The 72,089-nt window shown below is 36.8% G+C and overlaps 2 protein-coding genes across 2 annotated transcripts; one reads left to right on the top strand and one right to left on the bottom strand.

The window, feature by feature from the left end:
- Positions 1-26,377: 26,377 nt before the first annotated feature.
- Positions 26,378-27,280, bottom strand: LOC145263577 (general transcription factor II-I repeat domain-containing protein 2-like). Its single transcript, XM_080120423.1, has one exon. The coding sequence runs from the start codon at positions 27,278-27,280 to the stop codon at positions 26,378-26,380; it is 903 nt and encodes a 300-aa protein (XP_079976549.1).
- Positions 27,281-37,960: 10,680 nt separating this feature from the next.
- On the top strand, positions 37,961-68,664 carry LOC145263670 (cytochrome c-like). Its single transcript, XM_080120545.1, has 3 exons — positions 37,961-38,099; positions 67,637-67,821; positions 68,411-68,664. The coding sequence occupies exons 2-3, from the start codon at positions 67,638-67,640 to the stop codon at positions 68,557-68,559; spliced, it is 333 nt and encodes a 110-aa protein (XP_079976671.1). The 5' UTR covers positions 37,961-38,099; position 67,637; the 3' UTR covers positions 68,560-68,664.
- The last annotated feature ends 3,425 nt before the right edge of the window (positions 68,665-72,089 follow it).

The raw sequence follows: 72,089 nt of genomic DNA, 5'->3' as shown, positions 1-72,089 counted from the left end.
TGTTATTTTTAACAGTTTTTGGACTATTTGTTTAACTGTTTTTTAAACGGTCCGGCTATGGCCGCTTCTGCAAGCTAGACGCCTGTTATCGTGACGATGGAGACGGAAAATGTTGCACCTTCTACGCCAAACCCCTGGACTAAACCTCCAAAAGTGGACATCAATGTTTCTAAATTCATTGAAAAGGCAAAACAATGCCTGGACCAAGTCACCGATACAGGACTAATCGTCAACATCCCGAAACTGGAAGAAATAAAGAAAAGGTGCCTAACACTATTCGTGGTAGACAGGAAGACTAAAAAGGTGATAAGAGCAACTGTAGACATCATTATCAACCTTTTGGCAACTGCAGGACTGAAACCCTTACGTGTCATAAAGTGTAAGGGCTATAATCATGGAGCGCACTCTTCAACTCATCACAAGAGTGCCTTACTATTTCCCAAAAGGAAATAATCACACAACAATACATCTTGAGAACTGAATATTTGGGGGAAAAGACGCAGCACAGTCTCAGTCTTCCATGTACCACACTACATTGATGGCGAACACCTTTTTCTTGAAGTTCGGAGAAATGGTCCACATAGAGGTCAATGAATTTCACAGTGTGTGGTCATTCGACATCCTGTTAAACAAGGAAGATTTCATAAACATCCCCTTCTTCCTTGTGGTAGGCGAAGAAAAGCTGCCTATCATAGTGGCCGGCAGGTGACTAACCTGCTGGACTTCAGTGAAATCGGGCACCTTACATCCGAGTGCACCCTAAAAAAACCTCCACCAAACTCGAAGAAAATAATTGGCCAGCACTTGGGAACCAAAACACCACAAAGTGTTCCCAACCAACCTACCATCAAAGCGACCAAAAACACAGATGAAACCCTCAGAGGAGAACCGTGGCAGATCGCCCCTGGGAAAAAGACCCCTGGAAGCATGACCCTTGACCAAATGAGAGAGGAATCGATGCTCCAAAACGACCCCGAAAGAGAAAAGTATATTGAGATAGTTAACCTAAAAAAGAAATTAGACTTAAAAAGACAAACACCCCAATCCTCATGTAAGTCACCTTCACCAAAACAAAGCCCCAAACTCATCACTAAACCTATCACACAGTCCCCCACAACATCCAAAACTCCTTCCCCTTTCAAAATGCCTCCTCCAGTCACAACTCCTGTTCCCCCAAAAATGCCAAAACTAATACCCCTTAGCCCCCTTAAAAAACATAAATCCTCCTCTCCTGTTCCAGGCACCTCTAAGTCCCCTCACAATACTCCTGCATCTCCTGAAAAAAACCCTACTAACACACACACTGCTATGGACATTACCCCCTCGCTTGAACACAAAAAAAAGACCCTCTAGCTCCCTGGAAAAGACATATGCATACTAAACTCAGCAGCCATCAACAATAACAAAAACTTTAAAGGTGCCGACCTCACCAAACTAATTGAGTTCAAGGAGGTAGGGGGGAAATTAATAGACATCCCCACCAATTTCTCCAAAGCAAAAAGAATCCTGACAGTCATTAGAAAACGCAAAGAGGCGAGAGATTTGTGACAAATGCTGGAGGAGGCAAATAAGGCCTTCAATCTTTCCCCTCCCCTAGCTATTTTCAAAGACACAGACATAAAAACCTAAAGAAATGTTGTGTTGGGAGGGTCCCGGTAAAAATGCACCCCTCCCTGTATAGGATATCAAAACTAACCTATCCTTTGCATGTCGGCGGTATCTCTTGTGATGGACTCATCAATACTACGGCACGCTTACAACCGCGATGTTCATTTCTGATTCTCAACCCTAAGGCACAATCATGGATCTCAAGCTTGCTAGTGTGAATGTCCGAGGGCTAAGGGCCAACTCGCGAAAATGGCGCTTGAGTTTGGACCTGCAGCACCTCGGAGTGGATATCTGCTGTGTGCAGGAAACCCATTTCATTCCTGGCGACCATTTACATGCGCTTTAGAGATTACTCAGCGTACTTTAATTCTCACTCTAGAGGGGTTTCCTGGCTAATTAAAAGGTCCCTAGATTCGTCGTGTGACCCGTGTTACATGGATCCCGAGGGAAGACTATGTGTTTTGGATGTTACCATAAAGGGCAAGGCATTTCGTCTTATTGGGGTTTATGCACCCAATAACCACGTTGAGCTGGCTGCCTTTTTTCGGTGAATCGAGCAGTTCATGGATACTTCTCGAACAGTTATCTTAGCGGGAGACTGGAACGCGGTCCTGGATCCCGATTTAGATCGATTTGGGTTACCTTCTCGGGGAACTAACAGAGATCGGGATGCTGTTTTATTTCGTGAATTTGTAGATAAGTTTGATCTTATCAACAAATTCCGAAATGAAAAGCCCCGTGACTAAGTGTGGACTTGAACAGGTAGATGCGGCTCCGGTCCAGTACAGCTCTCGAGCTATATTGACTGGTTCTTAGTTAGGAGAGTCAATGTAGGAGTATTGAATTGTCCAAGTTTCCACAATATAGTTTACTCGGATCCCAGACTTGTCCAAGCACGGGTAAACTTAGATAGACCTAAGTCTAGATTAGCCAGTTACTGGAAGCTCAACACGTCGTTATTCGATGTGAAGGGCTTCCGTGAAGGGCTATTACTAACCCTACAGCGGGAATTGACAGGGCAATTATTGGGAATAAGTGGTGGGTAAAAATTAAGGAAGCCATTAGGTCCTTTTCTGTCAACTTTAGCAAAAGAATCCACCTAGATTCTAGGGAAGCTAAAGCGACACTAGAGTCTAGATTAGATCGGGTGGTGGAGGAGGGGGATAGTGCTAGTGTTAATTTAATTAAGGCTCAGCTTGTCTCCCTTACTGAAAAGGAGCACCAAGCTTTTGTGATTAGGGCTAGGTTAAAAAGAATGCCCCAGGAAGCAACAAACATGGCCACTGAACTGCGTGCAGAGGAGCTTAGGCAAGCGGCTGATAGGCACATTGCTCGTGTCACATTGCCGGACGGGCGTACTGTCATTTCCAGGAGCTTTTTTCCATGGAACCCGGTCTGTCATTAGAACAGTTCGACACCTATTTGGCTGACTTTTCTTGTCTTTCGATGACCGAAGCGGCTAAGTGCGAAGGTGGTATAATGGAGGATGAAGTCATTGAAGCCTTAAAGCGGGGCAGCCTTAATAGGTCACCGGGGATTGATGGTCTGCCCTACGAAGTGTATTTGAAGTTTGTCGCATATCTTTGTCCCTTTGCTTACGGTTTTATTTAACTCATGGTTTAGGAACGGCTCAATCCCCAAGTACTTTACCATGGGGTGATAAAACTTGTTCGTAAAAGGAAAGATGGTGTGGTTGGGTTAGGTAATTTCAGGCCCTTAACGATGCTTAACGCGGAGTTAAAGATTTTGGCCAAGATTCTCACAAATCGTCTGCAGCTTGTCCTGGCTCGTCTTGTTAGCCCCGAGCAAACATGTGCCGTGAAGGGCAGGACAATCCAGGATAACTTGCACACGATACGCCTGATGATAGAAAAAGTCGACACTGAGGCCGCGCTGATCAATTTAGATCAGTCCAAAGCCTTCGATAGGGTTGACCATCGGTACTTGGGGGCTGTTTTGTCGGCGGCTGGTTTTGGCCCGCAATTTCGCTCATGGGTTCATCTTCTCTATGCTAACCCCGTAGTGATGGTAGAAGTGAATGGGAAGTGATCGAGACCCTTCAGTTTGTCACGTTCAATTTGTCAAGGGTGCCCGTTATCACCCATGCTATACATGCTTGCGATAGAGCCATTCCTGCGCAGGCTAAGGGTGAATCCGGTCCTACGCGGAATTACTTCTTTCGCCCAAGTAAAGTACTCCACCTATGCCAATGACGTAACTGTGCTTGCTGAGATTAGTGTCGTCGGTGTAGAAATCAGATTGTATGAAACGGTAACAGGCCAAAATTAACTGCAACAAGTCTTCGGGTTTGCGCATCAGTGCCTGGAGGGGTATGCCCCTTCAGGGACCCTTTAGTTGGAGTGACGGGCCTTGCAAGATACTCGGCGTCTGGTTTGGTCCCGACCTCCAACTGGAGAAAAATTGGTCGAAGGTTCTGAAAGTGGTTCAATCCGCAGCTGCGTTGTGGATCAGTAGAAACCTTTCATTAAAGGGGAGAGCAGAGGTGTGTAATACCCACATCTATCCAATCTTCATTTATCGTCTATCAGTGCTTCCAATCCCGTCAGATACACTGTTATATTTGCAGAGGGCTCTTTTCAACTTTCTATGGCTTGGAAAGGCCCCTATGGTCTGTCGCGATGTCTGCTACCTACATCCTTCTGAAGGCGGTCTAGGTATGCCAAACGTGGAGATTCGGCTCCACACACTACGGCTCTACTACCTAGATCGAATGTGCACACAAGACAGGGAAGACGGTGGCCTCTGGATGGAGATCACCAAGAAAGCCTTTCCGGCTTTGAGAGGGAAGCACAAGTCCGATGTGAAGGCACACAGGTTGCCCCAAAGTGAATGCCCCTTCTACTGAGAGTGTCGGCGTGCGCTGAAGTTCCTCTTAAGAGTTAAGGAAAGCCTCTCCAATGCTCTTCTGTTGTCCCGAAAGGCATTATATCGGGTGTTAGTGAGGGGATCTGTAAGGGATGTTATTGGTGAGGGGCTCCCTTTGACGAAGGGGCAGCTCCGCTCAATCTGGCCTTGGGCGCCTGGGTCGAGATGCCTCACTAATGACGAGGCATCCTTGACCTGGCTGGTAATTCGGGATGTTCTCTGGGTCGGTAAGAGACTTCACTCAGCTGGCTTGGCGGTTTCGTCTATTTGTAAGCGGTGCGGCAATGAAGTTGAGACTTTATGTCACGCCTTCGTCTATTGTCGCATCGTGGTGCCGCTGATTGAGTTTGTTACGGGTCTCATGGTCCACATACTGAACATATCGTCGTTAACTTTGGTTCCTATCAATGTATGTAGCAATTGGGCTCCGACAATGGATAGGCTTAGAAAAGAATTGTGTTTGACCTTACTAGCAGTGATGAGAGGTGCTATCTGGAACACACACATGAGAGTGGTCTACGGATCTGAGGACTTCGCTCCCCTCGACCTTATACAAATTTTCTGTTATCATTTGAAGAGTCGTATCAAGGCCGAGAGAGTTAGACTCTCTTTGTCAGACTTTGTTGAAAGGTGGGTGTCAGTTGCGTGTGTGTGTTGGGTGAGAGAAGCAAGTCTTGACTGGTTCTTGGATGTCCCTTAGGAAAAGAATTTTGGGTAGCAGAAACGAACGTCAGCCCTGACTCGTTTAAAGTCCAGAGTAGGTCACAATTTAGGCAAGAGTAGGGCCATTTTCTAGGCTCCTGAGTTCATAACTTAACTAGTGTGTGATAGAGATCATTAGGCCCTTTTTAAGTTTGTCCCGGTTTTTTTTTTTTTAGCCCCATTCCCCTCCCCAAATTAGGTGACAGATCGCTTAATTCGCCAGAGATGCGGGTTCCCTTTCGAAGTTTTCATAAGAGGTGTTTAAATAAAGCGTTCGGACCCGTATCACCTTTTCGACTGGCGAATCAGCGCACCTGACACAGTTTAGTAACAGGGGGTTCTTTTCTTACTAACATTGTAAATACTTTTTTCTTATGGTTTTTAATTCGTTTATCATGGTATGATGTTCTTATGTTGACTGACGAAGGATTTATATGCTGATGGATGTATAGTATGAATGTGGTATTGTGGTGGAAGTAGAGTGATAGTAGGAACTAGTTAGGTTAGATTAGTTAGCTTTAGACAGAGAAGACCGCCCTTCCCCCCTCCCCCATGTTCGGCCTTGTGCTAAATTTTTCTAAAAATATTTTTATTGTATTTTTTGAAAATAAATATTTACCCCCATCACAAGTCAAAAACATTTTACACACACCCTTTTTTGATATAATGGAAAAATCCTTTCAGATTCAATTTTGGTTTCACTTGAGAAAAGGAAAGAAAAATAAATAAATAAAAATAAATAAACAAAGAAAAATAAACCAATAAAATAATTGTTTTTTGCTTGTTTTTTTTTTCTTTTTCTTCTTTTTTTCTTTTTCTTCTTCTGGTTTTGGGGGAATTTGTCTTTATTCTCATTGGTCAAAAAGAATTATTAATATATTGGTATAATGTGTGCAAAAAGAAGCCATTTTTTTTTTTTGATACATATAAAAATAAACACTTTTTAAATATATATAAACATACAAATAGAATACTTTTCAAATACATATAAACATATGCACAAAAATTCACAAATATACATTTTTTGTTTTGTTTTAACAAATGTTTGCCAAAAAAAAAGAGAGATACAAAAAGAACTATTTGATAAATAGGAAGTTTACAAAAGGGTTTTAACAAGTGGCTTTTGTTTCTTTTTTTTTTTTTTTGTAACAAAAACTGGAAACATTATGTTAAGTATTAATTGGTTAATTTGGTTAGTAAGGTAGAAATGGTCACAGTTTAACCTCGTGCCCGGGACAATTAACAATTTTTTTAATTTTTGGTGTGATGTTCATGCTTCTCCTTTTGGGTTTCTGAAAAGAGATTTATTCATAATTAGATTCCAAAAAGTTCGGTTATAAAATGTCTTAATCTTATTCTTTTTATAGGTTTAGTGAAAATGTCGGCTATATTATTCTCAGATGTCACATAAGTAAGAGTAATAGATTTTTTCTTATTTCATCCCTTATAAAATGATATCTGATATCAATATGCTTCAACCTTTGATGAATCATAGAATTATTTGCTAATAAGATACTGCTCTGATTATCACAATGAATTACTATAGGTTTTTTACTTAGATCTGGTTTTAAAATAGATTTTAGAAGGGTGTTCAGAAAAATTGCCTCCTGCGCGGAATGAGTAAGAGCCACATATTCTGCTTCAGAATTAGAAAGTGCAACAATTTGTTGCTTTTTAGTTTTCCAAGAGATCATAGGTCCAGTCTTTGACAGTCTAAAACAATACCCCGCTATACTCTTTCTATCCTCAGAGTTAGCCCAATCTGAATCCGAAAAGCCTTCTAAATTTAGAGGATATGTAGATTTTTTAAATCTTAAGGATTGTTCCTTGGTTCCTTTTAGGTAACGAAGGATTTGTTTTGCACGGTTAAGGTCTTTAATTGTTGGTTTTGATAAGTTTTGAGATAGCTTTGTTACAGTGTAACATATGTTAGGCCTTGTTGCGGTCATCAAGTAGATGAGGCTCCCTACCATTTCCCTGCATATTCGGTTATCTATGAATTTTGTTTCGGTCCCTATATTTTTATTTATGTCCATTTCGACGGGAGTTGAATGTGGCTTACAATCTTGCATTCTGAACTTGAGCAGAATTTTTTCAATGTATCGTGATTGGTTCATAGTTATAGTTTCATTTTCACAGGTAAATTTTATACCGAGGAACCATAACAGTCGTCCAAGATCGGCCATTTTAAATTTTTTATTTAATTCATTTTTAACGTCTCTTAAAGTGTTGTCACAGTTTGAGGCGAGTAATATATCATCAACCCAAAAAACCAAAATCAACAATTTATTACCTACATTTTTGGTATACATGCACGCGTCTACGGGACATTGTTTGGATTCCTGTTCTATCAAAAAATTATGGAGTGTTAAATTCCAATTGTGTGCACTTTGTTTTAGTCTATATAACGATTTATTTAATTTCCACACCCAATTTTTATTTTTCATTTTAAATCCCTCTGGAGGGTAAATGTAGATTTTACAGTCAATCGGAGCATTTAAATAAGCATTTTTTACATCCATTTGATGTATTTTTAAATTTTATTGAGTGGCAAGTTGTAATAAAATTCTAATAGTCGTTAAATGTGTCGTTGGTGAAAATGTTGCACAATATTCCACTCCAGGAATTTGTGAGAAACCTTTTGCCACAAATCTTGCTTTAAAAGTTTCACTGCCAGAAGCTGTGATTTTTTTGGAAAAAACCCAGCGTGAAGAAATTATATTTTTATCTGTTGGTTTTGCCACTATTTCGTATGTGTTATTTTCAGATAACGCTTTCAATTCGGATACCATAGCTTGTTCCTATTCTTGGTGATTTTGTGAATTAATCGCCTCATTATAACTTTCCAGTGTGCTGGTCAACGAATAACAGTAATCCACGGTGTAATCGTGTATCTTTTCAATTTGTAAGAAGTCTGGCCTTTTTCGCTCCCTTATTGAGTATCAACGTGTCTGGTTACTATTTTCGTCAGAAGTACTGTAATTGTCATCGTTATTAATTTCATTGTGATCGATTAAGATGCTAGGCAATATTTTACGTTTTTCATTCACTGGATTGCCATTTTTAAAATTTAATGTATCATTGAATTTTACACATCTAACCCTTTTTATGGCATTTTGAGCTGCGAAGTAGATTAAGTATGCCAGACTATTTTTATCATCACCTACGAAAGTACATTTTTCGCTTTTAGTATTTAGTTTACTGGTGTTTTCTATAAATGCAAAACATTCAGAACCAAATAGATACATTCTGTTCATTTTAGGTTTTACACCGCAAAACGCTTCATACTAGCCTCTTATTGAATGCTCTATTTCTGATATATGCTGCTGCCATTAAAGCGTATGTCCATAAACTATGCGCTAATTTTGATTCGATAAGTAGGCATCTTGTTATCTCAAAAAAGGTTCGCGATGCCTTTTCAGCTGTGCCATTTTGGAAGGTGAAGTACGGTGCCGATTTCTCGTGTTTAATAAGGTAGTTAATTAATAGAAGTTCAAAGTCTTTACTAGTAAATTCAGTCCCACTGTGTGAGCGAATACATTTTACTGAACCGTACGGGGCAACATCAGCTAAATATTTCTTAGTGGCGAGGATAGTGTCGGATTTGTTTTTTAGAAAATAAACCATAATTAAACCGGAAAAATCATCAATAAAGTTCAAAACGTACCTTAGATTGTTTCTCCCCATCGGGCTGATCGGACCTGCTAAGTCACAATGCACAAGTGAGAGAATTTTCGTAGCTTTTTTGTCTGGTGTTCGGCTTATATCTTTTGTCATTTTCCCCTATGCACACACATCACAATTTGGGAGATTGTCTGAAGGTATTATTTTCATGCCTTCGACTACATTTGGTAATTTTTTAATATCAGCTGTATTGCAGTGTCCTAAAATTTTATGCCAGGTTTCCAAGTCGTGACAGGCAGTTTTTGAGGGAACCATACTTTTTAAATAATATAGTCGGCCATTTTCTTTAATGTCAAATACAGTTCCATTGTCAATTTTGATGTATTGTGGCCAAATTGTATAAATTGTTTAATTGCAGCCTGCACGGAAATATGTTTTGCTTAAATGTAGGTATGAACAGAGCATTTTTTAGAATACAGTTACAGATTTCGCCTTTATTATTTTTTAGGTATATTTTAGCATCGCCTCTTTTCAAGACTATATCATTTATTTGACTACCGTCGGCAAGTTCAACAAAATGACTTTGAGGATTAAAGTTTGAATCAAAATTAATAAAATCAGATTCCTTGGTGATAACGTGCGCTGTAGCACCACAGTCTACAAGGAGATTTTTACCGTTTGTGGTATTGTCAAATTACATGTGAATAGAAATGTATGTTCTTCCTCAAAGTTCTCAACGTTTTTTACGGAGTCCATTTTAGAGCATTTATATCGACATTGGAAACTTTTGTGGTTGGGTCGTCCACAATTATAGCAGATAATTTTATTCTTTTCTTGGGAAAATTACTTTTGTAGAATACGTTGCGGTGAGGTGCGTAATTTGGTGGTGTTTGCTTTCAAGAAGCATTTTTGAACTTCATAATATTGCTGGAGTTATTATTGTCCACGAGCATACGATTAGTCTCTTCGTAACTGCGCAATGCCACTTTAAATTCGCTGAAATTTATGGGTTTATCTTTCTGAGTTATAACAGTTGTAAATGGTTTAAAATCGGCTGGAAGTCCCTTGAGGGTCATTGATATCAACAAGCTATCACTTATTATTCCACCTGAGAGTTTTAAGGCTTTGGCAGTTGTTTCTGCCCTTATAACGTAATCGTAATCGTTTCATCCTCGTTACGTTTCAAAGAGTTTAATTCTGTATATAGGGATATTATTTTCGGTTTCCCTTTTGATAAATAATGTTCTCGTAATATGTTCAATGCTTTCCTCCCATCATCCAATGCGTCTCTTATAATCAGAGACAGACTTCTGTCGTCTAAACATTGAATCAGTTCTGCAAAAACAGTCGCGTTTTTTTCGAGAAATTCGGGGTCATTTGGATTCTCTGTTGGAGATTGTATGACTTTGTGTAGTTTTCGAATCCTTAGATATCCCAGAAATTTTACCTGCCACAATTCGAATTTAGATTCCGATCCGTCAAAGAAAAGACGGTGGTTGGGCGCATAACCTGTTAAGTTTTGAGACATTGTGTTGAACAAAGATGGCAGCGTAGTTCAGATCAGTAACCAAGATGGCGACCAAGAATCAAATGCGGTCTGTGGCGTAGTTAACCTCTTAAGTTCTGAGATATTGCATTGAACAAAGATGGCGGCATAGTTCAGATCAGTAACCAAGATGGCGGCGTAGTTCAGATCAGTAACCAAGATGGCGGCCAAGAATTAAATGCGGTCCGTGACATAGTAAATGGCAAACTGATTGAATCCAAAATTCGACAATTTTTATAATAATTTTGGGACGTTTTCATTGGTTGTTTAGCACAGCCGTTGGTTATAAAAATGATTGGCGAATCCATTCATCTCATACCCCCATGTTCCATGCTGATGGGAAGTGTCTCCCAGCGGCTTCGGCTGCAGGGAGACAGGGTAATACACGTCAAGGATTCATCACTTGACACTCAGCCCAACAGGTGAGGGGCCGGGAACCGGTCAGCACCTGTTGAACTGAGGTACACCGCCTGGGTAATACCTAGGAGGTCCACCCTCCCAGACCTTGCCACCGGGCTTTCCGGTGGGGCAATTTTATTGCTTGCTGCCTGAGGCGCCCCGACCGGAGAATGCCGACGGGGTTACTCAGGCAATTTTTAAAATTGCAGGAGTGCCCCTCCTTTAGGGGAACCTGCGGGGTTCCCACTTTCCAGGCCTTGTGCCAAATAATGCTGATGTGGGCAGCATTTAAATAACTACCCCCATTACAAGTCCAAAACATTTTACACCTACAAATATCTTTAGATATTCCAGTAGATGGACAAGGTTAGAGCCAGTTTGGTTTTTTGGAGTCTGAGAGTTAGTTGGGTTTGCATGTCCCCAAAGTGTGTGTGTGTGTGTGTGTGTGTGTGTGTGTGTGTGTGTGAGAGAGAGAGAGAGAGAGAGAGAGAGAGAGAGAGAGAGAGAGAGAGAGAGAGGTTGATAAATACAAATATGATAATGATTTTCCAGTAAATCCTAATAATTATTTTGTTTTTTCAGTGTAGCCAGAGAGCCTATCCAGGGAACTTGCCCCCTCCCTCCACCTGCAAGCTCCAAGTTCCAGACCCATATCAAGGCGATGATTGAAGCTGAAGACGGCTACATTGAATAGATATCCACTCTTCTACATAATCAATTTATCTGAATTGAATTTTTCAATAAAAGTTTTAAAATGAAGTTTTAGTGTTGTTTTCTTTAGGGCAACACTTTCATCGTTCCACCCTGTAGTTGCTCTCTACATGAAAATGAATTTCACTTTATAACTCTTTTCAGTTATATTGATAGAATCGCAAAGAAGTACTACAATCTCCACTGGTTTACAAGATAAATTGTGTGAAAATGAATACAATGATTAACCTCAAGTAACATTTTACCAGTTGGTCATCCTCTGGATTCTTACTTTAGTATTGAGGAAATAATTGAACAAAAAATTTCTCTTAAAATATTTCAATAGACATTTATAGGGAAAATTTGACCCTGCACAATAAATTGGACCTATAAATCACATAAGATGATTAATTTTGGCCATCATAATTAATTAATAGTTCATTCATGATTCATTCATAGTTCATCGATAATTGATTCAAAATTCATTCATAGTTCATTTATAATTCATTCATAGTTCATTTATGGTTCATTCATAATAATTTTTTCATAGGTAATATTGTTAAAATACCTCTCCCAAGCTGATTAATCCAAAAGGTATATCAATATTTCTTTCTTTGAGTAGACCACAAGTGGATCTGTGATCTGCCTTTTCCTGCCAGAACGTCGAGGCTTAATATCAATCTAAATTAATCCTAATAAGTATATAAAATTAATCTACCTTAGACGGTTTCAATAGCCTCTATTTCTTGAGAGATTAATTGAAAAATTTCTTTCTTTCTTCTTGAGAGAAAGACGTTTTGACATTTTCTCACATATTAATCACGAGAATTTGGTAAAATAATTGATTACTTTGCGCCGGCAGACTCAGACATAAGTAATTGAGACCCTGCTTGTAATAATCCATCAAATAAGGGATGATACTTCTCCAGAGTATTTCACTAATGCTGCTAACTCAATGAACTGGTTTTTTTTTTGGTTTTTTTTGAAGACACAACGGGTATAACGGTTTGGCAATGTTTCCATATTGTGGAAAAACTGTTTGGGTTCTATTAATTTGTTGCACATAATATTCTTGAGTGATTTGACTGTAGGTATATAATGTTCCAATACTGGAAAAAACAGAAACGAAAGTGGTTTAAATAAAAATAATAGGGATGAGGTTGGTATTGTCCTCTGTCTGCTAAGTTGAGAGAGATAGCCAGTCTAATGTAGATAATGGAGCTGTTGATTGTATTGTTGATTGCTGGAGATGATGGTGGTGATGGCGGCGGCATTTCTGCTCGATTGTTGAGAAGATGGCGATGGCAGCTGTGCTGTTGATTGTTAACAGATGGTGTCGGCACTGCTGCTTGACTGTTGAAAAGATGGTGATGATGGTGACGGTACTGCTGCTGATTGTTGCATAGATATTGAGGATGATGATGACCATGTTCCTCTAGGTATGGGCACACATTGCTACTGTTGGTGGTACTGAATTTATACTTTGCACATGGATGTAGTTTAAGACGTGAGAATCTTAGGTTGTAGGGAGGTTTTTTTTTTGTTTTTTTAATCTCAGGTTGTGTTAGTCTTGATTCACAGTAAGGAGTTATCTGCTTAGGTTTTATGTTAATTTGTCCATTTCGGATTAAAGCTGAAAAATTTGTGGATATATTCATGTAAACATTTTACTTCTACTGTGTCGCTTGAATTAATTATCTGTGCCAATACATGTCCTGAAAAAAAATTAATTATCGGTGCCAATACATGTCCTGAAAAAAATTAATTATCGGTGCCAATACATGTCCTGAAAAAAAAAATTAATTATCGGTGCCAATACATGTCCTGAAAAAAAAAATTAATTATCGGTGCCAATACATGTCCTGAAAAAAATTAATTATCGGTGCCAATACATGTCCTGAAAAAAAATTAATTATCGGTGCCAATACATGTCCTGAAAAAAATTAATTATCGGTGCCAATACATGTCCTGAAAAAAAAAATTAATTATCGGTGCCAATACATGTCCTGAAAAAAAAAATTAATTATCGGTGCCAATACATGTCCTGAAAAAAATTAATTATCGGTGCCAATACATGTCCTGAAAAAAAATTAATTATCGGTGCCAATACATGTCCTGAAAAAAAATGAATTATCTGTGCCAATACATGTCCTGAAAAAAATTAATTATCGGTGCCAATACATGTCCTGAAAAAAAAAATTAATTATCGGTGCCAATACATGTCCTGAAAAAAATAATTAATTATCGGTGCCAATACATGTCCTGAAAAAAATTAATTATCGGTGCCAATACATGTCCTGAAAAAAAATTAATTATCGGTGACAATACATGTCCTGAAAAAAAAAAATTAATTATCGGTGCCAATACATGTCCTGAAAAAAAATTAATTATCGGTGCCAATACATGTCCTGAAAAAAATTAATTATCTGTGCCAATACATGTCCTGAAAAAAATTAATTATCGGTGCCAAACCATGTCCTGAAAAAAAAATTAATTATCGGTGCCAATACATGTCCTGAAAAAAAAAATTAATTATCTGTGCCAATACATGTCCTGAAAAAAAATTAATTATCTGTGCCAATACATGTCCTGAAAAAAAATTAATTATCTGTGCCAATACATGTCCTGAAAAAAATTAATTATCTGTGCCAATACATGTCCTGAAAAAAATTAATTATCGGTGCCAATACATGTCCTAAAAAAAAAAATTAATTATCTGTGTCAATACATGTCCTAAAAAAAATTAATTATCGGTGCCAATACATGTCCTGAAAAAAAATTAATTATCTGTGCCAAAACATGTCCTGAAAAAAAATTAATTATCGGTGCCAATACATGTCCTGAAAAAAAAAATTAATTATCGGTGCCAATACATGTCCTGAAAAAAAAAATTAATTATCTGTGCCAATACATGTCCTAAAAAAAATTAATTATCGGTGCCAATACATGTCCTGAAAAAAAATTAATTATCTGTGCCAATACATGTCCTGAAAAAAAATTAATTATCGGTGCCAATACATGTCCTGAAAAAAAAAATTAATTATCGGTGCCAATACATGTCCTGAAAAAAATTAATTATCGGTGCCAATACATGTCCTGAAAAAAAAATTAATTATCGGTGCCAATACATGTCCTGAAAAAAAAAATTAATTATCTGTGCCAATACATGTCCTGAAAAAAAATTTATTATCTGTGCCAATACATGTCCTGAAAAAAAATTAATTATCTGTGCCAATACATGTCCTGAAAAAAAATTAATTATCTGTGCCAATACATGTCCTGAAAAAAATTAATTATCGGTGCCAATACATGTCCTGAAAAAAAAAATTAATTATCTGTGCCAATACATGTCCTAAAAAAAATTAATTATCGGTGCCAATACATGACCTGAAAAAAAATAAATTATCTGTGCCAATACATGTCCTGAAAAAAAATTAATTATCGGTGCCAATACATGTCCTGAAAAAAAAAATTAATTATCGGTGCCAATACATGTCCTGAAAAAAATTAATTATCTGTGCCAATACATGTCCTAAAAAAAATTCATTATCGGTGCCAATACGTGCCCTGAAAAAAAAAATTAATTATCTGTGCCAATACATGTCCTGAAAAAAAATTAATTATCGGTGCCAATACATGTCCTGAAAAAAAAAATTAATTATCGGTGCCAATACATGTCCTGAAAAAAATTAATTATCGGTGCCAATACATGTCCTGAAAAATAAATTAATTATCGGTGCCAATACATGTCCTGAAAAAAAAAATTAATTATCTGTGCCAATACATGTCCTGAAAAAAAATTAATTATCTGTGCCAATACATGTCCTGAAAAAAAATTAATTATCTGTGCCAATACATGTCCTGAAAAAAAATTAATTATCTGTACCAATACATGTCCTGAAAAAAATTAATTATCGGTGCCAATACATGTCTTGAAAAAAAAATTAATTATCGGTGCCAATACATGTCCTGAAAAAAAAAATTAATTATCTGTGCCAATACATGTCCTGAAAAAAAATTAATTATCTGTGCCAATACATGTCCTGAAAAAAAATTAATTATCGGTGCCAATACATGTCCTGAAAAAAAAAATTAATTATCTGTGCCAATACATGTCCTGAAAAAAATTAATTATCGGTGCCAATACATGTCCTGAAAAAAATTAATTATCTGTGCCAATACATGTCCTGAAAAAAAATTAATTATCGGTGCCAATACATGTGCTGAAAAAAAAAAATTAATTATCTGTACCAATACATGTCCTGAAAAAAAATTAATTATCGGTGCCAATACATGTCTTGAAAAAAAAATTAATTATCGGTGCCAATACATGTCCTGAAAAAAAAAATTAATTATCTGTGCCAATACATGTCCTGAAAAAATATTAATTATCTGTGCCAATACATGTCCTGAAAAAAAATTAATTATCTGTGCCAATACATGTCCTGAAAAAAAATTAATTATCTGTGCCAATACATGTCCTGAAAAAAATTAATTATCGGTGCCAATACATGTCCTGAAAAAAAAAATTAATTATCTGTGCCAATACATGTCCTAAAAAAAATTAATTATCGGTGCCAATACATGTCCTGAAAAAAAATTAATTATCTGTGCCAATACATGTCCTGAAAAAAAATTAATTATCGGTGCCAATACATGTCCTGAAAAAAAAAATTAATTATCGGTGCCAATACATGTCCTGAAAAAAAATTAATTATCTGTGCCAATACATGTCCTGAAAAAAAAATAATTATCTGTGCCAATACATGTCCTGAAAAAAAATTAATTATCTGTGCCAATACATGTCCTGAAAAAAATTAATTATCGGTGCCAATACATGTCCTGAAAAAAAAAAATTAATTATCTGTGCCAATACATGTCCTAAAAAAAATTAATTATCGGTGCCAATACATGTCCTGAAAAAAAATTAATTATCTGTGCCAATACATGTCCTGAAAAAAAATTAATTATCGGTGCCAATACATGTCCTGAAAAAAAAAATTAATTATCGGTGCCAATACATGTCCTGAAAAAAATTAATTATCGGTGCCAATACATGTCCTGAAAAAAAAATTAATTATCGGTGCCAATACATGTCCTGAAAAAAAAAATTAATTATCTGTGCCAATACATGTCCTGAAAAAAAATTAATCTGTGCCAATACATGTCCTGAAAAAAAATTAATTATCTGTGCCAATACATGTCCTGAAAAAAATTAATTATCGGTGCCAATACATGTCCTGAAAAAAAAAATTTATTATCTGTGCCAATACATGTCCTAACAAAAATTCATTATCTGTGCCAATACATGTCCTGAAAAAAAATTAATTATCTGTGCCAAACCATGTCCTGAAAAAAAATTAATTATCGGTGCCAATACATGTCCTGAAAAAAAAAATTAATTATCGGTGCCAATACATGTCCTGAAAAAAAAAATTAATTATCGGTGCCAATACATGTCCTGAAAAAAATTAATTATCGGTGCCAATACATGTCCTGAAAAAAAAATTAATTATCGGTGCCAATACATGTCCTGAAAAAAAAAATTAATTATCTGTGCCAATACATGTCCTGAAAAAAAATTAATTATCTGTGCCAATACATGTCCTGAAAAAAAATTAATTATCTGTGCCAATACATGTCCTGAAAAAAAATTAATTATCTGTGCCAATACATGTCCTGAAAAAAATTAATTATCGGTGCCAATACATGTCCTGAAAAAAAAAATTAATTATCGGTGCCAATACATGTCCTAAAAAAAATTAATTATCGGTGCCAATACATGTCCTGAAAAAAAATTAATTATCTGTGCCAATACATGTCCTGAAAAAAAATTAATTATCGGTGCCAATACATGTCCTGAAAAAAAAAATTAATTATCGGTGCCAATACATGTCCTGAAAAAAATTAATTATCGGTGCCAATACATGTCCTAAAAAAAAAATTAATTATCGGTGCCAATACATGTCCTGAAAAAAAAAATTAATTTTCTGTGCCAATACATGTCCTGAAAAAAAATTAATTATCTGTGCCAATACATGTCCTGAAAAAAAAAATTAATTATCGGTGCCAATACATGTCCTGAAAAAAATTAATTATCTGTGCCAATACATGTCCTGAAAATAATTAATTATCGGTGCCAATACATGTCCTGAAAAAAAATTAATTATCGGTGCCAATACATGTCCTGAAAAAAAATTAATTATCTGTGCCAATACATGTCCTGAAAAAAAAAATTAATTATCGGTGCCAATACATGTCCTGAAAAACAATTAATTATCTGTGCCAATACATGTCCTAAAAAAAAAATTAATTATCGGTGCCAATACATGTCCTGAAAAAAAAAATTAATTATCGGTGCCAATACATGTCCTGAAAAAAAATTAATTATCTGTGCCAATACATGTCCTGAAAAAAAATTAATTATCTGTGCCAATACATGTCCTGAAAACGCCTGAACTGTGATATCAAGACTTGATTGTTTTTAAGCCGAATAATTCTTTTTGGTATGTTTCTTGCTAAAATAAATTGTGAATTATACTAATAACATGGACACAGAAAATTGTTAATTGTCAAGATGTGCTACTGTCTGCCAAGTCGAGAGAGGTAGCCATGTTTATGTAGACAGCAAACCTGTTGACCATATTGTTATTTGCTGGTGATGGCAGTAGTGACGATGCTGCTGCTGATTGTTGACAATGATATTGACGATAATGGCCACGTTTGTCGAGACCTGGGCACACACTGCTGCTGCTGTCAGTACCTGATTGAATTTATATTTTGTGTGTGGACATACTTTAAGCCAAGAGAGTCTTAGGCGGTAGGGAGTTGTTTTTTTTATTTCAGGTTGTGTTAGTTTCTGTGTCATGACTTACGGTAAAGAGTTTTAGGGAGTTGGGTTAATGCTTTTCGGGCACTCCCTAATAAAATAAATATTTCAACACAAGCTACTGAATAAACGAACAAACGACTTCGTAAAACTTGCAAGGAAAAGGTTTATTGAAGTAAGGCAAGATGTCATTTAGATATAGCTGGGATAGAACTCGTCTGCCTTTGCCCAGTAGTTATTCTCAAGTGGGGACCGTCGATACCGATGTAGGCCGAGAGAGAGAGTGAGGAAACAGGTTCGCTCTCCTTGACGTCTCGCTGGAAAAGGGGAGAGTTTTTCTCGTCCAGGATGGAAGCAGTTATAGTTCCTTAAGGGGGTAAGGAAGATCCCTGCGCTATGCCTCTGATTGGTCAGTATGAGCCATATCGCACAGTCAGGGGAGGCACTGACGCACAAGAAAAGAGTTCTATTTGTTTCTGCTACAGAGTTATCTGTTTAGAGGTATGTTCACTTGTCCATTTCGGATTAATGCTGATGAATTTGTGGATATTTTTAAGCAAAAATTATATTAATTAATATTTTTTGTAAGCGTATTTCTTTTTTACTTCACATGTTTCGCTTGTTATTTTTCGTTTAACTATCGTATCTACCTATTTTGAATGTGGTAATAACTTTGGTAACGTTGCCATAGCGTAGAAGTTCATAGTTTAGCTTTAATTAAATTTTTTTTTACCAATAACAACATTTTTAAATTGTAAATTCAGACCACCATTAGAGGTTGCTGACGTCAAGATCACGTGACATGACTCAGCGGGTTTTAAATACAAGTTGACCCAAAATAAATGGCCGCGTGTATACTTTATGTAGAAGAGTTGGCGGCCGTATTTTTTGGGGTAGTTATAAATCCATTTAAAAATATGTAATGTTTAACATTAAAATGTCACTTTTTTGGCCCCCCCCCCTGCAGAAAATCGATCAGTTGACGCACTTCTGATGGTCACCTGGGCCAATTTTTCGATATTTGTCATCCGGGAGGTGAGGCTTTCATATGAGACCAAGTTTGTGAATTTTTGTGGTGTCTGTCGAAAGTTTTTAGCAGACACACAAACATACATACATACATACATACACACAAACATACATACACACATTTTCGCTTTTATATATATAGACTAGCGAGGGGTACCCGGCGTTGCCCGGGTGTTTTTCGGGGTATGTGAAAAAACCCCGAAAAAACAGGTGCCCGTGAAAAAAAAACAAAGCCTTCACGACGCGCAGTCGGAAAATAGTAAAGTGTTAAAAAAAACAGGTGCGCGTTTTTAATTGACGTGACGGCGATAGGTATTCAGCAGTAAGCATTTTGTGCGGGACAGTTTTGAATGAGGTGAATAAATTGGTTTGTTTGTTTTTAAAAACCCGCTCCCTGTTTATTAGGAGGAGCAAAATGAAAGCTACAGTCTGATATGACAAAGTCGACATTGAACAAACGTCGGCCTGTTATTAGAGTCGAGTTTCGCTTTTTTTTATACCGAAAACCCAATGTAACGTGTGCCGATGCGGGAAATGTGGAATAATTAACGTTTGAAAGTCAATAAAATTAAATAGACAGGCGAGCTCCGTGGATTACTTTGAGATATTACAATTTATAGATGATATAAAAAATTTTAAGAAGTTGTGAACCGAGCAAGCGCTTCTCTGAAAGAAGCCTTTTGTGGACATTGAGGAAAAGCGTACATACATACATACATACATACATACATACATATATACATTTTCACTTTTATACATAGATGGCTTGAATTAAAGTTTAAAATGCAAAAGTCAAGTATCATGGTTCAATTGTCCTCTAAACAACAACATTCATTTCAAATGCGCTCCTGTCATATCAAAGAGCGTACAGTTGATTTTATATGCCTTGCCTTACTGCTTGTGCGGTAATAATGGCTTGGATTAAAAGGAAAAAGTCAAGTATCATCGTTCAGTTGAGCTTTAAGAAGAAACATTCATTTTGAATGCACTCCTGTCATACTAAAGAACTTAGTGTTGCTTTTATATGCCGGGCCTTTCTGCTTATCAAAGACATTCTGATACAAAACCTATCTAAGAACATTGCTAGATACATAAAGTACATTTGTGTGAAATTTCATAAAAATTGGCCCAGTTGTTTCAGAGTCTATAAGGAACAAACACACACACACACACACACAGGAAAGTTCCTTTTATATATATACTAGCAGGGAGACCCAATGTTGCCCGGGATTGAATGATGATCAATGAATATTTCACACTCCTATTTTTTTATTGTCATAAAAATCTGTGAAATCACCCGGGAGGAAGCTTCACATGCCTCCATGCAGTAACTTAGTCCAAAATGTTATTCTTTTTTGTCAATCTAGAGAACCTACTGTTTCTTTTACAAAATTATTTTATATAAACTTCTTTCCAGTTAACGAAAAAATAGCATTAAGAAATTTACATGCAGAGTTTGAATCTAGAGACCACGTCATACAAGAGAAAACAAAAAAAGAAAAACATGTAAATTTTAAGTCTTATAAAATTCTTTGCAGTTAATGAAAAAAAAAATTAATAAATTTACTTGCGGAGTTTGAACCTACAGACCGTGTCATGCAAAAAAAAAAAAAAAAAAAAAAAACATGCTATCAACTTACCCACAGTAGAATTTTCACAGCGTGTTGTTCTATCATTGTTACTAAGCGACGACATGGAAAAAATGGCTTTACTGATGATAGATCAATTAAAATAATGGTTTTGATTATCAATTATCAGTAATTATCGGGGTATTCTGAGACAAAACTAAACTAAGATCACTTCCAGATTTATACACTAAAGTTCTGTAAATTTTAAAGAAAATCTGTTCAGCCATTTTGGAGTCTATGAGGAACGAACTCACACACACATACACAGACAAAGTTGCATTTATATAATTGTGTATATATATATATATATATATATATATATATATATGTGTGTGTGTGTGTGTGTGTGTGTGTGTGTGTGTGTGTGTGTGTGTGTGTGTGTGTGATGGCTAGACTCTACCCTTTATTTTAATGTGGATTTTAATGTGTCTAGCAGTTTAATGATCAGTTCCAATGCTTATATTGGGTGAGATGACATTTAAGTCGAGCAAGTGATCTGCAAACAAGACCACAAATTAGGCATGAGTGATGACTGCCAGAGATGATTGGTGTTTGTATGCTATGTATCTTGTGCCAAAATCGTTCTTCTTTCAATTTGTTGATACGATTTGCTTCAAAATTCTTTATATTCTCTTAGCATGTATGTCTCCATTTGTTCCTATCAAGTGGCATTGAATTCAAAAGATTCTATTGGAATATTGAATTATGAAATATGAAATTAATTGGAATATTGAATTCTGAAATATGAAATTAATTGGAATATTGTAGGCTGAAAGATTGTACTCAAGTTTGTGCTTGTATCAGAGTCAGGGTATGCCAGTTCTTCGTTTAGGCATTGGGTGAGGCGGGTATCGAAAATCATCGCAGTCAGATAAGATTGATGCAATATCATTGGGTAATACTAGTTTCACGGGTCACTTGTTAGATGACGTGATAGGTAGTCAGTGGCACAATCCCTCATTCCAAAGATGTGGACCATTCTAAACCTGTAGCATAATGTTCTCTTTTTGAAGTTTCGTAGATGTGCATTTGATATATCCTTAAGTGACGTGTCAAGTAATATCTTCAGCAATGGTTTGTGGCCAACGTCAATGATTAGGTCTGAACAGCTTAGGACAAAGTATCTCGCCTTGTCTAGGGCATCAGTGACAGTGAGAGCCTCACTGTCTAATGGTGCATATAGAAACTCTACTGCATGAGTGAATTGACTGCCAACCAGTGCAATTTTCCAACCAGACTGACAGCAGAAGGGTTTGCTTATGAAGCAGTCCCAGTGCTTCTGTATGAACCAAAATCTGATGTCAGATTTTGACCAATAAGTCGGTAGACATGTTGGTTTGCCTTTATCAAAGATGTGTATGCTGAGTTTGTGGGGAAAATAGGAACAGACTTTTTTTCAAATGCCCTAGTGTCTCTTTCCTGCGGGGTGGGACGAAAAATAATCCAAGATGGAGTCCATGAAGTTTTAACACACAGTCTCGGGTGGTCTCAGATGCTACACGCATGCAAATGAAGTGTGCTGGACTCCATAAAGCAGGTCGCTTGGAAGAGTTGGGGGGAATTTTGTTTGACATATTGCATTGTATTGTAGTGGTGCGTTGCTTTGTGACAGACATTTTGAAACACATTGACACGTTGAGACGTGTAGAAGATAGAGAAAGAAATGCTCCTTACAACAGTGTTCAAATTCAGCAGCAATTCCTGGATTCCTGAAAGAGGTCCTGCAAGTTTTTATTCCAGGAGAAATGGGTGCCAGGTTTGAGGAGTTACTAGACTGGTAATATATGGTCTGCAATGCTGAACGTGTAGGAGACCTGATTGACCAAACCATGAACGGATATTGGGGATACTCTTCGGTGCTGGGAAGTCTAAAATGGCTGCATCGGTGGGCTTCATTGGCAGTGATTTCAAATCCAGCAAATTGAACCACATCCATGCAAAAGCAAACTTATCAAGGTTCAAGGTAATGCCGTTTCATAAACCAAATTTGCAGTCTAGAAAAAACTGTCTTCCAGCATATTGTCACTTGTATCAGATTACTATCACACAAACACAGATGATTAATCATTTTGAGGCTAACTATAAAGCTCCGACAATGGGTGTCAGCCATGGGTGGCACAATGACTACTGCTGAACGTGTCCATAAGTCGATGCTTAGGACTTTATGATCTGTTGGGAGATCCTCTACGGTGAAGTTAATAAATGGTTATGGCTTTGAGTTCTGTCTGATCCAAGTGTCAGAGAAGCTGTCATATACATGGTGATCCAGTGGCACACCACCAAAAGAAACCGCTCACCAAAAAAAAAAAGGATCCCAATTCAAAACATAAAAACCATAGCCGACAACCCTTTAACAAGTATTTTGACATGCATAATTATCCCGTGAAACTCTGAATAGTACAATTCCCGCTAGAATAATATTCACAACTTTCCCAGATTCAATTTGATATGATACAAGACAAGACAGATGATAAGGGGAGGTTCTGTCATGATTTCGCCATAGCCTATGACCTCACCCAGATTGTTCACAAACCCACCCGTGTGCCCGATACTTCTAGTCAGTATGCTAGCCTTCTAGACCTTTTTCTCACAACTTCCCCTGAGCATGTTCATGTTCCGTTCTGTCTCCTCTGGGGTCTTCCGACCACTCGGTTGTATCAGTTAAGATAAAAATGAAATGCAATAAGTCTTCAGACATACCTCTCCACCGTACTGTATATCGATACTCTATGGCTGACTGGGATAGCTTTCGGACATTTATATCTGATCTACCCCTGCATTCCATGTTTAAAAAGGATGTGTCCTGTGAGGTTCTGGGGTTCGGGAAGGAGTGAGTCACTCGCTCGGCAACAGCACGTTTCTACCCTCTTCTTTTCCAATCGACCACACCTGGCCTCTCATCATCAATGTCATACCACACAATCTGAACGCCAGCAACATGAAATACTTTTCACGGCTTTTATATCCTCCTATCAAAAAAAAAAAAGGAAGAGACAACAAAAAAAAAGCTTCTCCCATCATGCTCTGCCTTCCCAAGATGCCCTTCGGGTGTATAAATGAGCTAGCCATCCTTTCCTTCTTCTTTCCCAAAGAGCGATGCAGAGACGCCCGGTACGTCGTATATTACTTATTTTTCTTGTTTTTGTTTCTAACCATAACCTAGCCTTAAACGGTATCTCTTTTTTTCCTTTCGCATATACCCCACACGCCCCCCCTTATCTTTGAGATCAATAAGGCACTTCATAATCCTTCATCCAAGCAGGCCTCCTCCTCTCACGTTGAGGCATCTGGGGGACAACTTCTTGGGGGTTGACGTTTTCAGGTTTATTACAGACATTCTCGTCCAGTTGTAAAGAACTGCAATGTGAGGCTAGGTCGAATTGGGGTGCATTGTTAGCTTCTCGGTGGATCTCGACTTCCTCCTCTTCACTGCCATCACTGCACACTGGCAGGGTCACACGACGCAGGTCTAGGATATGCCGGGGAATGCCATTCACCATCGCGTTCTTCGACTGCGTTCCTGTTACGACCCCCCCTTCCCCAGCGAGTAGTACATTTTAAATTAAGGGGCTTCACCCACACCTCCTCACCCACTTTAATAGTAGTTTCTTTATCCTCAATCCCTGCAGTTTTGTTGCACGGATGTCGCCACTTATATGCGAAGATGGCTCTATGGGGCACAATTCTCTCATCTTGTCTGGTTTTCGGTGAGATGTTGTACCAAAACATCGCCTCCATGGGTGAAATTTTCCTTTTTTTGCAACAGCCTTGATGGTGCGATGATTCCTCCCCACTATCCCATTGCCACTCGGCCGATACACTGCCCTAAAAAATTGTCTTACTCCCTATTTATCACACACCTCTTTAAAGGCTTCTGATCGGAAAGCGGGGCCATTGTCCATTAACAGTTCCTCAACCGGCCCTCTCTCCAAAAATATTTCTTCGATGACTCCTCCGATCGCCCATGCAGCTTCTGCCCTGATCTCTCTCCAGATGGCAAACTTCCCCGGTCCACAGTCGACCATCAATAGATACAGCTTATGGTGATAATGGGTCACATCAATGGCCAATCGCTTCCAGTCCTCCGCAATGTGTAACTCTCCTGCTTCATGTCTAGGGTCTATGGCAGGGGTCTCAAACTCAATTTAGCTGAGGGCCGCTGGAGGCTGAGGCTGGGTGAGGCTGGGCCGCATCAGGTTTTCCACAAGAAAAAAAACTAAAAAAAATTCTAATCTTCTCAAATGTCTTTATTTTTATTTTTTTAACACAAAATAAGATGAAAAAAAATCAATAAACAAATGAATAAGAAAATAAATAAGAAATGAATAAAATCAATCAATCATTCAATCAATCAGTAATGAATAAATAAATAAAATAAAAATTAGGATTGAAACGTCTGTATTAACAGTTCTTTAACCTTCTTCTGAACATGAATTGTCCTGAACATGAGTGGAACATTTGAGAACATGTACTTATCTTCTGAACGTGGCTTCTCTTGCCTACATCTTGCTGCTAGAGACCTGGCAGCGCTTTCTCTCGCAGAGCTGAGCCACATTTGGCTTGAGGGAGGAGGCAGTTGAGACTCTTAGTATGGCTTGAAGATGATCATCAGTAAGTCTGGACCTATACTTGGACTTATTGAAGTTCAAGATGGAAAAGAGCTTTTCGCACAAGTATGTGCTCCCAAAAAGGCACATGGTCCGCTTGAACATTCGGGGAAAGCTCAGGGAAGCTGGGGGTCAATTCTCTCAAAATTTGCCCAAGCATGTCTACTTTCCTATTCATCTCCCTGATGCACTGGTTCAGAGTTGCACTGCAGGTCAATGAGCTCCATTTGAAGCAAAGGTGGGGCATCTTGCACATCAAAGGAGAAGGGGTCCACTAACATTTGAAATGTGGCTTTGTGCGTCTTGAAGTCTGCAAATCTGTGATCAAATTCCTCCTGAAGCTTCAAAATGGCATCAACATACTTCTGGCCACTGAATGGTGTGCCTGCATCTACAAGTGCCTTACATGTTGGGAAATGGCACAGGTTTTTCTGAGAGAGCTGAGCTTTCCATAACATAAGCTTTGTGGAGAATGCTCTAATGTTGTAATATGCAGCACTGACAAGTTTCCCTGGCCTTGTAACTTCTTGTTCAGTGCATTAAGCTCATGTGTGATATCAACAAGAAAAGCCAAGTCCATGAGCCATTTGGGATCACTTAGCACAGGAACAGCCACCCCATCTTTCTCCATGAAGGCTTCTACTTCTTCCCTCAGCTCGAAAAATCTCCTCAATACTTTTCCCCTGCTGAGCCAACGTACCTCGGTGAAGTAAAGCACATCCCCATATTCTGACTCCATTTCCTCTAAAAAAAAGCACGGAACCTTCGGTGCTTTAAGCCCTTGGATCTGATTTGGTTGATGCATTTCACAACCACAGACATCACATTATCAAACTTGAGGCATTTGCTGCAAAGGGCCTGCTGATGGATAATGCAGTGAAGAGCAATGGCCTCCTCCACACCCTCCTCTTCCAGTTTTTTTTTTAACAAGTGCCACCAGTCCATTTTTCCTCCATGTCATTGATGGGGCTCCATCTGTAGTAATTCCAACAAACCTCTTCCATGGCAAACCGGCATTCTCAATGGCATCACAGAGCTGGTGAAATATCTCCTGATCAGTGGTCTGGTCGTGCATTTGAAGTACTGTGAGCAACTCCTCCATCACTTCAAAATTGTCATCCACACCACGGATATAGATTGCGAGCTGGGCAGTATCGGTGATGTCTGTGGTCTCATCAAGAGCGACTGAGTATACACTGAAACATTTGGCTTTCTCACATAGTTGATCATAAATGTCACTTGACAGGTCAGAAATGCGCTCTGCCACAGTGTTGGCAGAAAGGCTTATGTTGCTAAACTGACCTTTCTTTTCTGGACAGACAATACTTGCAGCCTGTAGTATGCACTTTTTGACAAATTCACCTTCTGTGAATGGCTTTCCCGCCTTAGCAATCATCTCACTAAGCACGTAGCTTGCTTCGATTGCTTCATTATTCTCTTTGGTCGCTTTCTTGAAGAAATCTTGTTGCCTCAGTAGACATGCTTTAAGATTGGCAACCCGGTTGGCTCTCTCATCTTCCTGGTATTTTGCATACTCCTCAGCATGTCGAGTTGTGTAATGACGTTTCAAATTATATTCCTTGTGCACCGCAACTTTCTCAGTGCAAATAAGACAAGTCGGAGTGTCCCTGTCCCTGTGCTCAATAAAGAAATATTGCATTTCCCACTTTTCCTGAAATTGTCTATGCTCATCACCAACCTTTCTCTTCACTGCAGGCTTTGAAAAAGACATGTTTGGGGCTGTAATATATATGATCCCACTTGATGTCGCTGTCGCACTGAAGTTTCAATCAAGTGTTTAGCCGACGCACAAAAAACGTTTTTTTTTTTTGTGTGTGTATGTAAGATATTCAAGTATTTTTTTTTAACTGAAGAAAGGTGGAAAAAAATGAGGTTTATTTTACTCACATCTACGGTTCTCTTTGAAAGCGTTTGCGACGTAAATTTGACAGTTACTTGTAATTTTCCAGGAAAACTCCAAAATATGTTTCTTTTCCTTTCTTCAAGCCTGGTTAAAATTGGTTGTTGTTCGTTGAGGTTGTAAGTTCATTAAGTCGGATCGGGGTCAGAGAAAGAGAGAGAGAGGGGGAAGGGAGGGAGAGAGTTAGTAGTAAATAGCAGGAGAGAGGAAGTTCAACTTGAAAAGAATTATATTTGTATGTTGAAATTGTCTATATGTCTATTAAATGTATATATAGTGTATAAATTTGACGAAAGGAGGTGCAAAAAGTCCGCAAAGCATTTGTCATTTTTCTAAAAATGAACTTGAGAAAGAAAGATTATATTTATCTATTTCAACATATAAAAAAAAATTAAAATGTATATACCCTAATTTTAATCTTAGCGACATCAATTACTTTATGATAGCAAAAACTATTCTGGGCAAAAACTGGACGGACAGTCGGTAGACAACTAACTTCAAAGGGATAAACCCCTATTGCCACCACTGAGCCCATCCCTTCCTTGTTTTATTTCAGATTGGGAAAGTTAAAACTTTTGCAACTAAAAACAAAATCAAAACAAAACTCCAAAACAAGATAAATTTAGTTTTAACATAACCAGAAATGGATTCTTATTTTTCATTCTTTTTGTTTTTTTAGAAATTTAAAATATATTCTAAAAAACGAATTAAATATTGGCAATAGCCATCTTTTATGCTAATACGAATATGAACAAGAATAAGTGACCATTTTATATGAAATAAAAGTTCAATTAATCTTGTTTAAGTTTAATTGGAATTTACATACATCAATTACACTTGGTCTATTAGTGACGGTCGGTACAACAAAACACGTGGTTTATTTGATCACATTTTATTTTTCGCACCATTCAATATTTTTAATTTATAAAATAAATTTAAATCTAAATTAGACATATAGCTAAGGTATGAGTCGGAATCGTACTTGGGAATCGTTAATCGTTAATCGGAATCGTTAATCAATATTTTCTTGGAATCGTTATCGGAATCGGAAAAAAATTAGGAATCGTCCTATCACTATTAATGACATTATGCTGCAACCTTAGACTGTGATTATGTTGTCCTGCTGGACAAAACAAAAACAAAACTTTTTTTGGAAGTGTTGTGAACGCCGCGATCTGGGACGAATGTCTGCGTGTGCCTAAACAAGGCAGTCAGCCATTCATGCAGACAGCCAGGCACAGAAGAAAATGCTCCATGGCAACGCTGCTGTAACTTTCTGCTTGCGTCAAGCCCGGTCGACGTCCCACCCTCGAGAGCCATATACTCCACCGTGATTAGTAGGTTCGTTGAGCTCTGCAAAAAACACTGTAAAGTGCCATTCATATCAAACTCGCGGGCCGCACTAACATTAAACTTTCAAAATAAGGCGAGGGCCACAAACTATCGACCCGCGGGCCGTAATTGGCCCGCGGGCCGCAAGTTTGAGACCCCTGGTCTAGGGTCTATCGATTGGCACTCCTGACAGTGCTCCACTACCTCCCTGACCTCCTCCTTGCCAGGAATAACGTCCGTTCTCGACCAAAGTGGTGCATTCCATGTAACTCTTTAACTTCCTCCCCTGCACAACATACAAAGGAAACCTCCTTTCCTTCTTGCAGCCAGGCCTACTTTACCAATGTCATCGAATCTTGCCTTGTTCTTTTCCGATGGGACCACCACAACAGATACCCTCAACTGGAAGTCCACTATCAGATCTGCGAGTTCTCTGAGCTTGCACTTGATCAGCATTTCTGCAGTACCTCTGATCCTAACTCGCCAGTCACTGCCGACCTGATCCATGAAACTACCGTTGCTGAATCGGATTTGATTTCAATTATTTTCAATCCCCACTTCAGGACCAGATTGATTCCTTTCAAAGCGGCCTCTAGTTCAGCTACGTTGATATGGGAGTAGTTGTTTTTCTTTCTTAGCCATGCCGCATCTTCCACAGTTACACCTCCCACTTCTAATACGATGCCCAATGCCAGACTGCTGGCATTGCACCAAATCACACCCGCATCTCTGCCGCTGACGTACTATTCCTCCTTCACTGGGTCCTCTTTCATCACTCGCAATGATTTCTTCCAGCATGTTTGTCACCTCTTTTGTCACATGGGTCTTCCAGCTATCAGTGCCCGTTTGTCGTTTAATAAAGCTGCACGCTATCCTGAGCCAGTCAGCGATTGGATAGTGTCCCACCAGTCTCCCACAGACTGAGAAGAGTTCTCATTTTGTCAGGTCAGTTCCGACTTTGGGTATCGCATTCCCTCGTCTAAAGACAAGACTTCCTTTTTCATTTCACCATAGTTTCAACCCCAACGCTGCTCCTCCATCTAGGGACTCTGCCGGTTTTGCATTTGACATGTCCTCTCACTTTCTCCAATGTCACCTCTGTTTCCTCCATCAGAATGTCATCAATGTACGAACTAGTGGCCTTGTCCACTGTACAGTCTTCACTCAGCACTGTCTTCAGCACGGCAGTCATAATTTGGGGCGGAGCTGAGCTCAGCCCAAAGTCTAACCTCGTCAGGCAATACATTCGCCCCTTGTACCAGACCAGTTGATGTTGCCAGAGTTTTTCATCTACATGGATCTGCAGATAGGCTGACTTCAGGTCGACAATCTTAGTGGCCCGCTCCATCCTCCTCCATTTCCTCATGACCTCTTTGCATACATCAATCCCCTTTCTTTTTTTTTATTTAACTTCAGTAAGTTTTAAGAGATCAAGGGGTTCCCTCCTGGAGCTAACACTTGATTCTGTTATGATTTAAATTTCTATCCGAGGGCTCTTTTAAGAATAGATGCTGTTCCCTATATGGTTGCTATTTGTATTTTGTTACAGCTTGGTCTTCCAGGGATTGTTTTTAAGTATTTTTGAAGATTCTTTTTTATAACGCCAGTTGCTCCTATCACAATTTTATTTCTTTCAGAGACCATGTCATTTTTAGATCATTTTTTAGGTCCTGATATTTTGTTATCTTTTCCCATTCAGCTCTGTTAAGGCCGAAATCATTTGGGACTGTGACATCGACAATGAGTGCAGTTCTTTCAGGCTTGTTCCACAGAACAATATCTGGTTTGATGGCCTTGTCTTTTATGTATCTGCCTGCCTGTATGTCTTTGTCATAGAACATGGTCACTTTTACGTTTGCTGTTATCGGTGGTCGTTCATGTTCCCAGATGTTCGACGATCTGTCAAGTTGCATCTCTCTACAGATCTTCCAATGGAGGTACTTAGATACTTTGTTGTAACGAGCAGTGTAATGGCCATCTGCCAATAAGATTGGGCATGCAGACATTAGATGGCTTGGGCTTTCAATCGCTGAGTTGCAAAACCTACACCGGCCATTTGTTTGTAGGCCAGCCATTTTTTTTTTTAAATCCATTTGTGAGTCAGCCCAAATCTTGCTCGGCTACAATAAGTCTTTCCTCATCAAATGGAAGTCTCCCACTCTTGAGCCATTGGAGTGAAGCATCCTTGTCTATTTACTCCTGGTTGAGCTACTCTAGATACTTCCCTGCTCGCTTATTTTGTTTCCATCCTTGTTTTCTTGTTTCTATCGCCATTTTGGTGTATTTTTTTTCATTCTTGCAATCTGTGTTGCTGGTTTATCGTGTACATCGACAATGTTTTCTGGTATGACTCCTCCAAAGTTTTCAGCAAGCTTTGTGATTGAGGTTTGTTGAGAAAGGTGATCGTGATGGTCTTTCACCATTTCCATTGTCATGTCCGTTGAATTTTTAATATATTGGCCCATGCTTACTATAGTGGCTCGATATGCATGGTTGAATTCAGTGAGGCCTAAGCCCCCTTCTTTCCGTGGTAGTAATATCCTGTCCATGCATTGGTTTCGATATGTTACCTTATGTAGGGATAGTTGTTTCCTGGTCTTTGTATCGAGCCTGTTTATGTTATATTGGGGCCAGTCTATAATACAGAAACCGTATGTGATCACAGGTATTGCAAGCTGGTTTATAGGCATAATTTTGTTTTTAGGGGTTAGTTCAGATTTAAGGATCTTTTTCAGGCGTAGTGTATATTCTTGTTCTGCATCTCATTTTTTTTCATGTCCCACATTTATGTTTTCCTCAATGCCGAGGTATTTGTATGTGGAATCCTCTTTCAAATCTTCAATGAGGCTGTCATTGATCTGAAGATGTTCGGGTGTTGTTTTTTTCCCCCCTTTTTATTGTGCATTTAGCACATTTGTCAAATCCAAACTCCATGCAGATATCCTCTGAAAACGTTTTCACAATTTCTATCAGGGAGACAAGGTGTTTTTCTGTCTCTGCATAGAGTTTTAAATCGTCCATGAAAAGTAAATGATTCACTATTTTACTTTCATCTTTTTTTCTGTCTCTACTGAGATTGTACCCAGCATCAGATTTTTTAGAAGCTTGCTGAGCGGATCGATTGCAAGGCAAAATAGTAGTGGTGATAGGCTATCCCCTTGAAATATGCCTCGCTGGATGCTAATATTTGAAGACTGTATTGTCCCTTCCATGTGGTGTAGGATAATAGATGTTTGCCACATTGTCATTTGTTCTGTAATGAAAGATTTTATGTTCTCATGGAACTCCAGCTCCAGACAATGAACGAGGCACACTGTCAAATGCCTTTTTGTAGTCAATCCAGGTCATTGACAGGTTTCTTTGTCGCTTCCTACAGTCTTCCAGGATTGTTTTGTTCAGAAGAAGTTGATCTTTTGTCCCAAGCTTGTTTTTCGTGCACCCTTTCTGCTCCTTCTCAAGGTATTCACCATCGGTCAAATGCTGATAAATTGCATGTGGTTGAAAGGCAGCAGATAGGTTGGTATTTTTTTGGCAAATGTGTTTCCTAGCTCTTGGGTATAAGAGTCGTTTTGCCAATAGCGAGCCATTCTGGTGGTTCTTCTTTGCCACCAATAATTCGGTTGAATGCCAGGGCATAGTGTTGATGTAGTACTGGCAGCTTTTTCAGCCAGAAATTTGGGATGTTACCAATTCCTGGGCTTTTGAAGTTGCTGTAGTGGATTATCTTTTTATTTACAGCTGCCTTGGTAATTTCCAACGCTGGCATTTTTTCCTTGCCCTTGATGGCTCCTTTTATTGTGCCTATCCACTCCCTCTCCTGATGTTGTTTTGGGTTCTCATACAGTGGCCTCCAGAATTTATCAATCTGTTCTTATGTTGGTGGTGATGTTACTTTGATATTGTATCTAATGAGATTTCGGTACACTATCCTTGGGTTTCTTTCAAACAACCTGTTTATGGACCTGGACTCAATTTTTTGTTGCTTATTTTTTATTTGTGCAGCTAAGCCTTGCCTGGTTTTCTGCTATATGGGCTCTTAGCTGGTTCGTGGTTTGAAGAGACAGGTCTAACTTTGTTCTTGGTGGGTTGAACAACCGCCAGTAATGGTAGCACTCCTTTTTCTTCCCCTGTCCACGGTTTCAGAATTCCCTCCTCTATCCACCGCTCCATTTCTTCCTCGAATCCTTTTCTTATTTCTCCTCGCAGTGTTTTCTCATAGCAGCTTATTTTGTTTCGTAGTTCCGGAGGTCTGAAGATCCATTTCCATTCCACTGTCTACCTCTCGCCATCGAATCTTGCCAGAAAATCCTCGTCCTCGATGCAGCAAGCCTCCGGTTTTTGCATTCTGATGTTTCTATCACCTTCCACTCCTGCCATCCATACTGCGCCGAGGCGTCCAAAGGTCACTTGGCCCTCCTCTCAACATAGCGCCTCCCCCCCAGTTGGTTGATCGCACTTACACCTAAAACTACATCAACACCACCGACTAGATGATTCAACACCAGGGCTCGCAGTCCAATGGGCACACCTTATACCAGTACTTCCGCTGTCGTCTCTCCTAGGCATTTCACCTCCCTGCCATGCATGGTCCTAATACTGCTGGCTCCGCTCCATGGCCTAGTGACATTCTTTGCTACCAACGTCGTGGTGCAGCCTGTGTCAACAAGGGCCATGGCTCTCTTCCCATTGACTACTACTGGTAACTGAGGCAACATTTTGTTGTGCCCCATTTCCATATAGAAGAGGTAATGACTGGCGCAACGGCTCCCCTTCACTTATTTCCCTGGTTCCGTGTAGTGATGCAATAGCGGCTGATGTGCCCCACTAGTCCACTCTTTGCAGTCCTTGATCAGGTGAGGAGCCTGGCGCCAGAAGCACTTAATTGTAGGTCTGTCGCCTCGCCACCTGTCTCTCGTCCTTCTACTGTTTATTCAGTAGCTTGTGTTGAAATATTTATTTTATTAGGGAGTGCCCGAAAAGCATTAACTCAACCCCCTAAAATGGTGACCCTGACGTGTACACAAATTTACTGAATAAACGAGCAAACAACTTCATAAAACTTCACAAGGAAAAGGTTTATTGAAGCACGGGCAAGATGCCAAAAAGATATATCTAGGATAGAACTCATCTGCCTTTGCCCGGTAGTTATTCCCAAGTGTAAATCGTCGATACTGGTGTAGGCAGAGAGAGAGAGTGAGGAAACAGGTCCACTCTCTTTGACGTGTCGCTGGAAAAGGGAAGCGTTTTTCTCGTCCGGGATAGAAGCAGTTATAGTTCCTTAAGGGGTAAGGAAGATCCCTGTGCTATGCCTCTGATTGGTCAGTATGTGCCATATCACACAGTCAGGGGAGGCACTGATGCACAAGAAAAGAGTTCTATTTGTTTCTGCTACACAGGACTGCCAGCAACCACTGTAAAACAGTAATAAAAAATACAAGAGACCTATATGCTCAGTTCGTTAAATCCAAAGTAGCTGAGCAGCGGCTTGGTTCCCACCAGTTCTGGCAAATAGCAAACTGGATCCTGAACAGAAGCGTGCGTTCTATCCTAACCATCATCAATGGACCTGAGGTCATCTCGTCAGCATCAGACAAGGCCAAACTATTTGCCAAGAATTTGCAGCTAATTCTACCCTATGCGACGAAGGCCATCAAGTCCCCGTATTTCCTCCTATAACAAACAACACGCTATGCAACATACAAATATCTGTGCGTAAGGTCGCCAAGCTAATCAAGAATCTTGATTCAAGTAAAGCAACTGGCCCTGACAGCATTCCAATTATAGTGCTGAAAAAGCTTCAACCAGAACTTGCCCCCATACTTACAAAACTGTTTAAGCGTTGCTTTAAGGAGAAGTGCTTCCCAACACCCTGGAAAACCCCATCAGTATGCCCTGTATTTAAGAATTCAGGTGATAAGTCATCTCCCTCTCAGTACAGACCAATAAGTCTCCTGTGCATCATGAGTAAGTTGCTGGAATCCATATTAAATAGAGAAATAGTCAACCACCTCAGCAGAAATAACCTTCTTAGTGACATGCAATATGGTTTCCGTTCTGCCAGATCTACAGCAGATGTGCTAACGGTTATATCTCATAGGATTAGTGAATCTCTTGACAAAGAGCAATTGCTCTTGACATATCAAAGGCCTTCGATAATGTATGGCATAAGGGCTTATTTCACAAGATTTCCAGCTATGGTATTTTTTTTTTATTTTTTTTACACAGTGATCACCACTTATCAAGGCCCGGAAGCCACTCAGGGATAAGGGTTATTGCAAGTACATTACGTTAGTGTGGAGATTTGATGAAGTGTTTAATTAAGGGGGCGGTTCATTAAGAATTTGTTGACATTGGACTTGAAGACATCCAAGTTGTAGTCCGGAGGGAAGCAGGCAGATGGAACAGAGTTCCACAGGCGTGCAGTTCTAAGAAAGAAGCTTTGTTCATGGAATCCGCGTTTTGATTTAGGCACAGATATAGAGTGGGGGAAATTTTTCACAGTGGATTCAGCTAGATGGGTGTTTTTCGCGAAAGATTGGCGAGAGGGGACCAGAGATTGGAGTTCAGACGAGCACCTGCCATGGAAATAACGATAAAACAAGTATAGGCTCGCAACGTCTCTTCTGTGGGAGAGAGGTTTCAGGGTAGAGAAAAGGGTATCCCCCACTAAGCCACGAAATCTATTTTGTACTCTGTCAAGGCAGGATAAGCTGTTTTTAGCAGCTCCTGCCCAGGTATGGCAACAGTATTCCATCCTTGGACGTACTTGGCTTTTATATAGATAGAGAATTGCATCAGTAATGAGATATCTTCTGGAGCGGTAGAAGGATCCCAACATCTTTCCAGCGACCTTGGCAACAGACTTGATGTATGTGTTCCATTTCAGACCAGGAGTAAAGGTCAAACCCAGAAGCTTGTCAAAACACGGGGCCTCACCCAGACGAGAGCCATCCATCACAATTGATGCCAGATGGGGATCAGAACGTTGATGATGTAAGGATAGGAGTTTGGTTTTGGATGCATTAAAGGTAACCAGCCACATCTTCCCCCACTGAACCATGCGCTCGAGATCAGAGGAGAGAGAATCAGAGAGAACTTTGTCATTTACAGCCTTTGATGTGTTGCCGTAGATGGTCGTGTCATCAGCATAGATGTCAACGAATGATTTAAGTATGTGTTTAGGGAGGTCATTGATGTAGATCAGGAAGAGAATGTGGCCCAGGATTGACCCCTGAGGGACTCTAGCATTTATATTGCAGGCCTCCGATTTTTGTCCATCGACCATTAGTCTTATAAGCCTATCGGAGAGAAATGATTTAATGATTGAGAAAACATTTCCAGTTATACCGTAGCTGGAAATCTTGTGAAGTAGACCCTTATGCCATACCTTGTCGAAGACCTTTGATATGTCAAGAGCAATTGCCCTAGAAAGGAAGCCTTTGTCAAGAGATTCACTAATCCTGTACGATATAACCGTCAGCACATCTGCGGTAGATCTTGCAGAGCGGAAACCATATTGTGTGTCACTAAGAAGGTTATTCCTGCTGAGGTGGTTGACTATTTCTCTATTTAATATGGATTCCAGCAACTTACTCATAACACACAGAAGACTTATTGGTCTGTACTGAGAGGGAGATGACTTATCACCTGAATTCTTAAATACAGGGCAAACTGATGAGGTCTTCCAGGGAGTCGGAAAGCACTTCTCCTTAAGGCAGCGCTTAAATAGTTTCGTAAGTATGGGAGCAAGTTCTGGTTGGTATAACTGGAAAATGTTTTCTCAATCATTAAATCATTTCTCTCTGATAAGCTCATAAGAGTAGTGGTTGATGGGCAGAAATCAGAGGCCCTCAGTTTTAATGCTGGAGTTCCTCAGGGGTCCATCCCGGGCCCAACTCTCTTCCTGATCTACATCAATGATCTCCCAAAACACATACTTTGACATCTATGCTTATGACACAACCATCTATGGCAATACATCAAAGACCGTAAATGACAAAGTTCTCTCTGATTCTCTCTCCTCTGATCCTGAGCGTGTGGTACAGTGGGGGAAAAGGTGGCTGGTTACTTTTAATGTATCTAAAACCAAGCTCCTATCTTTATATCATCAACGCTCTGATCCCCATCTGGCATCAATTGAAATGGATGGCTCTCGTCTAGGGGAAGCTCCATATTTCGATAAGCTTTTGGGCGTTTCCTTTACTCCTGACCTGAAATGGAACACGTGTATCAAGTCTGTGGCCAAGGTCGCTGGAAAGATGTTGGGATCCTTCTACCGCTCCAGAAGATATCTCATTACTGATGCAATTCTCTATCTATATAAAAGCCAAGTATGTCGAAAGATGAAGTACTGCTGCCACATCCGGGCAGGAGCTGCTAAAAACAGCCTATCCTGCCTTGACAGAGTACAAAACAGGCTTCATGGCTTAGTGGGGGATGACCTTTTCTCTTCCCTGCAATGTCTCTCCCACAGGAGAGACGTTGCGAGCCTGTTTTTGTTTTATCGTTACTTCCATGGCAAGTGCTCATCTGATCATCTGAGCTCCAATCTCTGGTCCCCCCCTAACCAATCTTTCACGATAAACACCCGTCTAGCTGAAACCACTGTCAAAAATTTTTCCCACTCTTTATCTGTGCCAAAACCAAAACGTAGATTCCATGAACAAAGTTTCTTTCTTAGAACTGCATGCCTGTGGAACTCTCTTTCATTTGCCTGTTTCCCACCTGACTACAACCTGGATGTCTTCAAGTCCAACATAAACAAATTCCTGATGAACCGTCCCCTTAAGTAAGACACTTTATCAAATCTCCAACACTAACGTAATGTACTTGCAATAACCCTTATCCCTGAGTGGCTTCCGGGCCTTGATAAGTGGAGACTACCTTGTAAAAAAAAAAGTTGAGTTTAGAATTAAAAAAAAAACAGTTCGTTTTAAATTAGAATCAAAACTGTCTACAAAGAAAATGGCACTTCTAAAGTTATATTTTGTGTGTAAACAGTTTTTATTTTAATTCTTTTAATTCGCTAAATTATTTTTTTTCGTTATTGATCTTTAAAGAAATGTAAAATGAAACAGAAAATCAGAAAGATAAGAAACAAACGCCCACACATGGCACATAACATAATCACCTTGCTTTGACGTCACTTCCTGGTTTCTTTTCTATACTTGACGTCAGTTCCTCATTTTTTTTTGTAAATGACGTCACTTCTTTCAGAGAAATACTGAAGAAAACTTCTTTCGCCAAAGCTCGTTGAGAGGAGACCCCTTTTTCTTTTAAAAAAAAAGTCACTTTTCAGGTAAGATTACCAGTTTTTAAGAATATTGACGTTTTTATTCAGGAAAGAAAACAAAGGTTTTCATTTAATCTTCGGTCAAAATTTAACCACATGAGAAAAAAAGTCGAAAGAAAATAGTTTTATGTCCTTCTCAAAGGTCACATTGGCTGAAAACGTGTAATTTTATTTTTAGATTTTAAATCTTTTTTTTTCTTTTTGAAATTATCAATCTCATTAAAATTGAATCAACTGATTTAGATTCATAATCGATTGCCACAAAACTTTGGATTTAATTTTATTTAATCTTTTTAGCTGATCTTACTCGAAGTAAAAAGAAATCTTGACAATCTTTGAACAATACTTTTTCTACATTGATCGAAGGACGATTTTTTTTTTTTTTTTTTTTTTTTTTGCTAATGCACTGATCCGCGTTATTTTTTAAATCGTATTTTCAAGTTTAATTAAAGTTTTATATGTTTTTTTTTAATTCAATTGTACAGACTAGGTACAAAACTTATCCCTGAGTGGCTTCTTGTCCTTAATAAGTGGTTAGCACCGTGTATAAAAAAAAAAAAAAGTCCCCTCCCCATGTTAAGAATGGCTTTTTAAATGTTATTTCAGCACGGATCAATAAGTGCACTCACTAGTACCTTTTTCTTTTCTTTTTTTTTTTAATGAATTAAAAATATTTGGTACTTATGCACTTATTTTACGTTATTTTGAAAGCCATTCTTAACATGAGAGGAGAGTTTTCTTATATCTAGTCTGTAATTCCACAATTTAATTAAAAAAAAAAGATATCGTGAAACTTGAATTTAGCTTGAAAATACTATTTAAAAAAAGTAGCACGAAAACAAATGTATACGCACCAAATATTTTAATAGATTTGGCAGGAATGACTTCAATTTTAATCGCATTTTTAAAAAATTAAGTGGTAAGATTTTTTTTTTTTTTTTTTCTGCGGATAATTGATACCCCACTTTTCGGTCAATCAGCAAAAAATCTCCTTTCTAAGCTATTTTTGTGGTGTAAAAGAAAGTTAATAGAACGTTATAATTTAAAAGTGATTCTTCACGTTAAAAATCGTGGTGCTTCTACACTTTTGGAGACGCCATTTTATTTCACGCACCTGCTCCCCAAATCCAGGGGAGACTATGGCCGAAGCATGAAATAAATAAAAAATTAAACTGGAGAACGATTGCAGTTAAAACAAATTCCAATTTCGACAATAAAGTGTAGAAGCACCAAAATCATTAAATAAACTTTTTAAAAATTCCTGCTAATATGAAAGTTAAGTCTGTTATCGACGATAATAATTTTATGGCTCGTTCAGGTCCGCTGATTTTTTTTTCATCTGGACTCATCCAAAACATTCTCAAGATTTAATTTGTATTAATTTAAGGTAATTTTGGAATTCTAGATTTTATTTCAATTTGTCGTAAAGTTAGATTTTTAGAATTTAAGTACTTCTGCAGTTTACGGACCGTTTTAATATATATTTTTTTTTAGATATTATTTAAGGTAAATATAATTTTTACGCTATTCTGTTAAATTGTCAAATAAAAGTACAAAATAAAGTCATCTCTCTATGTTAAGAAGGGGTCTCTAAATAACATTATTTCCGCATGGTCTGTAAACTGAGAAGTACCACGAATTTTTAATGAGTTCTACCTTAAATAAAATTTGATTACCACATTTTTTAGTTGAGGACCCTCTTCTAAATATCCCCCCCCCCTCCCATCATTAAAAAAAGTTATTTTCGTTAATCGGGAAAAGAGATGTTAATTAAAATGATTTATTTTAATTTTGTAGTTCTGTGAAGAAATGGATTTGAATAATAAATTTAGATTGAATTTTTCGACCACGTGACGACGCCGATGAAAATCTTTCGTTTCCGGCTGAGTCTTTCGGTCCGGGTCCGCACATCCTTATAATCTTATACACGTTCGTTCGATTGTTGGGGAAATGGGTTTTAATTAGTGTAATGCCATTTGAATGCCTACTAGAAAGTATCGTCGATGAAAAAAAGATGTTAGAAGCTTTAAAAGATCTCTCGGTGTAGCGGGTGAATGTTAACACCCACAGCTAGAAAAAAAATGAGGTTCGTTTAACAATCATGTAAAATTGATCAAGTTTTATTTTTAAATAAGAAAATCAAATTTTATTGTTATATTTATATGTTGCGAATAGCAATCGACTTGTTCGCCATTTTTAAAACGATAAAAAAATAGCAAATGGAGATAACTCAATAATAATTAAAACTTGATTTGTCGTAATGCCTACAAATTCCCGTTTTCGGTTAAAATGATTTTATAAAAAATAAAACTGCGTTATCAATTTGTAATTTTTTAAATATATTTTCGCTTTGCCTGTATTTTTTTAATATTAACCATATTTTACTTTCCACCTTAACAATCCCATTTATAATGACGACTTTTCAGGTATGATGAAAACGAATATCGCATTTAAATTTGCCGCAAACAAGTAGTATTCGGGATATTAAGCAATGTAATTTCTAGTGGCCATCCCCCTCCTCCAGACACATTATTATATAATTGCTGCTGCCATTTTTATGACCTCATCTTTGAACCAGACACTGTTCTTATCGACCATTTTTAGTTTTGATTGAATAAGGTCATTCATTGTGTACTTCTTGTTTGAATTGCCCTGAATGCCACATCGATTCTCTTTCATGAAACTTTATACACTTTCAGAAGCAAACGTGTTTTTATGTTCAGCTAAACTAATGCCCCCCCCCCCAGCATTTGCATCATTATGTAATATTATGTAATACAAACCGCGCTTTTTTTTTTTTAATAGGATTTTCAAGTCAAATCCCATCTTGTTAACTTGTTAGATAAAAGCATAGTTAAGAAAGCACCCTTGTGACAAGGGTCCCTTGTCCCTCCTCGTATTAAGAATGGGTTTCTAAATGTTATGTTGAATACGAACCGTACGAAAGCATTTTGGTATTATTATACAAACACCGTGACAGTGTTAGGGTTAGGGTTAGGGTTTAGGGTTAGGTTTAGGGTTAATTCGCTGTCACGGTGTTTGTATAGTTTTACCCCTTGTAAATATGACACTTTTTTTTTACAAAGGCATCACCACATTATCAAGGCCCAGAGGCCACTCAAGGATAAGGGTTAAAGAGTGTACAGTAGAAGTTGGTCAATATAGTAATCATTAGTAATGAAAATTTGGTAAATTTAATAACTTATATGGAACGGCTCATCAAGAACTTATTTACTTTAGACTTGAACACAACCATATTGTAGTCAGCCGGAAAGCAGGAAAAGGGAAGACAATTCCACAGGCGTGCAGTTCTAAGAAAGAAGCTTTGTTCATGGAATCTACGTTTAGGTTTAGGCACAGATAAAGAGTGGGGGAAATTATTGATAGTGTTTACAGCTAGACGAGTGTTTCTTGTGAAAGTTTGGCGAGGGGGGACCATAGATTGAAGCTCAGTTGAACACTTTCCATGAAAATAACGATACATCAGAGACAAACTCGCAACATCTCTTCTGTGAGATAGAGGTTGCAAGGAGGAGAAAAGGACATCTCCTACGAGGCTACGAAGTCTATTTTGAACTCTATCAAGGCAGGACAAGTTCTTTCTAGCAGCTCCTGCCCAGATGTGGCAACAGTATTCCATCCTTGGACGTACCTGGCTCTTATATAGATAGAGAATAGCATCAGCAGTGAGATATCTACTGGATCGATAGAAAGATCCCACCATTTTTCCAGCGGCCTTGGCAACAGATTTGATATACGTGTTCCATTTAAGATCAGGAGTAATGGTCAAGCCCAGAAGCTTGTCAAAACTTGAGGCCTCCTGAAGACGACATCCATTCATTTCAATTGATGACAAATGTGGATCAGAACGTTGATGATGTAAAGAGAGAAGCTTGGTTTTAGATGCATTAAAAGTAACCAGCCACTCCTTTCCCCATTGTACTACGTGCTCAAGATCAGAGGAGAGAGAATTGGAGAGAACTTGCTCGTTTACTGTCTTAGATGTGGTACCATAAATGGTAGTGTCGTCAGCATAAATGTCTACAAATGATGTAAGGATATGATTTGGAAGATCATTAATGTAGATCAGGAAAAGAGTTGGGCCCAGGATGGATCCCTGAGGGACACCGGCATTAATACTGTGAGCTTCTGATTTTTGCCCCTCAACTACTACTCTTATGAACCTATCAGAAAGAAATGATTTAATAATTGAGAAGACTTTTCCAGCTATACCATAGCTAGCGATCTTATGAAGTAAACCTTTATGCCATACCCTATCAAAGGCTTTAGATATGTCAAGAGCAATTGCCCTAGAAAGATTGCCACCGTCGAGAGATTTGCTAATCCTATGCGATATAACTGTAAGGACATCTGCTGTAGATCTAGCAGAACGGAAACCATATTGAGTGTCACTAAGAAGGTTATTTTTGTTGAGATGTTTGATTACTTCTGTATTTAATACAGATTCTAGCAACTTACTCATGACGCACAGGAGACTTATTGGCCTGTACTGAGAGGGGGATGAGCGATCACCTGAATTCTTAAATACAGGGCATACTGATGAGATTTTCCAGGGAGATGGGAAACTATTCTCCTTAAGACAACGTTTAAACAGTTTTGTAAGTATGGGCGCTAGTTCAGGTTGAAGTTTTTTGAGTACTATAATTGGAATACCATCAGGGCCAGTTGCTTTACTGGAATCAAGGTTTTTGATTAGCTTGGCAACATCACGTACAGATATACGTATATCACATAGCGTGTTTTCTGATACAAGAGGAAATATTGGGGGCTGGCGGTCTTGGTCGCAAAGGGTAGAATTAGCTGCAAAGTTCTTGACAAAGAGTTTGGCTTTGTCTGATGCTGACGAGATTACCTCAGATCCATTGATAATAGTTGGGATGGAGCACACGCTTCTGTTCAGGATTCTGTTTGCTATTTGCCAAAACTGGTGGGAACCAAGCCGCTGCTCAGCTACTTTGGACTTAACAGATTGAGCATACAACTCTCTTGCGTTCCTTATTACTTTCTTACAATGGTTGCTGGCAGTCCTGAAAACGGCTTTAGTTTCCATACATCTATTACGTTTGAAGCAGTGGAAAAAGTGATTTCTGTGCGCAATGGCAGCAGCACATTCTGGAGAGAACCATGGCTGGCTGTTAGGTTTTTGCTGAAACTTTTTAGAGGGTATGAAATGGTCAATACCTACAATTAACCATTCAGTTAGGTCTAATACTATAGAGGACACATCCTTTTTAAACATGGAATGCAGAGGTAGATCAGATATAAATGTACGGAAGCTATCCCAGTCAGCCTTAGTGTATCGATATACTGTACGATGAAGAGGTACGTCTGGGGACTTATTACATTTCATTTTTATCTTAATTGATACAACAGAGTGGTCGGAAGATCCAAGAGGCGACAGAACAGAAACTGAACATAATTCAGGGCAAGTTGTGAGAAAAAGGTCTAGTAGGCTCGCATACTGGCCGTCATTATCGGGCACACGGGTAGGTTCCTGAACAATCTGAGTGAGGTCATAGGCAATGGAGAAATCATGACAGAACCTCCCCTCATCATCGGTCTTGTTTGAGTGGGTCAACCATTCGACGTTGTGAACATTGAAGTCTCCACATACGTGAATGTTAGCTGAAGGATAAGTAGAAAGGACTTGGTCAATTTTCTCAGATATGCTTTGAAAGATAGTAACTCCGCTGTTGTGGGGGTGATAGAGAGTAAATATAAATGCAGTAGTGTGAGCTAAAGCAACCCGGAAGCACATATAGGGTAAGTTAGGATCTTCCCTGGAGATGTCCCTCCCACATGGAAAGCTATCTTTAATATAGGCACATATTCCATGCCCATGGCGATCTTGGGGGTCAGATTTAGAAGTTAAGTTAGAGTATCCTGTAATTGCAAACTCATCAAGGGAAATAGCCTGTCCAATGCCAGTTTCACTTAAAAATAAAAGGTCTGGTTTAGTCTCCTGTAATTGGGTTTCAACCTCTGGAAGGTTAGAACGTAGACCCCTGATGTTGGAGAAGGAGACATGGTAGTAGGGGTCTACGTTGGAAGTTGGAGAACCGGGTTTAATCGTGTATTTTTTCTTGAAATTTGTCATGATGAAATTTTGGAATTTGTGGACTAGGTCGACAGATTTACTTAGAGCAGGACAGAGAGGGGAAACTAAGAGAGAAAAAGAAACGAAGAATTTTTTTTTTTTTTGTACCACATGATAAGGTAAAGCCGTAACAATTACCCACTAGTATGGCATCGAGAGGCCCCACCAGAAGCTACTGCATGGTCCAGATTCCATTCACCAAATGGCAATACAGCAGCCCCAGTACTTTGCACCTGCTGATAGGACAGCCTCCTTAGTGGTTAATCCAAGGTTCGGGTCCCTCACTATCAGGCGGATAACGTCAGCCCAGACAAAACGTTTACCTCCAGCACCCTTACTAGTGACATGGCTACAAGGATAGACATAGAAACAGAAAATTTCCACCAACTCTGCCAACTGTTCGCGCAAAAATACTGCCAACCTAGAAAACAGTTTGCTTCGTCGAAGAATTTCATGTCATGTCATGCAGATCAAATATTTATAACACTAGGTACGTGCAAAATGAATGCCGGTGCTCAAAATGTATATATATTTTGGGTTTGTATTACTGTACACATAGATTCAAAAAAGTTGTCAAAAAAAAAAAAATAAATAAACGTTATCCAAGGCAAGATAAGTTACTTTTCTACCTAACTGGATAATTTTCTAGTGTTTTTAATGTAACATGTTTATTCAGATCGAAAAACGGTTATCCTGACGCTCCGCACTTCTTTATTTACCTTGGAAGTGACGTCACACAAATCTTATAATACGGATGGCTACAATTGTAAAAATAATTTGTTTTATTTTTCTTTCATTTTGAGCTCCTTTTTTCTCCCATTTAACTTTTTTTTTCTTCCATTTCTTATTTTGAGCTGAGAATTTATTTTATTTTCATTTTGAGCTCTTTTTCCGATCCGGCGTTACCTTTTATAGGTACTCCTCCTGCAGTCCTCTGCACTTAACGACCCGAGCTATTTTTTAACGCTATTATTTAGAAACCTATTATTTAACATGGGGAAGGGAGGGTGTATTGTAACTATTCTGTACTTTCACCTAACAATTCAATTAAAAAAAGGTAAATATGAAGAATTACTCCATCCTCGAAAATTCCTTTAAAATTACCACTCTTAAAGGTTTTCTGGGTCACTGAAAACGAAAATAACGTTTAAAATTAGGGCAAACGAGTAGTTTCCAAGATATGAAGAAATGTTAGTTTTAAAAAGTTTACGTTCATTTTTATATGTAAGATTTTAATATTTTCCTTCCTTGCATAAATATGAAACTTTCGGCGTAACATAATTTTTATATAATCTTGAACGATAATTAAAAAAAGATTCAGTTTAAAAACAGGAACATAAAATAATTAAAAAATTGTTAAAAAGTATACAAACGTTCAGGATAAGAATGTATGAATGCACTTATGTGGGGGGGGGATTAACATCTCCCTCTTTCGACTGGCTGAAATTTTGGGCTTCTGTTTACGAAACTCCCATTTGTTACGATTTTGCGAAAGGTAGAATCCCTCGTTTTAGGATCTAATTAAGCTATTTTTTGTACAAACAAAATGTTTTATTTATTTATTTAATTCAATATCTGAGGGCTTTACTAATTATCTTTGAAATAGACCCAGAAAACTAATATTTATCTTTTTAAAGGATTTTTACAATGAATTTATTTAACTTCAAAATTTAGCTGAATTGATTAGCTTACCGTGAAAACATTTTTCATTACTTTTTTTTTTTTTTTTTCTTTTTGTAGTTTTTAATCTTTCAAATTCAATCAAAAAGTAGTAGAAACCTACAAAAAAATTATGATAAATCGGCTTTCAAAACTAAGTCCCTCTATCTTTATTCGTCCATTTTTGCCCGGACCTAATAAACATATTAGCGATTTCGTTTTTGCAAAGGTATGGGAATTTAAATGTTAAAACAAAACTTACGCGTTATGCCTGGGAATCACCGTCGGGTAAAATTTACTTTGGATGCTGTTGCTCAACTGGCCTAAACTCTGGATTTACCTGGGCCTAATAATTCTTTCTAACCTTTGACACAAATCCATTGTATTTTGAAGAAAATCACTAAGAAATACATTTAAAAAGAAAAAATCTTACAATCTGTCCATTGTTCTGCAGAGGACCCTATCCAAGAAAATTTCAGTACTGGCGTGAATCTAGAATTTCACTGGAGATGGCAAAGATTAACAGGGTTCACTAAAAATGAACAAAACAAATATTTTAGACTTATAAAAAAAAAATTTAAACCTAAGCCACAGGTTGTGTGTTTGATTGTTTATAGTCTGAATTGCTTATGTCACAAAGACAAATTTTGATATGTCTATGTATCAGGATATGTCTATGTATCATGATATGTCTATGTATCAGGATATGTCTATGTATCAGGATATGTCTATGTATCAGGATATGTCTATGTATCAGGATATGTCTATGTATCAGGATATGTCTATGTATCAGGATATGTCTATGTATCAGGATATGTCTATGTATCCAGTAAACATAAGTATCTTCATAAAAAATTAGAAAAAAATCAATTTTTTCATATTTTTTCTGAATTCATTGGTCAGAACTCAAGTAATTTTGAAAAGTTATGTAAAACAGGGGAGATAAATCAGTCTGTCATTTCAAATGTTAATGGTTTTTAAATAACGTTATTTAGAAAGTTATACTTAACATGGGAGATGTTTTTTGTGTTGTTTAATAATACAATTCTGTTTTAACTGCACCTGGACCAACGATAAATCATGAAAAATACAATAAACATTGATGTTAAAATCTCAATAAGTTTTGGTGATACTTTTTTTACTTAAGTATCAGTTTTTATCCGAAAATGTGATTTTCATGAGCATAAGCACACACATCTTCGTATACCTAAAATTCGTTTAAAAATGATTTCTTTCTACTTCCAGTAGCAGTTTCTTTAATGTAGTTGATAGTGGCTAATGTTCAGCTATACTGATGAGTCATCAAATGGCAAAGCGCGTGTCAATTCTATGCATATCTTAATCTCTCTCAGAAATTTCCAACTGTCATTAGTGATAATAGAAATTTTTTTTTAATGAATAAAAACACCTTTAACTGATCATTTTCAATTACAAAAGGCAGAGATTCTATTGTGTGTGACAGTTGCAGCATGCAACACATGTCCGACTTGCATGGCTACTAGACATGGTTGCCGGTGAAATGTCAAATGCTAATTGAATGTAAACAGTTGCCATTCTTACTCTACAGGATTTCATAAAAAAAATGTCCCGCACCAACATTTCAACTGGGACAGTTACACGACTCCCCATTAGTCGTCCAAAGTATGTCTCACATTTATGTCTATCGCCCAAAGCCATGTGGTCAGCTATTTAAGTGAAACATGGAGGGGATCAGTTGATGATGACGTGATCTTGGTGGGTTGCACAAGCGAAATGGCAAGACGGGAAAAGTTGGAAGTCTGTCACAAAATGTCTAACTTTAGCATGAGACAAATAAGCAAAAATATGGAAATTATCTTTGCACGTCAGACATTCCTATTTGCATTGCATGTTTGAAAAGAATACGTTCTGTATCACATCGAATGTAACAGATTGGAAAGAATACGTTCTGTATCACATCGAATGTAACAGATTGGAAAGAATACGTTCTGTATCACATCGAATGTAACAGATTGGAAAGAATACGTTCTGTATCACATCGAATGTAACAGATTGGAAAGAATACGTTCTGTATCACATCGAATGTAACAGATTGGAAAGAATACGTTCTGTATCACATCGAATGTAACAGATTGGAAAGAATACGTTCTGTATCACATCGAATGTAACAGATTGGAAAGAATACGTTCTGTATCACATCGAATGTAACAGATTGGAAAGAATACGTTCTGTATCACATCGAATGTAACAGATTGGAAAGAATACGTTCTGTATCACATCGAATGTAACAGATTGGAAAGAATACGTTCTGTATCACATCGAATGTAACAGATTGGAAAGAATACGTTCTGTATCACATCGAATGTAACAGATTGGAAAGAATACGTTCTGTATCACATCCAATGTAACAGATTGAAAAGAATATGTTCTATATCACATCCAATGTAACAGATTGGTTAATTGTACAGAGATCTTCATACTCTCCAAGAAATTCTAACAGCACCATGTCAATTGCTTTCTAATTTTTATGTTAATTGCTTTCAATGAAATGTTTTTAAACCAAAACTGCCTTTAGGACTGTTTGCAGCTATTTATAGAAAATGTGAGAGTCATATGTCCAATCCGTTAAATCTAGAGGTTTAATTCCCATGAGTTTTTGTGAATAACAAACGGAATGCTGAAGAGATGTGTGATCTCTATCTGAATCATCATTCATGAATTAGTGATGATGATTTCCTCGGCATCAGATAAAGATTTTTACAAAAAAAAAAAAAACTTGCATCCAGTTTGACTCTTTACTCAAGGCTGCCTACTTCCTGAGCTGAAAATACACCGAGCGACACATAAATCTGTCTGAAATATTGTCACACTTATCAAGAACCTTGATGCCAGCAAATCAACTGGCCCTGACAACATTCCCATCATAATACTGGAACGAACTCGCTATCTTACAAGCTATTTCATCATTCAGTCTGAAAATACTCAACATCTGTTTTCTGCGGATCCATCAATCTCTTATGTATCGTAAGTAGCTATTCACTTATCAAAGACCTTTGGTAGGGTTTTGCATAAAAATCTATTTCACAAGCTTACTAGCTGTAGAATATCTGAAAATATTCTCTCAACCACCAAATCCTTTCTTTCTGATAAGTTTATAATAAAGGTCAGTAGTTTGATGCACATAGTATTGACACTGGCATGTCTCAAGGATTTATTCTAGCCCAACCCTCCTCCTGATCTTCCAAATCACATTCAAAGATCATTTGTTGACATTTCTGCAGATGACATAACCATTTATGGTAACCAGAACATGCGGGTTACTTTTCATATGGCTAAAACTAAGATTCTGTCACTACTAATGTTCAGTATGTTATTCTAATCTGTTATTAATTTGTTAGTACTTCTTTGATTCTAAGGTTGCCAAAAACTAGCAAGGCTGCCTGGAATTCTAATTTCTGTAAAGCATATGAATTATAAAAAAAGTAAAACAAAACGATCTGCGTGATATAGTTTGAAATGTTTAAGCAAGCACAACATGCTAATTGATTGAGCCACTGAATCCAAATATTAACCAGTATTAGATATAAAAATTTATGAAATGCATTGGAAATAACTTTCCTTTTTGTGGAACAATTGCTTTACTTTATTATATAATTACTAAGAGAAGATTTCTTAAGCAATTATTGGACTGTTTCGATTGCTGATTCTACAGCTTTGGTTATTGCATCCCATTACAATGCCCATGATGTTTGATTATAAAGTGTGTTTGATGAAATGTAAAAGCGATATTGCTCATAAAACTAAGGGTTTTGATGGTGACTCACCTAAAATTGTACTTTATTGTCATCTCTCACAATTGCTGAGATTCTTTTATAAAATTTCAACGAGAAAAATTAAACAAATAGAAATGAGAATTTGTTTTTGTTCCTATTATTATTTTAGAAAAACAATTTTGCTTCCTTTGTTGATAAACATTAGAAATGAAACACCCCCTTCCTCTTCTCCATCTTAAATTGCTTGAACTTTGACCATTTCATGATTAAACACTTGTTTATATGATACGATTAAATGACAACACTTACTCTAAATATTGAATTTACATATAATCTTCTATTCTTACCTGAACACCATGCTCCAATGTTTTTTATGTTCTCGATTTGTTCACTTACGTTTTAGTTTTGTTTTAATGCAATTTTTCATTTTTGATGGATCGGCCCAGCTTTGCGTTTCGAGTAACTAGTCTTAAAGCTTCTCTTCCACTCTATGATGTAAACAGATTGATGATCATGGAACTATTTTGTAGAATGACATCGTTGTTGGATGCCAAGTTATATAGGAATCCAAGGAAATAAGGCTGACCCAGCGCATAAAAACAAGACCCTTGACAACAAATTTAAAGTTCTATATATGCCAAGATCCACATTCATATATTTGCAAGCAATGGCAGTTGCAACCGTAATAAATGCAATAAATTGTTGACAATGCAACCTGATTTACGAGAATTTACTGAGTTGTAGTAAAGGAGAGGGGTTGGGGGGGTAATCTTTTCTCGACTCATTATTGGTCGCACAATCATTCCTGCTTGTGCGATGGATTAATCATGATGTGCGATCTGTCATATTCCATACACTGTGAGGTACTTTGTTAAAATGTGTTGAATTTGCTCCCATGCAATAAAAATATATATGAAGAAATTAATGACATCATAATGCCCTTTTTGGTTTATATTTTAAAACTCAATAGATCAAACTTCCTTAGGGATTTAAAAAATAAAAAAATTAATCAATTACAAACTGTTTACTCACAAAATATATACATAAAAAGGAAATTGATCTGTTGAATGTTTAAAAATATTATGAACGTCAAACATAAATTAAGTTTGCATTAAATAACCTGAAAAGTAAAACAGAAATTTCTGATGTAATCCCTCATCTGTTGGCTGCATCCTTTGGGCCACCCATCCCTAAGTTATCTGACTCTTAACCTCACCAGATAATTCCCAGTAGCCGAACTAGAAATCACTAATTATGAATTACTTGAACCAAATAGAACATGCTAGTCCCATGAATTAAATAAAGGGTTCTGTTAGAAATTCTGTATTAATAGTGTTATTAGTTGTATCTTGTTTTTCTTTATATAGTAACACTAACCATCGACATTTCTTCATAGAGGGAAAGTAGAGAATAGTTAATAGACCCTTCCCAATGTTAAGAATGGTTTTCTAAATATGTAGAAACTCATTCTTGACAGGCTTTAACTATTCTGTTCCTACAGTTTTATTTTGCATACAAACTCTCAACTCTTATGAAAAGTTCAAATAGCATTAACAACACACAAACGTAAATTGCCTTTTTTTTTTTTCTTACAGAAAAAACAAACTTTGTCTCACAAATTTCAATCAGTTACAAGGAAAACCTTTGAGTGTATTTTTCATGTTTGCAAAATATATGCGGATATTAAGGGGGGGGGTAACCATTCAAAAAACAATTTTTTAAACATTAAATCTTTATATATTTAGATATTTTTTTTTAAAGAATCAGAAATTTAAAAAAGAATCTGTAATTGTATCAGGAAAAATTTTGGAATCGTCCTTTCACTAACATGTATATACTAGCAGGGAGAACCGACGTTGCCCAGAATTGAATGATCAACAAAAGTTTCACACTGCCATATTTTTATTGTCATCGAAATTTCAAATCACCCATTTTTTTTTTTCAATCAAATCAATTGATTGCCTACTCTAGTTGAGGACCCATCGTCGTGCACCACTGCACCTGGAGGGAGCTTCACATGCCTCCTAGCAACTAGTTGTTTGTAACAACGATAATGCTGCAAAAAAAAAACAAAAAACTGTGTACACAATGGATTTTGTTTTTACTGGGGATGAAGCATCCTATCAGATATTAGATGCCAAGCATTCACCTTCTTTAAATGTAATAGATTATATCTATCTTGCACTTGGTTCATCAGGTATATTTGGCTAGTAGTTTTTTAAATTTCTTTTTTATCCTAACATCTTATGATTACCAGAATGATGGCGATCTTCCTAAGATTCCAGTTTCTTTTTGTCATACACGATATTTCGTTGTCTTCTCCCTCTCAACTCTTAAGTCAGCATCATTAAGTACACACTTCTGTTAGGGTTGCTACTCTCTTCCTCTTCTCTGACATCACTGTCAGGTTTCTAATTATGTACTTGTACAAATTGCATAGTTATAATAGTTCTTTCTGCTATATGTTCTCATGATTTGTTGCTATACTGGACTTTATCTCTGTCGTATGACGGGAAGATTAGACACGAGATCGGGAAAGTGGAATTAAACAAAAAAAAAAAAACTATCCAAAGGTTCACAAAAATGCTTGGGCAGTCCCGTTAGAAGTACCAAAAGTAAAATGGCAAAGTTTGGGAGAATGGACCTTCTAAAACTGAGAACAAGGCCACACCAGCATGTTCAAGATTTTGTTGGTACGAAATAACCATGCCAAGGAAGAGTGGCTGGATTTTTCACTAGATATTATTTTAAAAATTTTAATTTATTTTTTTATATGAGCTATTGAAGATATTCACAAAATTTATGTAAAGTTATTGAATGATGAGAGAGCGATGAATATTTGCCAAGAATTTTATCATATTTATTTTTTATTTTTTTTTATTTAAGATGTCTGATGCGTTAGATTCTAAATTATTTTGACTATTATTTTTGCCCTGATTGTTATTTTCAAAATGTTTCGACTTGCACAACCTCAGACTTTAAGGCAGTACTTTTTGAACTGAACCCTTTATTTATTCACCAGAGATAGATTGTTTTCCATGACCAAGTAGAAATGATGTTCTTATTCTTATTATCGTTCGTAGTAAGGATTGAACCTTCAACTCCCAGAAATGTCATTTAGATCTGAATCTATTGCGCTACGGTTCCATGCACCCAAATCTGCGACTATTTAAAAAATAAAACCTGAAAAATAAAGAACAATGATTGCATCATAAAACAGCAACTCAGCAGTTATTTAACGTGTTATATACCACCACCACCTCCATGTTATATACCACCACCATGTTATGACTCAATAACCAACTTAATTCGAGATATAACACAAAATTGCATTCATTGATGAGTTAGGTGTATCAGAATTTTTGTAGGAATTTTTGACACCCCTAACACGAAACTGCGAATAAAATATAAAAAAAAACTCGTAATTTCTCTTTTAAAAGTGGGTTGTTTATTTTCTTTATGGATTGTACTTCCAAAATAAACTATTAAAGTTGTATAAAAAGTAATGGAAATATTATTTTTTACGAGTTAAGTATTTTTCAATTTTTAAACTTTAAAAATCTATCAAAATTTTTCTATTGATTCTATTTTTACAGTATTTTCAGGGTCAATGTGAAATTTTATGCTCTTTCCAATAAACCAAATATAATATTTTAAACAAACGTTTTTTTTTAATTCACGACCCCCCCCCCATTTTCAAGTGTCTATTAAAAAGTAAATAATTAATTTACTCATCAAAGTTTTATATATCACAAATTGAAGAGAAAATGTTAATAAATAATATATTCAAATTTAAAACAAAAAAAAGTAGTGTTTTTTAGAAATTTACCTGTAAAGTTCGAAGTTTAAAACCTTTTTTTGTTTTTAACCATTGTTTTTTCTTTTTTTTCTTTTTTTTTTAATGAAACCTTGGTCCTTGCTCCTTTTTAATTGAAAAAAAATTAGGGCTTGAATTACATTTTTCGATGAGTTATATAAGCTTGGAAAGTTGGGGTGGAATTATTCACTATTTTCACGAAATTTCTGACACACCTATTGTCACTCCTTGATTATTTCCGTTGAAAGAAATTACGTTGAATTGAATCTTATTTCAGGCTTAAAAAAGTTTCACAATACCACTAAGCCTAAGTTGGAGGTGTTTTTAGTTTTGTGTATCTTTTAAATCTGAAATAATCGATTGCTTATTTTTATGTGGAGAATCATTTCAGAAAAAGTAACAAAATTTAAAACTATGTGGGCCGATAGAAGATCAAATTTTCTTGCGTTTGGTAGAAGTTATTGAATCCCCCCCCCTTGTTACTTATAATGCACAATCGTCAGCAAAGTGATAAATATTTGAAGATATTAGGAACTTGAAGCATTTTTTTTTTTTTTTTTCATTGAAATGATTGAGTGCAGTCTTACATAATCTGGAAACGATTGATATGGCGTAAAAGTGAAACACAAAAATGGGGGAGGGGCATGATTGAATTCTTCAACAATTTGAAAATTAATCCAGCTTTCATCTACCAAAAAAAAGACAGGTCTATGTAAGAACCCCCCCCCCCCACACCTACCCTCACCCCAGGACTATGTTGGTATTTCCCCTGTGAGCTCCATAAACCGACAGCCTTCTCTTAAAGAGTAAACGCTGGAAAGATACTACACTTTAATTCGGGAACGAATGTCAGGTTTGTTCTGTTATGCATTTCCTATCGCAGCAGACGCAGCACTCAGCAGGTCCTGGAACTTCTGGATATGACCTTAAACTATATCCGATGGTGAGGGCCCCAGCTTGAGGGTTTGGGGGAGTGTGGAGCTACCCTATAATTGCCATTGCTCCCAGGTCCACCCTGACCCGGAGTGGTAGTACCTGTTAGGGTTCCAACTATGGGTTAAATAGAAACTGACTTGAAAAAAACCAAAAAAAAAAAAAAACAAATATATTCTATTAAAAAACTTTTCTTCAAAATCACTGAATTCGGCATTAGATAACCTGAAAAGGGTTGATATGCCGTAAAACAAAAACAACCAACCAACCTATCGCAGCAGCAATGAGACCAGTTTAAAGTGAGGAATCCAGCTCACCCAAATAAGGGGTACTCTTAGCGGAGGAGGTGGCCTAAACAGAACCTATCTAAGGTTATCGCCCGACTTACTATAATCTACTCGGCAAATTGTATCTAGTTTGTTTCTAAGACTGAAACTACCACCCACTCTCCTTCTCTGTCTAAAAAGGTCATGCAGCAATGATAGAGATGTAAATGACATTGAACCGGTCACGTAGTCGTAACACTGTTTTGCGCAAGAACGCAGGCATCCTTTTCTCAAGGTTGAACAAGTTGCTATATACTTAAAATGAATAAATTAAAAATATGAATATCCGCCGCGAAAAAATAAAAAACAACAAAAAAAAAAAACGAAAAAACACACGAAGCAACAAATGTTACCGCTCCTTTCTCTTGTTTTTATTTAATTTTTTGATGTGACAACGATAATTTAATCTATAAAAGTGTGTGTGTGTGTGTGTGTGTGTGTGTGTGTGTGTGTGTGTGTGTGTGTGTGTGTGTGTGTGTGTGTGCGTGCATTTCCCTTCCAAACTAATGTCAATTTTCAGTTTACACACTCAAGATTTGGCATAAGGGATTTTGAAATTTGGGAAAATAAAGATTAATCGGTTTTATTTTCGGTCAAAATCCGATTAAAAAGCTTGTCCTATGGTTTGAATACACTTTATGTAAAATTTCAAATGTTTAGACCAAAAATTGGCGGAGGAGTTTGAGTTTTTAAAGGTCAAATCGTTGAACTTTGACCACTTGACAGCCAAATTTCTGGCTGAAAACCGGTTAGATTTTCCCAAATCTTAAAACCCCTTATGCCAAATCTCGAGTGTGTAGACTGAAAATTAAGAGTAATTTAGTAGGGAAATGTACACACACACACACACACGCACGCACACACACACACACACGCACACACACTTTTCTAGATATATAGATAGTTTACTATTAATCGATATTTATTGAACTTCAAAATAAAATAATATACAATGAAATTAATTCTGCCAGAATACATTTTGGTGTCTTCGTAAACAAATTAGCTACTTTGATCGTTTGGTAAATTGATGTTAGCTTGTATAGTACGTATTTTGAACATAAGATTGAAATAAATTATTCAGTTAATAAATTTAAAAAGAAATGAAAACTTCTTGGACGTTCCTCCCGGACAACACCGAGTAAATACAACCAGTGTTTAATACAAATCACCACAGATGGCTTTGGTTGTGTTGAAAAATTATTATTAGCCGTGAGTGTGTGCAGGTTGTTGCTGCTGCTGATTTGTGAACGTTAAATAATCTGCATTTCTAGGACGAAATGTACTTGCCAACACACACGATTGTTTTTCAATGTCAGTTTTGCCGAGCCCTTTTATTGTGTTTCGGGCACAGAAAAAATAAAATAGTACGACACATTTATTTTTGTTTTCATTTATCTGTTTCATGTAAAATAAAGTACTGAAGAAATAATTAATTTCACCGAGGTGGGGGGGGGGGGGACAAGACGACCTCTATATGACGGACTTTCACTGGAATATCCTCTCATTTATTTTCTTTTCACCATCTCTTTCTCATATTTTTCTTTCATCTCTCCTCTCTTATATATCTTTCTTTCGTTTCTTTCCCTTGAATATTTTTCGGGCTTTCACCATGCTTTCTAATAGACTCATGTTTTTGATTCACAAAATTTTTAAAAGATCGTTCAACATTCCGGCTTAAATAATCTGATAATATAAAATGGAAATGTTCACCTTTTGCCTTTGCATACTTTATAATACAATTTAAAAAACCTTTAGACTTTAGATTCAAATTCTGATATGACAAGTGTAAAAAAAAAAAATTAAAGCATCTTTTGTGAACGATTTTGGTAATGTGTACTCTCTGCCTATTCCTTTTTTTTTTTTTTTTTTTTTTTTTTTTTCAATCACGTTTGTGTTTGGACAAACTTTAAAAACGTGCCTTTTACTATTTAATCACACATCCACACTCGCATACGTTTGCGTGTTCCTTATAGAAAATAAAGATGAGAGAATTTACATCTATATAATTATAAAATTCTGTCGACCGTTCGGCCATCCTTGCCTGCTTGCATGAATATTGTCTATCAAAAACATGGTTACATATTATATTTGTATTATATTCATATTATATTTGTATTATATTCATATTATATTTGTATTTCTTATCTGCTCTTTCCTCTATCCCCTCTTTCTATTTTTTTTTACCTTTTTCTTTTTTTTCTGTCCATCCCGTTTTTTCTTTTTTTTCATTCTCTTTTTTATGATCCCCATTATCAATTTTGGCTTTTGTTTCAGCTGATTGCACTGAAATCTTTTTAAATCGTGGGTACAATATAATCTGAAATAATCGATAGAGAATTGACTATAACAATAAATATGAAATCTGCGTAAATTTAAAATATATAACGTATTTTATGACCGGGCAATACACATAAAAAATTTAAATGGCTTAAAATATTTCAATATATATATATAGAAAGAGCTTGATAAGCTAAGAAAGAATCTTTTTAAATCCAATTAAAATCAAGGAAGTTATGAATACATATATCTAATAAGCCTTGCGTGTTTAGATATTTCCCCCTCTTTAAGACCATTTGCGTTTTGTCACATTTTTTACACTACTTTTTCAGTGAAAATGCTATATCTTTGTTAAAACACAAGATTAAGCAATGAAATTTGCCATATAAGTGTATTTTTGTACAAGGAATTAGAATATACTACTGAAAATCTCCAGAAATTAATGATTTCCAAATAATTTGCAGTAAATGCACATAAATATTCTACAATTCCTTAAAAATGCTATGTATCCATTAAAAGAAAAGAAGTTAAAGAACTCAAAGCTGAATTGTAATGCATTATATGTACAAATAATTGAAATTGAAATCTAGGACTGTTTAAAAATGAATATATTGCAATATTTCTTTGGTATTATTGTAGATTAATACCTTCCGTTAACCCACCCACCTCATCTGACCACCTCTCCAAAATATGCGATTTTACCTTTCTAGGCAATTACGCGTGAATACCTTGAAAAACTTTAATGAAAGATAAACAAGTATTATTTTAGAATTTAATGTAAAATGATTCCCCATTTTGAACTATTCTAACGTTTTAGGGCATTTAACCATTTTTTTCTATCGGAGATAAATCTTGTGTGCCTCTTTTTTTTTTTCTTTTTTCTTCTAAAGACGATTATGTGTGTTTTTTTTTGTGCAATTATGAGAGGGTGGGGAAGTTGCCACTCTGACTTTGGGTTAATGATAGAGCTAAGGAAAATTATGTGTGAATACCCTGAAAACTTAATAAAAACAAAACAATTTTAGAATTTAGAAGGCGGGGGGGGGTTCACATATATTTAATGTAAAATAATTCACCATTCCGAGACCATTCTAGCGTTTTAGGATAGTTGACTAATTTTTTTTTTTTTATATGGGTTATAAATGGTGCACTTTTCTTTAAAGAAGGATTTTTTTTTTTTTTTTTTTTTTTTTTAGACATTTATATGTAGATTACCAAGGAACTTTGGTGAGGAGCTTGCCACTTAGACTTAGCGTTATTGTTAGGACTAAAGGTTTTATAAGGAGGAAGCTTGCCACTCGTACCTCGGGTTAGAGGTAGGATTGAGGGAGTTTATTTATTTATTTTTATTTTTTTAAGGCGTTTAACCCCCATATAGTGGGTCATAATTATTGGTCTTTGAAAATGTTATGCTTTAGATTTTGGACATCAAATTACTTTTATATATGGAATTTATTTTTGTTTGTTTGTCATAATTCTTAAGGGGTGTGAAACTTAACAAGAATTGACAAATAGACAAAAATAAATTTCATTTAATACAAGTGACGTCACTAACAGAAAATGTGACGTTTGGAAAACTTATTAAGTATTTTTGCCCACTTATTTAAATATCAAAAAACATTTGCAACAAATCGTTCACGAATTTTGGATAAATTTGGTTTTTATTTTCAATTACATTTCTTGTCTGAGTGACACATTATTTCGTCAAACTTTCCAGTTTAAGACGGTTTTTTGTTTTTTTTTTTCTCTACCTGGACTTCGGGCCAAGGTCACAGGGTAGTATTCTGATGCTACGCTTCGCCTTTTCTGTCCTCTGTCAGTGAAGGAGAAATCCTTCATGACTAAGACAATTTTTATGTTTGTTCCTATCCAGATTGACCCTTTTTGGGAAGCTGGATTTTCCTCGCAATAAAAACTGACCTTGTGTTTAACTGTCCTCGTAGGGAGACAAGTAGGTACCTCCAATGCGCGCCACAGTTTTAACCCGCCCCCCCCCCTTTTTTTTTTTTTTTTTTTTTACAAAGGCATTACCAAATTATCAAGGCCCAGAGGCCACTCAAGGATAAGGGTTAAAGAGTGTACAGTAGAAATTGGTCAATATAGTAATCATTAGTAATGAAAATTTGGTAAATTTAATAACTTATATGGAACGGCTCATCAAGAACTTATTTACTTTAGACTTGAACACAACCATATTGTAGTCAGCCGGAAAGCAGGAAAAGGGAAGACAATTCCACAGGCGTGCAGTTCTAAGAAAGAAGCTTTGTTCATGGAATCTACGTTTAGGTTTAGGCACAGATAAAGAGTGGGGGAAATTATTGATAGTGTTTACAGCTAGACGAGTGTTTCTTGTGAAAGTTTTGCGAGGGGGGACCATAGATTGAAGCTCAGTTGAACACTTTCCATGAAAATAACGATACATCAGAGACAAACTCGCAACATCTCTTCTGTGAGATAGAGGTTGCAAGGAGGAGAAAAGGACATCTCCTACGAGGCTACGAAGTCTATTTTGAACTCTATCAAGGCAGGACAAGTCCTTTCTAGCAGCTCCTGCCCAGATGTGGCAACAGTATTCCATCCTTGGACGTGTAACACGATGTAATTATAATTGTAATTTAATATTATCATCCTAACTTTTTTACCATTTAATAGAAAAAGCTTCAAATAAACTGCTAATATTTAAAAAAAAATTACATCATACAAAAATAATTAAAATGCGAGACAAAAATCGTGTTCACATTATCGACGTTTTAAAACAACGTTCATACATGTTTTAAAAATATTTTCCTGAAATTTTCGATATTCAATCATTATTAAATAAACTTACATATTAAAAGTAGGTTTCGTTAAATATATTAGCGAAAATATATTTTTTTAGGTGTTCTAACCCACATATTTCATGGTCCGAAAACTAAGCAAAATAAATGTGGGTTGATAAAAGTTTCAACATTTTTTAAAGCTGAAAAGATCAAATAATTAAAAAATAGTAATTTTTTTATAAAATCCTGTTATTTGTTTCACTTACCTCAAAGTTGTAAATAAAGTTGGACATAAATTCAATATTATGTTAAGAAAACCAAAAAAAAAATCAACACTTTCTGAATAATTTTTTTTCTCGGTAATATAATTATTCGAATTACAACAACAAAAAAAAAAAAAAACAATTCTGAAAAATAATTATTTTTAAAAAGCCTTAAATGATATTAAATTCAAATATTACACGATATGAAGTTCAAATGAATTTTTTTAATAACAGGTTTCCAATAATAATAAAAATATAAGACTATTCAGATAATAAAAATTGTAAATCCAAAATCAACCTTAAAAAAAAAATTTGTTTTGATTTTATTATTTAAATAGATAGAGGGTGGTCCTTATGCTTGGCGCTTTTTTTTTTAAAATGTACGGAGGCTTGTAAAGAACATTATTTTTAAATACGTGTCAACAGAATATGTTAAAATTAATTTTATTTTATTAACTCTAGTCTGTGTAGTTCGTTAATAATGTATTCGTTTTACAAAAGGTAAGTTTTATATTATTTTTTATTCATAGCAAAAAACACATTACTCCATTAAGAATTATAATGCGAACGCTTATCCATAGAAATTAACACAAACACATGAAATGATGACGTCACTATTAAAATGTGTACTACTGATGTGACTACACATCGTCGTAGACAAGTAAATAGGAACTTAACTAGAAACTGAGCACCTCTTACAAATATTTAAATATTAATTTTGTATTTTTTTTATATAATTGGGTAGATTAGTGTCCATTTGATTATAATCCGCTGAAAAAAAATTGTAAAAAAAGACCAAAAAATATAGGGGGGGGGGTACTGCTCGCACTTATGAAGCAAAAAAATCATATTTCACTTTTTTTTTTTTTTTTTTTTTTTTTTTTTTTTTTTACAAAACACTTTAATTCCCCATTAAAAACTAATGTAATGGATAAAAGTGCACACGTTACATATGTTTTTCAATTATATTTTTAAAATTTGATCAAAAATAATGCTGAATTGCTTTAAAATTATATATTCTGATAACCAAGCTCTAGTTAAGCTAATTATGTTCTAATAATATGAGCTACAAAATCTTACTGAAAACGCTGTTTTATGATGTTAACATTTTTAGCACTTTATTTGCTTAAAACTCTTAAAATATATTATGTACATTATTATTTATTAATTTATTTGAAAGTATATTCATTTTCGAACAAATGTTATTTATTGGTATTTTGAGGACTTAAGATGTTTTGGTTTTTAAAGTATGATAATTTTAGTAGAACACCCTTGAAATCTGTGATTATCCAAGGCATTTTATCGTCCATGTGTATTGCTACTAGTAAAATATAAAAATGTGTTGTAGGGACCTCCTATAAGCAACACAGATCCCCCCCCCCTCTATGTAAGATGATGTAACTGTAATTTAATAATGTCATAACTTTTGTACCATCTATTATATAAAAGCAAAAATGTGTGTGTGTCTTTTTTTTGTATGTCCGCCAAAGGCTTGGGGGGTGGGGCACTAATTCTTACAACTTTTTATATACTCCCTCTGATTATAATATCTATGATTTACAAAAGGCCATGTCTATCTTTTATTTGAGCGACTTTTATTTCATAAAATTCATGCTATCCCGTGGTACCGTGTGTTTGTTGCTTTTTAGTATAAATAAAGTGAAACTAATTGAAATGAAGTCAGTTCCTTGTTTTTCCCGTCGGGGACGTCCAGAAAGCAATTAACTTTGATCAATGCAGGGAAAACCCGTCATATCAGACAATTGCTATTCATTTGGACACTCCCCTTTTTTTGTAGGGAGCTGGTTTTCCCCCAACATCTTGGGGAAACAAACAAATACGCAGAAACTGTCTAGTGGCTCAAGTCAAGTGTGGGGTTTCATTGCCCTATGGCATGATGTCTGACCTCATTAAATTTACGCACATGTGTGAACTCATTCACTTAACTTTTTAATCGTTTAATTTCCACCATTCTCATTTCCGCTGCCCTCATATGCGATCAGGATTACCAATTCCCTTGTATTTCCTCCTGTGTCTGAAAATGCGCCATGTGACATACAAATATCTGTGCGTGATGTTGTCAAGTAAAGTAACTAGCCCTCCTATTATAGTGCTCAAAAAACTTCAACCAGAACTGGCACCCATACTCACAAAGATGTTCATTGTCGTAAGGAGAATTGCTTCCCTTGGAAAACCTCATTAGTTTTGTCTTTACGAATTCAGATGATCAGTCGTCTTCCTCTCAATACAAATCCAGACAATTGCACTTGAGGGAACAGCAAGAATACTAAAAAAGAACTCTCGGTTGGTTTCAATAAAAAGCAGGGGAATGTTGGCAGCTGGTTTGGCTACCTCATACCCAGCATTACAATCTTCAAAGAAAGAAAATGAAAAAAAAGAGAAAAACTAATCAGCCTCCTGTGCGTCATGAGTAGGGCTATGACAACAGCATATTCTTTTCATTGTTTTGACTCTCGAGTATATATCCGACACGGGTAATCAACCAAGAACCACATCACTCTATATAAAAGTATATAAGATATCAATGGATACACACTTGAGTTGAAACAATGAAAAGAATATGCTGTTGTCATAGTCATGAGTAAGTTGTTAAATAGAGACGTAATCAACCTCCTCAGTGACATGCAATATGGTTTCCATTCTGCTAAATCTTCAGCAGATGTGCTAACAGTTATATCTCCTAAAATTAGTGAATCTCAATAGAGGCTTCCTTTCTAGGGCAGTTGCCTTTGATAGGATATGGTATAACGGTTTACTCCACAAGATCTCCAGCTACGGTATAATTGGAAATGTCTTTTCAATTATTAAATCATTTCTCTCTGATAGATTCATATGAGTAGTGGTTGATGGGTGGAAATCAGAAGCTCACAGTATTAATGCTGGAGTCCTTCAGGAGTCTATCCTGGGCCCAATTCTCTTCCTGATCTATATAAATGCCCTCTCAAATCACATCCTAAGATCATTTGTAGATCTTTTTGCTGACGACACTACTATCTAGGACAACACTTCAAAGGCCGTAAATGACCAAGTTTTCTCTTAATTCTCTCTCATCTGGTCTTGAGAGCCTGGTGCAGGGGGAAAGAGGTGGCTGGTTAATTTTAATGCTTCTAATACCAAGCTTCTGTCTTTCCATCCTAAATGCTCTGATCCTCATCTGGCATCAATTGAAATGAATGGCTTTCGTCTTGGGGAGGCTGCATGTTTTAACAAACTTCTAGGTCTGACTTTTACTCCTGATCTGAGATAGAGCACTTACATCAAATCCGTTGCCAAGACTACTGGAAAAATGGTGGGATCATTCTACCGCTCCAGTAGATATCTCCCTGCTGATGCAGTTCTCTACCTGTGTAAGAGCTAAGTACAACCAAGGCTGGAGTACTATTGCCACATCTAGGCAGGAGCAGCTTATTTTTTTATTTATTTATTTATTTTTTTTTTTTTACATAGGCGTCACCACTTATCAAGGCCGATAGGCCACTCAAGGATAAGGGTTAAAGAGTGTAGAGTAGTCAAAAGGACAATATAGTAATCGATAGTAATGGAAGTTCGGTAAATTTGTTAAATTAAGTGGAACGGCTCATCAGAAACTTGTTCACGTTGGACTTGAAGACAACCATATTATAGACAGCTGGAAAGCAGTAAAACGGAAGACAATTCCACAGGTGTGCAGTTCTAAGAAAGAAGCTTTGATCATGGAATCTATGTTTAGGTTTAGGCACAGATAAAGAGTGTGGAAAATTATTGATAATGTTTTCAGCTAGTCTCGTGTTTCTTGTGAAAGTTTGGCGAGGGGGGACCATAGATTGAAGCTCAGTGGAACACTTTCCATGAAAATAACGATAAAGCAGAGACAAACTCGCAACATCTCTTCTGTGAGATAGAGGTTGCAGCGAAGAGAAAAGGACATCTCCCACCAGGCCACAATGTCTATTTTGAACCCTATCAAGGCAGGACAAGTCTTTTCTAGCAGCTCCTGCCCATATGTGGCAACAGTATTCCATCCTTGGACGTATCTGGCTCTTATATAGATAGAGAATTGTATCAGCAGTGAGATATCTACTGGATCGATAGAAGGATCCGACCATTTTTCCAGCGGCCTTGGCAACAGATTTGTATGTATGTATTCCATTTAAGATCAGGAGTAATGGTCAAGCCCAGAAGCCTGTCAAAACTTGAGGCCTCCCCAAGACGAGAGCCATTCATTTTAATTGATGCCAGATGGGGATCAGAACGTTGATGATGTAAAGATAGAAGCTTGGTTTTAGATGCATTAAAAGTAACCAACCACTCCTTTCCCCATTGTACAAGGTGATCAAGATCAGAGGAGAGAGAATCGGAGAAAACTTGGGCGTTTACTGTCTTAGATGTGCTGCCATAGATGGTAGTGTTGTCAGCAAAAATGTCTACGAATGATGTAAGGATGTGATTTGGAAGATCATTAATGTAGATCAGGAAAAGAGTTGGGCCTAGGATGGACCCCTGAGGGACTCCAGCATTTATACTGTGAGCTTCTGATTTTTGCCCATCAACTACTACTCTTATGAACCTATCAGAGAGAAATGATTTAATAACTGAGAAGACATTTCCAGCTATACCATAGCTGGAGATCTTGTGAAGTAAACCTTTATGCCATACCCTATCAAAGGCCTTTGATATGTCAAGAGCAATTGCCCTAGAAAAGTTGCCTCTGTCGAGAGATTCGCTAATCCTATGAGATATAACTAAGCACATCTGCTGTAGATCTAACAGAACGGAAACCATATTGTGTGTCACTAAGAAGGTTATTTTTGCTGAGATGGTTGATTACTTCTCTATTTAACACAGATTCCAGCAACTTACTCATGACGCACAGGAGACTTATTGGCCTGTACTGAGAGGGGGATGAGCGATCACCTGAATTCTTAAATACAGGGCATACTGATGAGATTTTCCAGGGTGATGGGAAGCAATTCTCCTTAAGACAACGTTTAAACAGTTTTGTATGTATGGGTGCTAGTTCTGGTTGAAGTTTTTTGAGTACTATAATTGGAATACCGTCAGGGCCGGTTGCTTTACTGGAATCAAGGTTTTTGATTAGCTTGGCAACATCACGTACAGATATTTGTATATCACATAGTGTGTTTTCTGATACAGGAGGAAATATTGGGGGTTGGCGGCCTTGGTCGCAAAGGGTAGAATTGGCTGCAAAGTTCTTGGCAAAGAGTTTGGCTTTGTCTGATGCTGACGAGATTAACTCAGGTCCATTAATGATAGTTGGGATAGAGCACACGCTTCTGTTCAGGATTCTGTTTGCAATTTGCCAAAACTGGTGGGAACCAAGCCGCTGCTCAGCTACTTTGAACTTGACGGACTGAGCATATAACTCTCTTGCGTTCTTTATTACTTTCTTACAATGGTTGCTGGCAGTCCTGAAAGCGGCTTTAGTTTCCATACATCTATTACGTTGGAAGCAGTGGAAAAAGTGATTTCTGTGCGCAATAGCAGCAGCACATTCTGGAGAAAACCATGGCTGGCTGTTAGGTTTTTGCTGGAACTTTTTCGAGGGTATGAAATTGTCTATACCTACAATTAACCATTCCATCAGGTCTGATACTATAGACGACACATCCTTTTTAAACATGGAACGCAGAGGAAGATCCGATATAAATGTACGGAAACTATCCCAGTCAGCCATAGTGTATCGATATACTGTATGATGGAGAGGTACGTCTGAGGACTTATTACATTTCATTTTTATCTTAATTGATATAACTGAGTGGTCGGAAGATCCAAGAGGAGACAGAACGGAAACTGAACATAGTTCAGGGCAAGTTGTGAGAAAAAGGTCTAGTAGACTTGCATACTGGCCGTCATTGTCGGGCACACGGATGGGTTCGTGAACAATCTGAGTGAGATCATAAGCAATGGAGAAATCATGGCAGAATCTCCTCATCATCGGTCTTGTTTGAGTGGATCAACCATTCCACATTGTGAACATTGAAGTCTCCACATACGTGAATGTTAGCTGAAGGATATGCTGATAGAACTTGGTCAATTTTCTCAGATATGCTTTTAAAGATAGTAACTCCGCTGTTATGGGGGCGATAGAGTAAATATAAATGCCGTAGTGTGAGCTAGTGCTACTCGGAAGCACATATAGGGTAAGTTAGGATCTTCTCTGGAGATGTCCCTACCACATGGAAAGCCATCTTTTATATAGGCACATATTCCATGCCCATGGCGATCTTGGGGGTCAGATTTGGAAGTTAGGTTAGAGTATCCTTTAATTACAAACTCATTTAGGGAAATAGTCTGTCCAATTCCAGTTTCGCTTAAAAATAAAAGGTCTGGTTTAGTCTCCTGTAATTGGGCTTCAACCTCTGGAAGGTTAGAACGTAGACCCCTGATGTTGGAGAAGGAGACATGGTAGTGGGGGTCTACGTTGGAAGTTTCAGATCCGGGTTTAATCGTGTATTTTTTATTGAAACTTGTCATGATGGAATTTTGGAGTTTGTGGACTAGGTCGTCAAACTTGCTTAGAGCAGGACAGAGAGGGGAAACAAAGAGAACAGTAACAAAGAATTTTTTTTTTTTTTTTTTTTTTTTTTTTGTAGCACATAAGGTAAAGCCGTAACAATTACCCACTAGTATGGCATCGAGAGGCCCCACCAGAGACTACTGCATGGTCCAGAATCCATTCACCAAATGGCAATACAGCAGCCCCAGTACTTTGCGCCTGCTGATAGGACAGCCTCCTTAGTGGTTAATCCAAGGTTCGGGTCCCTGACTATCAGGCGGATAACGTCAGCCCAGATAAAATGTTTACCTCCAGCACCCTTACTAGTGACATGGCTACAAGGATAGACATAGAACAGAAAATTTCCGCCATCTCTGTCGACTGTTCACGCAAAATACTGTCAACCTAGAATACAGCTTTTTCTTCTCCTTTTGTCAGAAAAATCACTCATTAAAAAAATGAGGACTGAGGGACAAATAAAGAGAAGCGAGAGTAGTTCAAAATAAACTTTGTAGCCTAGTAGATGCCCTTTTTTCTTCCCTGCAACCTTTTTCCTATGGAAGAGACGTTACGAACCTGTTTCTGCTTTATCATTATTTTTATGGGAAGTGCTCGCCTAAGCTCCAATTTAGTTCCCCCCCCCCGTCCTTTCACGAAAACCACTCGTCTATTTGAAACCACTATCAATAATTTTCCCACTCTTTATCTGTGCCTAAACCTAAACGTAGATTCCATGAACAAAGATTTTTTTTCTTAGAACTGCACACCTGTGGAACTCTTCTGCTTTTCAACTGACTATAATATGGTTGTCTTAAAGTCCAATGTGAACAAATTCTTGATCAGCCATCCCCTTAAGTAGGCCAAAATACCAAATTTCCACTACTAATAATTACATCATGTTCCCTTTGACCACTGTACACTTATTAACCCTCAACCTCGAGTGGCCTTTGGCTCTTGATAAGGGGTGACTCCTGTGTAGCAAAAAAAGAAACTGTCTCTTCTTGCATGTTAAAGAAAAACTTATCGCCAATAGAAACTTTTCTGCCACAACAAAGCCATGATGCTGCCTGTAATTATTTTTTCAATTATTCTTTAGTTTTCTTTTTTTTCACTTTCCTCCAGAATGCCAGATATTCCTGCTGGAGACCCGGCCAAAGGCAAAAAGCTGTTTGTCCAACGGTGTGCACAATGTCACACCGTTGAACCTGGTGGTAAACATAAGACTGGGCCAAACCTCAACGGATTTATTGGAAGACCAACTGGACAGGCACCGGGATTCAGCTACTCAGATGCCAACAAAAGCAAAGGTAAATAGTTTTACTCTTCTATGTCTACAAGATGGAAATGAATCGGAATATTTTTGAGTTTTCTGTTAAATATCCTCAGAATTTTATATTCTACATTTAAAAATGTTAAGATTTTACAGAATTGATAAGTTTTCAAACTGTGGACATTCTGTTTGTATGAAAATTTTTTTTTTTTCTCCTTCCATTGTCTGGGAGGCAAAATATGACGGACAACAATACTACCAATAAAAAGGTTAATTTTGTCCCTAATCATGTCACACGCCCATTCACAACATTTGCAACACGTTGTTCATAGCAATTAAGAATGTGCCATTGGCTATCAATCCAACGATAGCTTCGTTGCTGTTGTCATTGTTTCTGTTCAGTCCTAGGAGTCTATCCTCCCAGATTTTATCCTCTCTTTGAGAAGGTGGTTAGTTCTTTACTAATCGCCTGAGACACCTTTATCAGGGAATGCTGATGTGACTGCTCAGGCATTTTTGTAAAGCTAAGTACACTTCACCTAATGTGCTAGATTTTTAATTTTATATTTTTTTTGAAAACGTATGGGTTTATGTTCATTTATTCGTTTGTTTTTTTTCCCCCCCAGGTATTACTTGGACAAAAGAAACCCTTTGGATATATCTGAAGAACCCAAAGGCTTATATACCCGGCACCAAGATGGTATTTGCTGGAATCAAAAAAGAAAAGGAACGAGCGGATGTAATTGCTTATTTATACGAATCCTGTCAGTCTTAATGTTAATGAAGTTAGGAGAAGATGACTTTTTTTTTTATAGGACAGTAAAACAAAAAAAAAACAAAAATTGATGTTTAGACATTAATAAACGCAGAAAAAAATTGATTTTTTTTTTTCTCTTTTATTTAAATTTTTTGTTTGTTTCTTTCTTTCCCAGATACATAATTAAAAATAAAATAAAAAATTTTGTTCCAATATATATATATATAAAATCACTGAGGGAGTCATCAAAATTCGCCAAAGAGAATTAAGAATCTGATGAATTTCTTCTACCGCCATAAAGGTTTTACAAATGGCGATAGAAACTCCAAAAATTCTTATGATGTTTGGAATCTGCTCTATGCACAATCTGAAAACACTAAATTTCATAGATTTTTGCATAGATTTTCAACTAAGTGTTATCCAATGCCAGTCCATTGCTTGAGGAGGAAGGGTGACACAAGGATCTTGCTCTTCCTTGTCAGATTTTTGATGGAACATGCTGGTTTATACATGTCTGCAAATGTAATGAAAACTGTCCTATATAACCAGCATTACACTGCTAATGAAACTGGTAAGCAACATTACTTGGTGGAGAGTAAACTATCTGACAAAATAGCAAACGTAAGAATAACAATTTCAATACCCAATTTTTATAAAACTGAAATGAACAGAATACACTTTATGCTGCTTTGTTAGTAAATTACATAAAGTTGTAATCGTGTCATAGAAGTTTACAGTTTTTACATTTCAAGTGTGCATAAAAGATTTTTTTTTTTTTTTTTACTTTTAAATATTTTTTCTCTTGTCTTTATCCTGTTACTTCCCCTTTCCCATAAACCTACTTTCATTTTGATGATTTGTGATTCCCAATCATTGCTCATTCTTTTCATCTTTTGTCTTTCCTTAATCATAACTGGTACTATGTACTAGCTAAGAGATGAATTAACTCAACCACCTGAATATTTAACAACTAGAAAATCTTAGTTCAAAATGTTTGTATTCATAAATACTGGTTAGTCTACATAAGAAATTTTTTGAGAACCTTTTTTTAAAAAAACCTGCACAAAAAAACATTCAAAGAATCTTTTTAAAATAATAGATTAAAAAAATCATAAACCGATAAATCTTTTATTTATTTATTTTCTCTAGTAATTGTCATTCTTCACATTTTCGAAGTCAGTTCGTAAAATATTTGAAAAAAATATATAATAAAATTTTTGGAGAAAATATTTGAATTTGTTGCAATTTATTTGGGTTATTCTGTTGCAAGAATTAATTCATTGTATTGATTTGGAACAAAAAAATTTGTCTTTGATAGTGATTTTTATGCATTTATATTGTTTGGATTGCAATTCTCATTTTGGTTGTTATTTTCATAATATTTTTGCTTATATAACATCTTTTCAGTAATTTTGGAATCTGTATGGAAATTTGAACTGAACTCCTACTTTAATCAAGATAGACGTTTCTCATTTTCTCAACATGTAGAACCGCTAATTTTGCTGTCCTTAGATCTTATCGCCTGTAGTAGAGATTGAACCTTGAACAGAAAACTGCAGGTAATAATAACAGAAAACATGGGCATGGCTGATGGAATTAAATGATGTGGATAAAAGGTTCAGTTCAAACTTTTATGCCAGCTCCTAAGTTTGAAAAGATATATTTAAAGAAAGGTTACATCTGCTGAGATGAGAATAATGATGAGCAGTTTGATTTTGTTTTTAAACAAGAGTGAAAAAAACATGCATCTCCAAAATCAAACCTAATTTTTTTTTAATAAATACTAGTTGTCAATTCCATAATCAGACATTTTTACCAAAAATAATTTAAGACCCTTTTTGTTTTCTTATCCTTTTGAAACTAAAACAAAAAAATTCATAAAACAATGGATGGAAACAAATTCGTTTTGTGATTATGACAGAATTTTACAATTTGTTGTTTTTAAATTAAATATTTAAAAAAAAAACAAAAAAACTTTTTTTTTTCTAAATTATTTTTTGGGTGCTTGTTAAGATAGTCGACAGAGAGGTTTTTTTTTTTTTTTTTTTTTTTTTTTTTAGATATGTCGTTTTAAGCAAAAACAGTACTTAATTGTCATGTCAAAAATAGTAATATATCCAAAAATTATGAAAATTCAAGGCAGGAAATTATTTATAGTTAAAAGTAATTTTTACAGAAAATTGGGGAAATGGCATTTTCTCTAGATATGAACATCTTGAAGATTGCGAATGCAGCGTGCATACTCATCTCCCTTTTTGCCACTTTAATGGCTGACGTTTTAGCCCATAGATATTTTTTTTTAAATTATACTAAAAACACGGTAGCAGTTGTTCTACTTGATATATTTTCGAAATGTTTCGATATATTTACTATTTTTGATATGAAAAGTACTGTTGTGTTTGCTTAAAATCACATTTTTAAAAAATCAATCTGTTAACTGTTTTAAACACCAATTTTTGTTTATTCATAAATTGTGAAATGAGGTTTATTTGATCAATGTTTTGGTAGCTTGGTGTTCGGCTGGGTTATAACCCTATACATCTGCTGGGCCGCATCCATAGGATCCTGGTTCACGGGACCATATTTGTGATCTATCCCTGGTTGTGTTTGTCGATCCAGCTCACAGGACCATAGATGCAACCCAGCAGGGTTACACTCTTAACTCTCTAGTGGTGGACCCTTCAAGAGTGACCAGACTCTCACTGGAAAGTTCCCCTATGCTGCTGCTCGAACCATGCATGACCGTAAGTCTGTGTTTCGGCCGTCGCTTTGATTTTGTGCTGGATCTGGTCTCTCTTCCATTGTCTGGCGTCAGGACATATCTGAAATAAACTGCATCTTCTGGCAATCCAGAAGTAAAGAAAAACTCCCGGTCATTTTCTTATAAACAACAAAATGATTATTGATAAAATAATCTTTAGATATGTGAGGTACACTTGTATAAAGCTAGGTTCTTAACGGCTTCGTGATGCAGGTTGTACAACTTAAGTATGTTTAGGCAATTTCCCAGCTAGGAACAAGAGCTTTTCAACTTAACTCTTATGGGTGTTTCTGCCCTCCTCTCTCACCAGGCAGGAGGCCAAGGCGATGTGCACTTCTTAATGCCAGCCAACAAAAGTCTCCTATATCTAAAAACAATCGTTTTTATTAAATTGGCTTCTTCCCTCTGTCATTTGAAGATTACTTTTCTTCTGAATCTCGTCTTTCTCTTTCCCATTATTTTATATTCTTTTTCTTTTTTTTTTTTTTTTTTTGAGAATATTTCTCTTTTTCCCTTTTTTCTTTCTTTCTCTTCAACTCAAATTACTTTTCTCTCAAAGAAATTGTATTATCTTCCAAGGTTCAATTCCCATCACTTGCTTGGTGGTCTAGCACTTAAATATAACAGGTGGACCAAATGACAAGATTTCTCAGACACAAAAGCAGACATTTTGAATCTAAGTTCTTGTAGTTGTTTCCCTCAATTAGTTATTTAAAATCCATTTTTATCAAATCCAACCAGAAAAACAATCTCTCTCCTCAGCTCCCTTGTTCCAAAGAATCCCATT

Source organism: Euprymna scolopes, chromosome 39 (genome assembly GCF_053919585.1).
Source record: "Euprymna scolopes isolate OS-2025 chromosome 39, ASM5391958v1, whole genome shotgun sequence".
NCBI classification, from domain to species: Eukaryota; Metazoa; Mollusca; class Cephalopoda; order Sepiida; family Sepiolidae; genus Euprymna; species Euprymna scolopes.
Note: the sequence above shows the minus strand (reverse complement) of the source record. Positions and strands in the feature narration are given on the sequence as shown.

What these genes read in the sequence shown, in the direction of transcription:
- LOC145263577 (XM_080120423.1), bottom strand. Translation starts at nt 27,280, where the DNA reads ATGTCTTTTTCAAAGCCTGCAGTGAAGAGAAAGGTTGGTGATGAGCAT.
- LOC145263670 (XM_080120545.1), top strand. Translation starts at nt 67,638, where the DNA reads ATGCCAGATATTCCTGCTGGAGACCCGGCCAAAGGCAAAAAGCTGTTT. An exon ending in AGATGCCAACAAAAGCAAAG is followed by an intron (nt 67,822 to 68,410) that starts GTAAATAGTTTT and finishes TTTCCCCCCCAG; the next exon opens with GTATTACTTGGACAAAAGAA.